At 34.1% G+C, this 72,089-nt stretch overlaps 1 protein-coding gene across 4 annotated transcripts; it reads right to left on the reverse strand.

Annotated features, from left to right (window-relative positions):
* Positions 1 to 4,620: 4,620 nt before the first annotated feature.
* LOC138702803 (uncharacterized) lies at positions 4,621 to 40,553 on the reverse strand. 4 transcript variants are annotated; one of them, XM_069830111.1, is made up of 13 exons: positions 40,264 to 40,553; positions 36,248 to 36,441; positions 34,915 to 35,814; positions 30,531 to 30,814; positions 28,785 to 28,921; positions 25,175 to 26,108; positions 24,318 to 24,571; positions 23,345 to 23,492; positions 21,554 to 21,820; positions 18,893 to 19,195; positions 12,219 to 12,470; positions 9,272 to 9,546; positions 4,621 to 6,760 (listed from the first exon to the last, which is right to left on the reverse strand). In XM_069830111.1, exons 2-13 carry the CDS (start codon positions 36,432 to 36,434, stop codon positions 6,496 to 6,498), a joined length of 4,206 nt encoding a protein of 1,401 aa, XP_069686212.1. In that variant the 5' UTR covers positions 36,435 to 36,441; positions 40,264 to 40,553; the 3' UTR covers positions 4,621 to 6,495. The 4 variants fall into 4 exon arrangements, with proteins under 4 accessions (XP_069686212.1, XP_069686204.1, XP_069686218.1 ...); XM_069830103.1 differs by lacking the exon at positions 40,264 to 40,553 and adding an exon at positions 39,927 to 40,119; XM_069830117.1 differs by lacking the exons at positions 18,893 to 19,195; positions 40,264 to 40,553 and adding an exon at positions 39,927 to 40,119.
* Between the last annotated feature and the right edge of the window lie 31,536 nt (positions 40,554 to 72,089).

The following is a 72,089-nucleotide window of genomic DNA, read 5'->3' on the forward strand; positions in this document are numbered from 1 at the left end:
CGGAGCGAATTTTTCTCCTCAAATATTATCACTATAAGAGATATTATTCAGTTGGACAAATAATATCTTTAGTAAATTCAGAACTCAAGATGAAGATGGCTCCCAAGCAGAAATTAGTCAATTAAATATTTATAAATTTAGTTCAATATTAACACGTGAAAGTAATCACGATATATATTGTATTCCTAATTGTTGGAATAGGAACAGCAGAAGAAAATGTTCTTCCCAATTTAAATAAAACACAAATTCATGTCATTTCGATCAGGAAATGATAATTCTTTAATACTTACATTACTAGAACTGCCCCAGGCATGTCAACGAGTGGCTTGATAGTCACAATCATCCAACAAGGTCATGCTGCCAGTGTTTTTGGATTGTAAGGCTATAACATTGACAGATTACTTACGAAAAGGGTCTAAAATTACAGGAGCATACTACAGAAACTTAGTACAAAAGCAATGGGATGCTACTAAAGAAAAGAAACATGATTTGCTATCAAAAGGTTTGTTGTTGATAGCTGACAATGCACCTGCATGCTGAGCTGCAGAAACTGTCACTTTTGTTCGCAATTGTGGACATGAATCTCTACCCCAGCCACTGTACTTACCTCACCTGGAACATTCGGACTTCTTCCGGTTTCCAAATATTAAGAAACATTTATGGGGAAGAAGATTCCCCAATGATGAGGCAGTAATTAATGAAGTTGAGACCTGGTTTGCCTCCAAATCTGCAGATTTCTACGCAGATGGTATTAAAGAACTGTTCCACAGATGTGAAAAGTGTGTAACCATAGGAGGTGGATATGTAGAGAAGGAAGAGTCAGTAGACTACATTTCAGATCCCTAGCACACCTAGATCATGGTGAGGGTAAGAACATTTTCAACACCCTTCGTACAACCAAAATGCGGCAAATTTTAGAACACAATGATGATTTGGATCTTATAACATATGGCTATTCTGGCCACATACTAAATTAGGGTTGTCAACTGTCCGGCATTTTTTCAGATTGTCAGAAAATCAGTCCTCTATGCAGGAAAAAAATTAAATTGTTTTCAGGATGCTTAATGTCCGGAATTTTGTTCCTTGCAACATTATATTCTGAAATTTCATATTGATATTTCATTATTAGAGATTCGACGTAGTTTGCAATGGCTACCAAAGACATTTTATAATTATACGATATATTTTTCGAGTTTTGATAGAGTTGAAAAAATGTTTTAATATACTGTAATACACAATTATTGTTAAATTTAACTTGTGTTCGGTGACAAGCATAAATATTAAATGTTGTATATCTGTATATATTGTATTGTTATATTACAAAACAACTATTTTAATTACTAACATATTTATTATGGGCTTATAATTTATTGTGTCAATTTCTCCGGGAATTTTGAGACAAACATAAATAACAAAAAGTATGAAGACTCATCAGTTAATACTGCTTCATCCATGACTTTAAACATGTGAGTGCATTCACATGTTCTGAATTAAGTGCCACTCTACGTTTAGTAACAATGTTTCCTGCATCACTAAACACGAAAAAACTTTTTTTCTGTCAAGCACTTCTCCACAATCGTTCAATTTAAATCCAAACGTTTCACTGAGTTTACCTCTCAAATTCTCATATGACATAATGCAGTTTACACTTTTCACAAACCACAGAAAACTGATTTTTTTTTTCTTTATCAAACTAAACATACAACTTTCATATACAAACTCAGTACAGAAATTGCAAAATTACAAGGGTCGAAACAGAAGCCTGGCCCCTAGTGTAATCGAATTATCAGATTTAAAAAAAGAAGAAGGTAGTTACCTCTCACTTGCACATGGTGTAGACATGGCTATTTTATAAGAGATGAGGGGGACGAAGAAACTAGGAAGATAAGCTGACAACAAGGTGGAAGTTTTATTGGAAAACCATAAAACTTAATAAGGATTTCATATTGTGTTTCAACTTTCAATAGAGGTAGACTAGGTCACTGTCCTCATATCTCCATCTCTTTCTGAACTGTTTGTGCACAGATATTTCCTAGAAAATAACAGTACTATTACAGAAATTGGGTGATTAATCGATTAAATACCACAACACTAGTTTGTAACTATTAAAAGGTCTTTGGATAGAACACGGAAGTGAGTTTGTGGTGCTCATTGGTGAAATGGCTTGGTAATAAATCAGCATTTCAATAACTTGAATGATTCTGATGTGCATCTCTTTAAGAAGGAAGCACTGAATGTGTATCAGAGGGTCACTGACTATTTGCAAAAATGGTTTGATTACTATTCTTCACTTCTTAAGAAAATCACTTTTCTAAGCCTTAATGATACTTTCACATTCAATATCTTTACTGAAATTGTGAATATATTGCATGTTAATATAAAATTGGACTTCGAAAATGGTGATGCATTGTACCAAGAGTATTGCCTATTGAAAAAGATTATGCTGATACTGAAAGATCTATCAACTCCTCAAGAATGCTGGGACACTGTTTTGAAGTGTGCCATTAAAGAAAATTGCAGAACACATACATGCTTTTTCAATTAGCAATGCTCATGTGAAGCGAGTTTTTTGGACATCCATCTTGTATAATTAATTGTAACAATGAAAATTATAGCATTTGTTCGATTGTTACAATCTTTTGTTTTCTTCAGTGCCTCAAACTTACAGACGAAAAACTTTGAGAGATTTATTTTCACCTGGCACCAATATTACATTTCTAATCTATTCATTAAAAAAAAATGTAATCCCTTGAAACCTCACTGTGACTTCTGGGACACAATGTATTATGTGGGGAGGGGGAACTATTCAATTTCGATTCTACCAACAGTGAAACACAAAAATTATGATTCCCAATTCTCTGTGATTAATGGTGTAAAATATGAAATTTCAAATTTTTGTGCGCTCTAGTCATTACTAAATTATAACCTATACCTGGTATTTTACTTCTGATTGAGGTTCTGGCTGATATGTACATCTATTATTAGGCGGTACATCTCACTTGATGATATGTGTCAGAGGAAGAACAATTGTTTGTATACATCTGAAGTCTCATTAGTGTTATATGTTGCTAGTCAGCGATGTATGCAATGGAGGAGGAAAGGAACGGCCACCCTACTCCATTATCTTCTGACTTAGTTACCTCATAAGTGATACCTTATTGATGTCACTTATGAGATTCAAACCTGTCTTCGGAAAGATGACTAAACAACAACCTGATATTTAAGAAGGTAGGAAGAGAAAACATGAAATATTTTTCACAAGTTCAATAAAAATGTATATTGAATAGTTGCGTTTATGTAGTCTAACAATAAAATTTATTACAAGATTAGGCAGTGACATGACCTTTTCATTTTTTAATTATTAACACGTGAAAAGTGAATCATGTAAAATTATCAAACTAATGTTATCTTTTACAAACTGATCAGAATCATAATTCATGTTGTTCTTTTGCTTAATTAATTAGGATTTAGATTAATCGAATATATTTTCCTAATTATTTAATTTTCTCAACATTCAAACAATTACACTTCTGGAAGATACTGTTTAATAAGAAACAATTAGAACCACAGGTGTCATTAAAGGTAGGTACAGATGGTATGTGTCTTATCCAATAATTTTCTGTCATGCCAGTGTATTTACATTCCAACGTGAAAAAATAATGTGGATAAATGAATACAGTATAGTAGGCCTATTTATAATAAAACGATGTATTCAATTTTTAATCATGTTCATGCCTAAGACCAATATTTTCCAAAAGCCCCCTTTTCAAATCAATCTGTAGCAGAATAGCTACTGTATGCAAATTTTTACGAATTGTGATAAGCATAATGCCCTGTAATAAGAATATATATGAAATAACTTGAATTCATAAAGCAAATGGAATGTATTTTCATACTCGTTCTTTCAACTGAGTTTGAATGTATTTGGGTATCAATAATGATCTGGTCTGATGTAATATTCGGGTGCTCAACCTATGAATTGATCAACTGAGCCCATGTCTGTGACAAACTGACAATTTGCTTCTACTTTTGAATAACCAGGAGGTAAAGTAAATTATTAGGCTATACAATTCAATTTCGATGCCAGTTTTGTCATCGAATATATCCAGAGAATGACCGTCATCTTCAGATATGCAATTAAAACAATTGTTCAAAAACGAAATTATTGTCTGCATTAAGAATGCTGGAGTTACATTGGTTCCTCGCTGTAAGATGAATTCAAATGTTCAGTTTCAAATGTGGCTATACTTCACACACACACACAGACAAAAAGAAGCCGTTATTTTTTCGTTTCAAAAACTGACAGAAGGAAGGCAATATTCATATTTCATGTTGGTCATTGAGATGTGTGGACTAGAAACTTAAATAAGGGATATCATTGCTGTGCCTCCAAAATCAGTTATGTCCATTTAAACAGATTTTTCAGAAGAAATAAACATCATTTTTTAATTACCTTGATTTTCAAAGCTATTTTCTTTACAATTTCATCATTTTTCATGTGATGACTGAAATTATACCGAAAGTAGCTTTGAAAATCAAGGAAATTAAAAGCAATTATGCTTTTTTTTCTTCCTCCTGAAAAATCTGTTTAAATGCACATAGCAGACTCTGACTCTAACATAGCGACAATATATCATTTATTTTCAAAGACAGTAATTTTAAGTTTGCAGCATTAAGTTTACATGTAGACAAATTAATATTTTCGAGTTACTGATTTTTTAAAATCTTTTTACAAATAAAAAAAACTATGGTAATGCTTCATGCAAGAAACAATATACCCCCATATTAACACATGTGCACCACTCAAAAATAATTAGCAACTAATAGTGCAATGATCAGAACTATTTCACATATAAAACTGAGAACAATTTTTAATAAAAGTAAGAAAAATTTTATGCGTCTAGCTTCATAAAAAAAATATCTATATATAACAAAATTTATGTCCACCAATAAATTCCAATTCTTTCTTTTTTCTTTTTGCAATGACTAGTTCTTAATATAAGTGGTATGAAAATGTAATTTCATACAAAAGAATGAAAAATGTTAACATTATATTTTCCTTATTTCAATTTATTACTGAACATCATTTGAAGTGTTGAAGTTATTGTATTTAGAGTAAATACAGCCAGCATTGGAGTTCTTGATTGTATCCTGAGAAAAGTAAATTTATTTCAACATAATTGGAATAGTGCTTTTCGTATTACAGTATTTTTTTTATACAAAACTACTCATAAGCATGTCCCTCCTATATTACAGAATGCTTTCATCTCACCAGAGGTAGAATATTCCCTTTTTTTTAATAGAAAAATACACACAAGCATGTCCCTGGATCTATATCGTCAATCCACTTTCAAATGTCACAAAATGCTTCAACTTGTCAATGGTCTTGCTAAGCTAGACTGAACTCAATCAATGAAATCCAATACACACTGGTCTGTATTAGCAACCCTAGTTACAATGTTTAATGAAGCGTTAAAACTTGTTCATGTAAACAACATGCTGAACACAGGCCATTCTCGAAAATATCGTGAACTAACATTTAATCATTTTGTGAAGAAGACTATTTTCATACTATATTCTGGCATTAATTTTTGACATATTTTATTTGATTAATTATAACAATTTTTAGATTTGTTTAATGTATAAGATTTTGTTTCAAGCAATATTATGTTGTTCGAGAAGTTCATTTTATTTTTAACATAAAATACATTTATATTATGTACTGCACTTATAAATTTGTAGTTATCTTAAAATTAAATATATGAATATATATTGCTGGAATTCCTTTGTCAATGCAACAAATTATCATTTTATTAAATATACATTATAAATAACAGATATTCTAATCACATTTCTGTTGCTTAAATTTGTGAGTTTGAAAAATAACCTATGATCAGTTCAACACTGTAACTACTTCCCTATTATACAGTCACTTTTTCCTCCAAAAATAATAAATTATTACGGATTATAAGAAAGTGTCTTACTCTCGTCATTATTTGCTTTTCACAATTACGATTTATAGAAAATTGAAGAACTGATGATATGAGACAAATTAATAAAATACAATGATGCACTTCAGCAAGTATTGAATTTCAGAAGTCCCCTCTAAAGTCAAAATAACTGAAAACTAATTTTTCATTTTAACTCAACATTCCATGCCCGAAAATTAAAAAAAAAAAAAATAAATAAATAAATAACAGTTTTTAATATTCAGTTCATGGCTACTTGATTGAAGTTTATGTGACACCTGTGGCTGACAATTTCCATTGCAAATTAAATATATATTTTCCTGTTCATCAGGAAATGAAAAACACATTTTAAACACACTTTCATGAACAATGTAAACTATAAAACAGTTTGGATTCACACTATGAAATCTGTGCAAAAGTTAAAGGAAATTTGATCTAGTGACTAGAAGTTGACAAATTCATGTCTATGAATGATTGTGCCACTTTATATTGAGAAAAATGGTCTTGAAAATGTTCTCTCTTGCCTTCAGGTCACAGTCATTACAAGAGCCATAGTCTCATTGACAGGCATTGAGTCCAGTTCTTGATCTTGCTCTTGGTTATCTATATGTTGGGGGTGGTTCTTTAAATGCTTCTGCATGTCCTGCTTCTGTCTGAATGCCTTTCCACATATTGTGCACACGTGGGGACGTTCGCCTGTGTGGATAGTCTTATGATTCTTGAGAGCATATGAACGGCGAAATGCAGCTCCACAAATGTCACATGGAAATGGACGTTCATCACGATGAATTCTGAAATCAAAGAATTTCCATTTAAGTTATTAGTTTTACTCTATTTCTAACTAACATCATAATAATTTCTTTATATAATTGTCCTCTGTAGTCTAGTGGTTACCATGCTCAACATTAGACCTCAGGTTCGTCAGTTCAAAGCCAGGCAAGGAGCATTAAATCTTGCAGAGTCTTCCCACAGAAGGAAAGTGAAGTCAGTGGTAGATGTATGGTACTGTCTCTGATTGCAAGGATTCTAGACAAAAATTTACCAACTGCTTCTCGTCTATGTAAAATAATTACATTTTTTTAGTCATCATTATTGCCTATCACATTCTATCACTGGAAGTCACGAATACCAATTGAACAATTCCTTCACATAAGTACACTTAAATACCATCGACCTGGGCCGGGATCAAACTCGCAACCTCAAGCATAGAAGCCAGCGGTATACTGACTCCGCTACCCAGGCCGACAACATCTCAACAATGAACACATAATTTTGTTTCTGGATCTGTACCGTATTTACGAGATTGTAGTACGCACTTTCTTCTTTTATTTTTTGACAAAATGCATTGAAAACTGGAGTGTGTATTATATTCTATGGCATATTATATTCGCATGCAAACACTCAGACTCGAACAAATTTAAATTAATGCTCTATTTACATTATGAGATATAGTGGGAAACAACTGACAGAAACAGCCACTACAAGTTCGTGTTTTCTCGTCTTTTACACACTTTTCATTCGTAATTTTCTGTCCATTTTTGACAATCATTGATAAGAATAATAATTTTAACTATGATACGAGAATGACTTAACAATTTTTTTTCTTTTATTGTGAGATTTTATTAATACAACTTTGAACAATTGCGCGTCTTTAATTAAACAAAAGAATTTACCAACAATTGAAGATCTCCCTGGAAAAAGTATGTAACATCAGATTCTTGAAATGTGTCTTGTAGGTGGAAAAAGTAATTTTAAAGCAATTAATTATGACAATAACCTACTGCGTTCAATGGCTGAATAAACTTTTATCTTTGTTTAGTCAGATGTTTGTGATAGTAAATAGAGGCTTAATGAAATATGCCCCTGAAATTATTGTGGTGGCAGGCCGAACATTCTTGTCGTGCCTGGCTGCGTCAGGGAGTTTCGCGCGCGTCCGGCAGAGAGAGGGCGCAGGGAGACGAGACTCAAGCTTTGGTAGGCACTAGGCGCAACGCAGAGAGAGGGGAAAGAACTGCGGTTCCGGCGCGGAGCGGAGAAGATGGGAGTAAGGAAACGTCTGGAGACCAATTGTTGTAGAAACTACGCGACGCAGAAGATTCGAGAATGTGTGATTTAATAAATAAAAGGGGCAAGTGAGTCAGTTAGTCAGAGGCGAGAAAGCGAGTGAGGTGGACCTGAGTTCGAGTTAGTCAGCTGCGAGAGAGCTAGCTAGTCTTCAAGTCTTGGAGCAAGGTGAACCTGAGTTCGAAATGCAGTGAACTTGAGTAGGTCCGCAATGGTAGCGTCCAGGTGAGTGCGAAGTATCTGGAAGTCTTGGGTTCGAAGTGCAGTGAACTGTATCTGGAAGACTTGGTGTTTGACGTACCGTGAACTTGAGTGAGTGAGCTACAAGAACTAGCCAAGGCGAACGAACTGTGAACTGAGAACGGACAGTTTTGTCTTGTACATAGTGCTTTGTGAATATTAGTTGAAATTAGGAGTACATTGTTGTTCTTCTCAATAATACACGTGAATTGTCATTGTCGTTCGGTGGAATGCAATAATGACTGCTGTGTTGAGTGGAATACCCATTGTTGACGGTGTGTGGTTAAAGTTAGAAATAAAAGACTCATTATGTTGAAATATAAAAGTTACATTATTTTCCTTTCTCCTGAAGCACGAATTACAGTTTTATTGGTTACATCCTTATTCCGGGGAGGTCTTCAATTACTGTGAAAGAGTGGCATGACATCAGTCATTGTCAATCAATGTTCTAACAGCAACCCAGACCTACTGACTGGAAGTTCCAGTTCTGATACTGTAATGAAGATGAATGTGATGTATAGCTATAGGTAAGGAAATGGCTTTATAACCTGTCTTCATAATATAATTTTAATCTTAAGTGGTTTTAGTACAGTTGTGTATTACAATCGCCAATATTTTTTTCTGGATTTTAGGTTAAAAAAGCTTGTGTGTGCATTATATCAATTGAAGTAAATACGGTATTTTTACTTTCTTACATTTTCATGACAAACTTATTGCGAGCAAAACTGAATCATAACATATAAATAAAGTTTTGTACCTCCTGGGATTTAAAATACGATCGTACAAGCGTAAAAAGTGTATAAACAAAAAAATAACTGAAATATATGAACATGAAAAGTATAGGAACTTTGCCGGAACTTAACGTAGTATAAGTGTGAAAAACATATAAGTGAGAAATGTATGAATGAAGTTTTACTGTACCAATCAAATGATGTCTGGAAATTAAAAGTCATTGCCTGCATTCCTAAGAGCATCCATATCTAATAAAACTAACGTACCTTGTATGTTCAAACCACATGGCTCGAGTACGGAAAGACTTTGGGCAGTGCTGACAAGAAAATGGCCTTTCTCCTGTGTGTTTGCGAACATGGTCATCCTTGTCACCTCTCTGAAGGAATGTTTTTCCACAGTATTCACAAGAATGGGGTTTGTCACCCCGGTGTAACCTCAAATGTGATGAAAGACCTGAACTATGTACAAATGTCTTATTGCAGATAGGGCACACAAAAGGTTTAGTGCCATTATGCGTTTTCTTGTGGGAATCCAGTGATAACTGAAATAAAATTTTCAAAACATTATTACATAGGCTTATAAGTTGCTCAAAAAATGAGGGTGCGAATTAAGATTTCTGATGAGGGAGGGATAGAATCCTAGACAGAGAATACCATACATAAAATTATTATTATCTTCATTCGATACGGCTCAACGCATGGTCGCACTGAGTTGCTTGTCTTGCATCTTGATTATAATAATAATTATATCCATGAGCAGGCTTAAGATAAGATGCGTAATTCCTAAGTTATTGAGTGTTGTCAGCTTGCCAATGAATTAATACATGATATTATTTTCTTTGCTTATTTTGTACATCATAAAGTACATATATTCATACTAAAACAATTATATTTTGTGATGGGGGGGGGGGGGGATAGAAGTTATTCCTCGCAGGGATGTTAATATGAATTTATGAGAGAGGGATAACTTTCCAACTGGGGGGAAATCCCCCCATCCCTCCCGTTAATTCGCACCCTGCAATTAATATACATAATAAAATTTAAATCAATTATACCATACTATAATACCTAGACTCTATCAGATGAATCAAATAACTGGCATGGACTGTGTAAAAAGGAAAAAAACAAATAATTAATAATGCAGCTACTGATTAAAGGAACCTGCTGCCTTAGAAAAAACTACTTATTTACTCTAATATAATGTTCTATTGCATATAAGATCCATTTCAATTTTCATGAACCAAAAATAAAAAGTGTTATTTTGCTATTCATATTGTAACTTGTGGTCACAGTCCAAACAATTTATCTTGCACCTGAATCCCATCTGTTTTTTTACCAACTGTTTGTCATTAATCTATAGCATAACTAACAAACAGATAAGTTGTTTGCAGCATTATGTTTTATGGTTTTGCACTATGAGCAATAAATGTAGGAGTTCTTTACATCTTTAACACTGGTCTGTTTTAGTATGGTTTTATAACTGTTTTAAGTATTTTCAGTTACTGTATTTACGCAATAAAATTATAATACACTCCTATTTTTGACAAAATGTCATTCTGAAAACTGGGATGCGTATTATATTCGATTATGTATTATATTCGCACACAAACACTCAGACCTAAGTAAATTTAAATTAACGCTCAATTTATGCTATCAAATATGGTAGGAAACTGCTGACAGAAACAGCCATTACAGATTCGTCTTTTCTCTCTTTTGTGCACTTCTAATTCATAATTTCATGTCTATTTTTGACAACAATCTTTATTAATACGAATATTATTTTTAACTACAATAATGACTTAATGACACTATTTTTCTTTTATTCTGATTCCTTTTGCATACGACTTTTAACAATCACGCGTGTTTAAATAGACCAAAATAATTACTGATGAAACAATGGCATGACATTAGTCATTATCAATCAATGTTCTGGCATCAACCCAGACCTGTTGACCAGAAGTTCCAATTCTGATACTGCAAGTGAGAATGAATATGATGTATAGCTAGAGATAAGGGTGCCTTTATAACCTGTCTTGGTAATATAATTTTAATCTTCAGTGGTTTTTAGCAAAGGCAAGTTTTATATTCGTCAGTAATTTTTTTCTGTAATATATTCAAAAGGCATATTATATTCGAATAAATACGGTATTTGTAACAATATGATTTTGTTATAGAGTATAAGACTTCCTTCATATTTGACAATAAAAATCGAAAATGAGTGTCTTATACAGAATTTTGAAACTACTGAATTTTGTCTAATAAAATATTTTCTACCACATATATTGGCTACACTGTTAAACTAAGTAACTCTCATGTATTGGCTATACTGACAAACTCAAACATTGTATAGTTATTATAAAGTATGGCCATGGCATCAGTAAAACTTTAAATCACACGTTCATCTCACTTATTTCATGTCCCACCATCAACAGAAAGAAATAGTGAGTTCTTTGTCAAACCTCTACACTGTAAAGTAGATAAGTCTCGACAAAGAAGAAGAAGATATAATAATGATATCAGAATAAAATCCTCATGAATGTGAGCATGATGATTCCAGGAAATCAAACATAGTAGCAAACTGTTTCACAAGCCATCTGATGTACGACATCATAAAATTATGTGTTAGAAGTGAGCCTATCCTAGCCTATGTTTTATTTAATGACGCTTGCAACTGCAGAGGTTATATATCAGCATTGCCAGTGTGCTGGAGTTTTGTCCCACAGGAGTTCTTTTACATGCCAGTAAATCTATTGACATGTGCCTGTCATATTTAAGCACACTTAAATGCCATCGATCTGGCCCGAGATCGAATCCGCAACCTCAGGCATAGAAGGCCAGCACTATACCAACTGCACCAACCAGGCCAATATCAGAAGTGAAACATAATATAACTGGTGTCCAGTAGTGAAGGGAAACAAAAAATGAATGAAACTAGACTACTGTAAATTCTATTATGCTATTAACCAACAAGTAAACAACCTGTAGAATGACGAAAAAATAAAAAATTAAAGATAGACTGTAATAACAGTCACATCAGATCATGGGATCTAGAAATTCCTTATTTCAGGAACAGTTTTTCTACAGTGCCAGACAGAAGCCTCAATAAGCAGACATTAATAAACTAAAATTATTAAAAATAAGAGTTTTTTAGATTAGACTGTTAAAAAATTTTCCTAGTCTGAAGCTTTTTAAGTGGTAAGTAGTGAAATGCTACCTTGCGAGCAAAACATTTTCCACACTCATCACACTGGAAATTTGGTCCGGGGTTATCTCCTGCGTGCATCATACTGACATGGGCTAAGAGCGAGTGTTGACTGACATAGCGCTTCTCACAATATTTACACTTCCATCTTTTCCGTTCATTGCCAGGTACATCACCATCCAGAGGTGGTGGCTGCGTTTCACAGTGACGTGTTTTTCGATGATAAGCCAAACTCCATGAATTCACGAACTGTTCAGGGCACAACTGAAAAATAAGGAAACTTATTACACTAGAGTTTTATAAGCAAAATGTAAGGAATGAATGAACAACCACAGAAACAAATAACAAAATGAATCAAAGAATGAATGATAATGAAAATACGTAATTTTGTAAGATAGGATAAAGTTCTAAATTTTTTTTTTTTATCCAATGCCACCAGGTTGTCTTTTCGACATTTCTGGTCTTCTCTCCTGTCTGTGGCTTAATTGTAACACACTTCTGAGGTTGGGGCGCCTGGAAGGCGGAGTTACATTACCCCGATGATGTGATAGGATGATTATGATAATGTAGTGCCAGGAGAGGTCTTAAATCTAAACTTAACCTAAATTCTAAATGTACAGTAATGTAATGATTCAATGCACTTTTGATAACACATTTTGTTCAAGTCCCAGTTCTTTCAGCTCTAAATGAATTTAGAAGAAATATGCTATGAAGAATGTGCTCAGCTACTTTTTTTTATCGACTGCTAGTTCTAATAAAAAATTTATTGTTATCATCCTCTATTTTATTTTCTGTCTCTTAAATAGAGACCAGGTTGAGTCTTCATAATAATTTTTAGGCCACAATCATTGAACCATAATCATGCAGTAATTCTGAATTAAATTCTAACAAGTTTTTGATACCTTGAGAGAGGCAAAAAGAGAGGGAGGGAGGGAGGGAGGGGGGAGGGAGGGAGAGAGTAAAAACGGAAGATTAAGTGAGATTCGAACCCTTGTACCAACATGGGAATTTCTTAAGTCAGTCAATTAAAGCGACTTTGCTCATTTGATAGGTTGATGGCAATATGCTTAATTTCATAATTTAAGCTGCAATACCAAAATTAATAAACTAATGAATTAACTGCAATTTAATATAGAAGTTCACAAAATGCAATTAGTAATATTGCTTTAAATTCTTTTTTAACTGGGTCATTTTACGACATTTTATAAAGTGCGATGGTTATCTTGCATCTGAGTGAAATGAAGGTGATAATGTCGGCAAAGTGAGTTCAGGTTCCAGCACAGAAAGTTACCGAACATTTGCTCTTAATAAGTTGAGAGAAAACCCCAGAAGAAACCTCAACCAGGTAACTTGTTCCAACCAAGATTTGAACTCAAGCCTATTCGTTTCACACTGTTACTCTACAGCAGTGGACTCATTGCTTTCATTTGCCAGATGAATTGTAGACATGTCTTCTATAGTATGAGTTTCAGGAAACAGTGAGGAACATATTATTGTGCTGAATAGGACATCTAACGATATCTGTTGGTGTACCATTGAAACTAACAGAACAAGCTAGTCTCCTTAACAGATCTGCAATAATAGATCAAAACTTAGCCAATTATCGTGTTTTGTTTTTCGTGAAATAGATTACAGAACACTCACAATCGTCTTGTTTGAGACTCATTATTGTTCAAAGATGGGTATTGCATTTTGAAGCTGAAGATATCAATATTACATAATTACTGATGAAATGAAATAGCCTATTAGTGTCCCTTAGAAGGGCTAAGGAGTCCTGCAAGAGGGAAAGCTCTGGCTCCATTTTGCTCACGTGTCGAGCTAGTCTACGTGGGCAGAGTTGTGTACTACACATCGACAATTATGACTAAATATTAACACTTTGACACTTAATTATAACTAAGATATTCAACACTTGTGTCATTTAGGATTGTACTCATTGCTGTTAGTCTGTTCTGCACGTTAGTTATCAGTGTTATCACATTAGAATATTTAGGCTTTGTCATTCAGGTGATTTCAGTTCCTACTCATTGGTCTATATTTAATTCGCACTAAATTAACATATTAGGATATGTATCACTTTGTCCTTGGGATGTTGTTGTCTCTACTCAACTAGCTGTCGTCCTAGCTCCTTCCATCCTCTCCTACATTGTGCTACTCTGCTCCAGTGCGTTCCGATCTGCTGCCTGAAGGAGTCAGCCCATCTGACTCTCGGCCTTCCTGGTCTTCTCTTTCCTTGGTAGGGGTCCCAAGTAGTTGTTATTTGCGCCCATCTATTCTCCTGCAGCCTTACCACATGTCCTCCCCATTTCCATTTTTTTCCTTGCCGCTTCATGAACTATGTTCTTGGAGGATGTGATTTCTTGCAGCCTCTTGTTGATAATCCCTGTCCTTCAAAGATATGCCGAGTATTTTCCTCTCCATTCCCCTTTGGCATACTGCTAGGGTGTTTTTCTGTCTAGCTGTGAGAGCCCACGTTTGGCAGCCTTACAAAAGGACTGGAAAGATACAGGTGGTGAGTGCTTGGAGTCTGAGGTGCTATTTTTACTGATGAACCCCACTCTAAATGTCTGTCAACGGCTTCTATTGAAGACAGTGTGAAGAGATTTGATGCCCTTAACAAAGAGAACTACCATGTAACAGTTTGAGAAATTACTACCAAGCTCATAGGTCATAATATCATCCAAACTCCATTGGAGAAGCTGTACTACGGAAAATTAATGCATGATAGTGCCTCATTTGCTTTAAGAGGGACAAAAATTGCAGCACCAAAACACAGCCATCAATTGCTTCAGCCGTACAACAAACAGGGTGATGACTTTTTCTTAACCATAAAGACGGGTGATAAAAATTGGTTTCATCATTCTGATTCCAAAATGAAATGACAAAGTATGAAATGGCATTACCCACAATCACAGACAAAGAAAAAAATCAAGGACCATGCCTTCAGTTTTCAAGGTTATGGGCACAGTGCTCTGGGATGCTGAAGGTGCTGTAACGACTAACTTCCTGGATGACAAGCAAACTGTTATTGCAGCAGGCTGGTATCAGGGAAGTCTGAAAAAGCTTTGTCGAGCACTGTGTGACAAATGACTGGCACAAAAGTCATTCTCCAACATGACAACGCACGACATGTTCCACCATGCAGTGGACTGAAAGAAATGGCTGGGAGATACTTTCTCACTCCTCCTCTCCCATAGCTCGGATTTAGCACTATCAGAGTTCCACATCTTTGGTTTCATCACGGAAGACTTAAGAAGTCAACTTTCAAAACAGATGAAGAGGTGCAGGGAGACCTGTCACAGGTCTGCCAGAACAGATTTCTACTCTACAGGCACATTAAACACGTAATCTAACGTCAACACAACCATTCCTACAGAGAGACTGAACTGGATTCCCGAGCATGTGGGAGATGGTTTGCTGCATGTTGCATGGCATTCATGCCTGTTGCACACTGTCTGGTTGACCTACATTGTGTAAGCAAATGTTCTGTAATTTCCAATTTTACTTTATATCCACACTGTCATCGACCTTTATTCTTCATTGTTTTCGAAGGAAAGAGTTTTACACAGTAGATTTAATATGGTAAGGAAAACTTCCACAGTAGTGAGTTGTGTATTGGTGTGTTGAAATAAATAGTTTTGGAACTACTTAGCGGTAATAAAGTTCAGAATACAGACAACTGAAACAAGTCACATATACAGTAGAGCATCGATTATCCGAAACAATTGGGGACAGGGGTGTTCAGATAATTGATTTTCTGGATAATCGATCATTTACGAAAGCAATTTGTACTGGTGTCATAGGAGCAGTATGAAACAAAGAAACACTGATATTAAATACAAAACTGTACTTACAGTACATATTTTGTATCACACGTCTTACAAATAACACAGAGAACTGACTAGTCTAGTTTGACAAGTTCAAAATGGCCATCAAAGTAGGCCTAAAGTTTAGGAAAAGAAGTCCATTTTTTTTTGCTTGAGAGCTGAGACTTTTTTTTTTTGCCACTAAAACTCTCAAACAGTGCTAGCAAAACTTTTACTTGGCACACGCACAAATTTGAATTTGCCGACTGAAATGTTTTCGGTTAACCAATGTTTTGGCTGATCGGTATTCAGACAATCGATGCCCAACTGTATTTCAATCAATATTTAATTGCGTACTCTATTATGTCCAATACGAAGAGATTGTTGTGACAAATGGACAAAGGTAATTTCGCGCTTATTTTTTAGGTCATACAAGGCAAAGTTGAAATCAATATCTTGTTGTTGTTGTTTTCTAATGCCAGGCATTTGACAATAAAGTCATTTGACCTCTTGCACTCCAATATTTTTCAAATATATTATCATGACCAGCCACTGAATCACAGATTTTGAGGTGTTCCAAATCCATTTCTTGGTTTGAGTTGCACAATGGGCAGTTAGGGGACTGATATATTCCAATTCTATGCAGGTGTTTGGCCAAACAATCATGGCCTGTTGCCAATCTAAATGCAGCTACAGACGATTTTCGTGGTAAATCGGGAATTAACTGTGGATTTTGATGCAGAGAGTTCCATTTTTTCCCTTGGGATTGAGTTATCAAATTTTGTTTGTTGAAGTCTAAGTATGTAGATTTAATAAATCTCTTCACAAAGTAATACATAGATTTAGTAATAGATCTGTAAGTAGCAGTGCTGCCCTTCTTTGCTAAAGCATCCGCATTCTCGTTTCCCAGGATTCCACAATGGGATGGTATCCATTGGAATACAATTCTTTTATTGAGTGATATTAATTGAGAGAGCATTTCAGTTATTTCTGCTGTTTGAGATGAAGGTGTGTGTTTAGAGACGATTGATAGAATAGCTGCTTTGGAGTCTGACAATATAACTGCATTCCTAAATTTATTGATGTGGCATAGAAGATTCCTGAGACATTCACTTATTGCAATGATTTCACCATCAAAACTTGTTGTTCCATATCCAAGAGATCTATAAAGTGAGAAGAGACAGCACATAACACCTGCACCGGCACCTTGTTCTCTGGAGATCAAAGATCCGTCAGTGTATAAATGAAGCCAGTTTTGTGGAGGGTACCTAATATTAATTGTGTCTAAAGACAATTGTTTCAGTATTTCAGTGTTTACTTCTGATTTCAGTATTTCTTCTGTTAAATTTAGATTATATTCTATATTTAATAGAGTTAAAGGGTTTGGTTTAATTTGTAAGTTTTCTTTTAAATTCGGGATATTGATTTTCTGTTTTAATTCTTGAACAATGGATATGAAACTTTTTTGAGTTTTCAATCTACAGAGAGGACTGTATGAATGCCAATTGTTTCCTGGTAATCTGATAAGTTTTTCATATTGAATCAGTGCTTTTTCTTCTATTGTAATTTTGATGCTGTTAATATTAGTGAGGAATCTCATAGAATCTATTGAAGTTGTTTTGATTCCACCAGTAATAAGTCTGAGAGCTTGGTTTTAAACATATTCTATGTCGTTTATGAAAGGTGAAGTAATTAAAATTTCTCCACAGTATGTCAGCACTGGCTGTATAAACATTTTGTATGTAGTGTTCAGAGTATTCCTAGAGCATCCCCATTTCTTTCCTGCTAGTCTTTTTAGAAGGGAGAATCTTTTACGAGCTTTTTCAGAAATGTATTTCAAATGGTTGCTCCATGTTAACTTACTATCGAAAATAACTCCAAGATATTTGGATTCATAAGTCCTAGGAAGGTGTTGGCCATTGTATTGGATATTGAATTCTCTTTCTTTTTTACCGAGTGAAAATATTTGGTAGTTACTTTTGCTTAAATTCAGTGTCATCAAATTTGATGTATTCCATTCATGTAGTTGATTTAGAGCTTTAAGAGCAGAATTTGGAATTTTGTCTCTATGTCTGTAAGATCCGGAAGTCCACGAAACTATATCATCTGCAAATAGTGCTGTTTTCATGTTTGATTCCTCTAATAGGGAGGGTAAGTCATCTATATAAATATTGAATAAAGTTGTGCTGAGAACAGCGCCTTGAGGTAGACCTCGATATGTTTGTCTGTAACTAGAAAGTGAGTTATTGAATTTAGTGGCAATGAATCTTTGACTAAGGAATTCTGATATCCATCTGAACATATTGCTGGAGATAGTTGAAATCAATATAGAATTATATTTATATATAGTAGTAATTATCAACGATTAGGCACCAGACCTATTTCATGCTTTATTTCAAAGAAAATGCATGGTAGATGTCAAGCAAATAGGGTACAAACGCAAGGTGGGAAAGAAGTTGCTACAGAATCATAAACAGATGCTGTCACATTTAATTGATATAAATTAAGAAAAAGTACAATGTTCATTGTTAATGAAAGCAAAACAGGAGATTGTATTGGTAGGGACACAAAAATGAAAAAAAGTATTTCGTTATTTAATATAGCATGCAATTGTAACCTAATATAAACTAACGCGTAAATAGAATAGTTATGCTTCTGGAAAGTGAATTTGTGCTACAGTATAATCCACTTGGTTGATAACATTGTAATTATTAGCTCACATATGAACTTCAGGAAAAATAAAATGTACTGTAATGAAATCTACGAAGTTCTGTATCTTTACAGCTCTTACATAAACATATCCTTATTGGAAGATGTAGAGTAAAAATGTTGCAAAAAGGATGCATTCAAGAAGTTATTATATTTGAAAGAAAATCTTACCTTACATTTGTACATGTGCTTCACTTCTGCATGAATCATCTTACGATGGACAGAGAGATATGTCCAATGTACATATGCTTTATCACATTCGTTACATAGATATAACTTCGGAATGGAGAATTCATCCTTCTTCTCATACACACCATGTGTCACTTTATGAGTTGCTACACGGGCAAAAGTTGCAAAAGCTGCACCACATATGTGACACTTGAATGGAAGGGCTTCATTAGAGTGACTCACTCGATGTGTGTTGAGGTACGAAGGATCAGCATAGCAACGCTCACAGAACTCACATCTATAAATCTGCAACAAATTATGTGCAGTTAAATGTTAAGACTGCAGCAAATTTATGTAGCCTACTCTATATAAAACTTGGCACCATACCAATTTCGAAAATTTATTATACAATTCAATTACAGTGCTCACAAAGATTAGAATCTTCCCTAAAGTAACTAATCTCTAAGAAACTGCAAGATACAATGTAATTTTTTGCATTATTAATGTAATAAATTATCATGTTCAAAATTAAGTTTCCTTTTTTTCGATGTATTTTATTCTCAATACATTTAAATTTCAATGAATGATTACAGAAATTCTTCCATTTCTTTCAAGCATTAGGTCCAATGACCTGTTGCACCTCCATTTCTAGTTTTGTTGCCACCTTTTCCTAGGGGGCCTAAACTCCATTTTCCTTAGGGGATATAATCTAGTATTTGACAGGGCAATCTATTAGTATCCATTTGTGTAATATGCTGCAGCCAATTATTTCTACATCTAACAATATCTTAGAGAATATTGTTGAAATTATGATCCTATAAATCTCACAGTCTTCAGCAAAGTATGCACCCTTAGCATTGATGCATTTATAAATCCTAAAACACATTTAAATTATATTAATTTTAGTCTCACATACCATATTTGAACATTAGTATATTATTAATGAAATTATCATCTCCACAAGTTTCAGCATGTAATCTTATATATCAAACCTGTCTTTCAAAAATAAATGAAGTGTTGAGAATATGTTGTTGTTTTCTAATGCCAGGCGTTTGACAATAAAGTCATTTGACTTCTTGCACTTCAATATTTTTCAAAGATACTGTCATGGTCAGCCATTGAAGTACAGATTTTGAGGTGTTCCGAATCCATTTCTGGATTTCAACTGCACAACAGGCAGTTAGGGGACTGATATAGTCCAATTCTATGCAGGTGCTGAGCCCCTGTTACCAATCTAAATGCAGCTACAGACGATTTTCTTGGTAAATCGGGAATTAACTGTGGATTATGATGCAGAGAGTTCCATTTTTTCCCTTGAGACTGTGTTATCAAATTTTGTTTGTTAAAATCTAAGTATGTAGATTTAATAAACTTTTCACAGAGTAATACGTAGATTTAGTAACAGGTCTGTAAATAGCAGTCCTCCCTTCTTTGCTAAAGCATACGCATTCTCATTTCCCAGGATTCCACAATGGAATGGTATCCATTGGAATACAATTCTTTTATTGAGTGTTATTAATTGAAGAGCATTTTAGTTATTTCTGCTATTTGAGATGAAGGTGTGTGTCTCGAGACTATTGATAGAATAGCTGCTTTGGAGTCTGATAATATAACTGCATTTTTAAATTTACTGATGTGGCATAGAAGATTCCTAAGAATTTCACTTATTGCAATGATTTCTCCATCAAAACTTGTTGTTCCATATCCAAGAGATCTATAAAGTGAGAAGAGACAGCACGTAACACCTGCACCTGCACCTTATTCCCTGGAGATCCAGGAACCGTCGGTGTATAAATGAAGCCAGTTTTGTGGAGGGTACCTAATATTAATTGTCTCTAAAGACAGCAGTTTTATTATTTCAGTGTTTACTTCTAATTTCAGTATTTCTTGTGTTAAATTTAGATTATACTCTATATTTAATAGAGTTAAAGTCCACACCTGTGGCGTAATGGTCAGCGCGTCTGGCCGTGAAACCAGGTGGCCCGGGTTCAATTCCCGGTCGGGGCAAGTTACCTGGTTGAGGTTTTTTCCGGAGTTTTACCTCAACCCAATATGAGCAAATGCTGGCTAACTTTCGGTGCTGGACCCCGGACTCATTTCACCGGCATTATCACCATCATCTCATTCAGATGCTAAATAACCGAAGATGTTGATAAAGCGTCGCAAAATAACCCACTAAAAAAAAAAATAGAGTTAAAGGGTTTGGTTTAATTTGTAAGTTTTCTTTTAAATTCGGGATATTGATTTTCTGTTTTAATCCTTGAGCCATGGGAGTTTTTAATCTACAGAGAGGACTGTATGAATGCCAAATGTTTCCTGGTAAGTGTTGAGAATATTACTTTATGATTAAATCCTGAATTTTAAAAACTTCAGCACATACAAGAACTCTAGCTTACTCACGCAAAATAATGATTGACTGACAATACCTTGTCCTAAGTTTCTTGTTTTCCAGACAATGTTTCCATGATCTTACAGGCTAATATTTCTATCCAGCCTACAGATGTATTTTACAAATAAAAACCACTTGATAGCAAACTTTCTCTCCAACAGACAAAGAAGAAAATAAAAGAGAAAATATGGGACAAAAAGGCTTTCAAATGCTGCAGCATCTAAGTGACACAAAATGGAGATCATCACTGCAAATGATTTATATTAAGAGTTTACCTTGTCTATAGGATAGAGTTGGAACACACATTCACTCTCACTGGGGAGGGAGTGTCCAACTTGAGCATGATTGACTGCCTTAGGTTCATCTGGGAAAGTCTCCCCACAAGCGGTGCATTGGAAGCATTCTTGAGGATTAGTGTTCTTCTGCAGCTCATGTGACATCAGGTGTTTCTTCAGTCTTGAGTTACGATTCAGGTATTTGCCACATATATGACATTGGAATGGCTTCACATCCATGTGAGACACTGCATGCTCCTTCAAAGTCTGAACATAAAGCAATAAATTGATTAATAACAGTAAGTCGTTATGCTTTGTTATTAGATCAGAGGTTCATAAATTCAAACTAGACTCAAGATGGCCAAGTTTTAAGGTTGATAAAAGTTTTTAGCATAGCATCCTTCTGAAATGAAGTGACGCCAGGATTTCCAGTCATTTTATAACATGTAAAATAACTCTTGTCTCCGAATGAAATTTCTCGCCTATGGATCATTCAACTTTGCCAGTTATCACCATCAGAGGTAATGAATTCCATTACTAATGCAAACCCAACACTAAAATGGACGTAATTTCAGTTCAGGAATGAAAAATTTTCATTTTTAATTTCAGTGATTTTTCTGTTTTCATTTTTTCTTGAACTAACCTACATGAACGAATACACTTCCTTTTTCCATGGCCTATCCTACATGGATACACCTACTTATTTTGTATAAGGTTTCAATGCCACTGAAATAAATATCAATATTTAAAGGAACATTCAGCGACGGAAATGAAATGTTTATGTTTTCATACATAAAACCTAATGCATATTTCAAATATTAAAAAATGTGATAAAAAACTTAAATCTTATTACATCCTGATACAAAAATATATTTTTTTTAATAAATCACTAGCATAATATCACCTAAGTAGTGCACCATTAACTGAAGAGCTTGAGTGCCAGCTTTCCATGTTGGTAACTCGAGTTTGAATTCCAGTTGGTCCAACTGGAATTTGTGGTGAACAAAAATGGTGTTTGGTTCTAGATTTTTGCATATCACTCCCGTTTCCCCTACTGGCTTTCCACCATTACCCTACTAATCACTATCATATGGTTTTATATAGTTTGCATCCTATGGTGCACCAGTGGCAATGCTTTCACAGGGTGTCTGAAAGAACTACAAGCTTTAGTGCATCACCCACTAGATGGAGAAGCTTGGATGAATGACACAAGTCAAGTGCCCGCCATTAGCTTATATACAGGTGAATCGTAAGTAATGTCATTAATTTCAGGGGATTATTCTTTGAGATATTTCACACAAAAAAAGTTGCACGAAATTTTGCTCGTTTTTGCTTCCTTTTCGAGATAAAACTTGTTTTATATGAAATATTTCATAGCATGTTTTGGGAAAGCCATTCATTTTATTCCCAATATGCTTAGTCAATTTAAGAGACCAGTGTATTATAATAATAAATGAATGAAATAATTTTAATTTTGCCCTTCAATTATGCAGAAATTTGATCTGAACAAATGTAACTTTTCATACTGCAAAGGAATTTTAAATGCTGCTGCTGTTATTCTACATAAAATTCTTGTATGATGTAAAATTTGAAGGGTCTTAGTTTATCACAACTGGATGCACTGAAAACCAAATAATCAATCAAACTGACCAACCACAAGGATTAAAGTAAATTTTTGATACAGATGAGATAGTGAGGCAGGAGAGAGAAGAGGAAAGGAATCTCTCAAGGAAAAAGTACTTCGATATGAAAGGTTTCATCTGAATCTGACAAAGCGTAAAATTTACAAACCTGTTTATCAAGAAATGTTTTGCTGCAGATGTCACATTTATGATGTCTCAGATTTCGATGAGATCTGAGATGGCCACGAAGAGCTGCCTTGCTATTGAAGTGTCCTCCACATTCGCTGCATATGAATGCCTGCCCTCTATGTGAGAATCTGCAACAACAGAATTAGATTATGTTATTATATGTTGCTACAATAATAAACATTCAGTCAGTAATTCCCAAGGAAATAGTAATTATTTTTTGTCGAATCCGCAACCTTGTGGCTTACAGGACAATTTCTTAATTGTGAAGCTACCACATCCTCCCACAAAAAAATAGGAAGCAAATCTTCATTCAACATTCCAAACTACAGTGACTACGCACAATTAGTGGCATAATATTATGCCAATAATGAAAAAATGAAGGATGACAAAGACAATAGAAAATGAAATATTTGCAAATGTGCCTCAGAGCTGCTTAAGATCATAGTTTCCAAAGAACTTGTTTGATGTTACAACTCTAGTCCCTTTAGATAAAATAGTAATAAGATGATTTCTGATTTAATGCTGGATCAATACATAATAATCCTCAGTGGTACATACGATCTTTGAGTTCAAATCCATCTTAGGACAATGGTATTTTAAGAGTAACATAAATAATTCTTTGCATGATTTCCTTCAAAAGTAAAATTACAGTGGCAGCTATCAGTTCTATGGAGACGTTAAAAAGAAAAAAATGTTACATTTTAATTAACAATGCTCACAATTGCCAAGGTTATATCAGCGTCGCCAGTGTGCCAGAATTTTGTCCCGCCAGTAAATCTACTGACATGAGCCTGTCGCATTTAAACACACTTAAATGCCATCGACCTGTCCCGGATTGAACCCACAACCTCGGGCATAGAAGGCCGGCGCTATACCAACTGCGCCAACCAGGCCGACGTAATGCCTAGAAATTTCAATCTACTGGTAAATTGGAAAAAAAAAATGTTACAAACCTGATGTGGTCATACAGATTGTTCTCTTCTGTAAAAACCATTCCACATGGAACACATTCAAGGGGGCGAGCATTAGGATCATGAAACTGATGATGAAACACAAGACGTGCCTTTGTGCTGAAAGATTGGCCACATGTCTTACACGCAAGTCGATCAGTTACAGCGTTAAATGGAATACACACATGAGACTTCAGTGCCCGCTGTGAAGCACAGTGCCGACCACAAACAATGCAGATGTGAAGGAGTCGAGCAACCTGAGGAATGAGATATGTATGATTATTTTATACTGACTCTCATTACTTTGTCATCATAGAAAGTATGCAGAAAGTAAGTATGGTACTGATGCAAAACACTGATTTCAGATTTTCATAGAGATACAAGTTTCCAGTATTCTTCGTACAGAAAAAAAGTGACTTCTGGTATCTAGTATGCTATATCTCTACGTACAGTCTTTCCTCACGAACTACGATTTAGATTTTGTTAAATATTCAATACCTACATATAAATTGATCTGGAAAACAAGCACATTGCACATAGATGAAGTAATATTATAATTTTTATTTTTAAAATGATAAATTTATTTCAAGTCCTTACACCAAAACTGCATGAAATGAACACTTGAAATAAAAAAGATCACTAAGTAATTTCTAACTAAGTTTAAAATGTTATCATCATTTAGTTTAGTTGTCATCTAAACTAACAATCATGACAGGCACGAAATATGGAGGAAGGTAAGCTGAAAATCTTTATATAGAATTGTAAAGTGTGACAATTTGTAAGTGAAACAAAACTAGAAATGACACAAAAAATTTTGAGCTAAAAACAGAAGCAAATATGAAATAAAAGGACTATCTTACCTTCATATTCTGATGGACGGTCATGAAGTGTCGAGTCATGTCTGTGTCCACTCTGAAACACATTTCACACTGGCCACATGGATATGATTGTGATTCACTGTCAGCATGAAAGCGCAGGGAATGGATCAAACATTGATTCAAGTTACTCATAGTTTCACCACAAACAAAGCAATTCACAGTATTATCTTCTAATTTCTCCAACTTAACTTCAACAATCTGATCTGAAATGCTGACACTTTTATCATCTATCTTGTCACTAATACCTGCTATCTTTTCCCTACTACTTTCATCTTCCTCTTTCACCTCACCGAATATAAACGAACTAACTTCACTATCTGATTCGCTTCCTTGGTCAATTAGATTTTCATATGAAGAATCACAATCTGGCCTTAGATATTCTGCATTTACATATCTAAACAATTCCAGATTAGAAATATCAGAAATATTAGGAAACTTTTTCACAGTTAATTCATTCTGAGTTTTTGAACTAGTTCTATTATCCAGCACCAGGCTTTCAGAACTATTTGAGAGTTGGGAATCCACACTAGATGTATTCACAGTTACCATGTTACCTTCGCAGCAGAGTGGACAACAATATTCAGTTGGCACTGTAACTCTCTCTCCATCACAACTTTCTTCCAATATCATGTCCATCAGCTCATTCTCAGACGAATCTTCAGACATTACAAAGCTACTTTCATCGTCTTCTGATGACAAAGACTCTGTTTTGATAAAACTTGTTTTAAAATTAGAACTTTCAGAAGTTATATTAGATGCATGTCCTTCACTTTCTATAATAGTATTTTCTTCGATGTCTTTATCTTTGTTGCCAGATGTCTTATGAGAATCGGAAGATAATTTTGTCTCATAAGTATTCCTACATTTGCTTTTCTTGCCAGAGACATCAACTTCTCCTTGTACTTGAATATGACATCTACAAACAAACAGAAAAGCAGTTTAAAATCTAACAAGTTAGAATTCTCAAAAATCACAGTTAAGCTCCATTGAGAAATCTCCATCATTATAGAAATGTAACAAATGTGAAGTAACAGCATATTTCAAACAGTCCATATACACGAGTTTAAAACTTTCTTGTTAGATTCAATATAAATTTGCTAATTAAGAATTTTTTCCCTATGCTCGATTGTTAGCACCGAAATAAAACAGAAATAATTCGAAAATAATCCACAAAGATTAATGTTTTATTTGATGTCAAGATATACAGTGTCCCATTTATCTTGCTCTCTCCCCTCAACCCAATATGAGCAAATGCTGGGTAACTTTCGGTGCTGGACCTTGGACTCATTTCAGAGAAATGGAAGATGTAGATAAAGCGTCATAAAATAACCTACATAAATAAAAAATATCTTGCTCTCTCAAAATACACTTTTTCTCAGGTGACAAATTAAAAATTGTTTCAAACAGAAGTTGTTTAAGTACAATGGAGAATTAATACCACGGGCATATCTTTCTTATAACCCTGTTCATTAAAGAGATATGAGTATTTTCTTACTGTAACAATTCTCAATATTAATGGCATTGCCTTCTTGTACGTTTTTTAATTGAAAGAGTAGGAATTAATAAAAACGTTTCCTATGAAAGTTGTTTGTTTTGAAAAGCTTTATCAAATGGTACCCTATTTGACCCGACTCCCATTTGAAATTTTGAAGTGATACGCCACTGACCCTACTTCCTGTTAGAGCTGATTGATGAAATCATCCTCAAGTGAAAGTTCACATGTGGTTTAACTATAAATATTTTTGTCTCGAAAATTTTCATGCACTAGTTCCGAAATAAATGACTTACGGGTGGTCTGAATCATTCTGTATAGGGTGACCAGATTCACATCGATAAAAAAAAAAGGACACAAAGCTTCAAGAAGGAGGACATTGTTCGAAAAAAAAAAGAGGACAGAAAATATGTACTTAGACTTAGACTTTGGCCTATATTACATTTTAAATTATGTCAATATCTATTTTATTACAAAATATTTACAGTACAGATTTAGGCTTATATCACACTTAAAATATGCTAATATTTATTTTATTACAAAATAATTATAATCACATGAATCCGCTACTTCAAGTAACTGTCACTAATCCACCACAAGATCCAGCCCACAGAAGATTAAAAAGAAAACGGCTTAGTGATATGAGGCTCTAGGGTACTTTTGGGATTGCCAGTGGGCAATACCCATAAACAAGTGTCAAGTTATATTATTTATTTTTTTTCTTTTGTTTTCTTTTCTCTGTTTGTTATTCCCAACTATAATGTATTTATTCATGTACAATAAAGTTTACTTCAATTAAAAAAAAATAACTATCGAAAAACTAATAATAATAATAATAATAATAATAATAATAATAATAATAATAATAATAATAATAATAAAACAGTTATATTACCGGTTGTTCTTCATGGTTGTGAAACTTGGACTCTCTCTTTGAGAGAGGAACATAGGTTAAGGGTGTTTGAGAATAAGGTGCTTAGGAAAATATTTGGGGCTAAGAGGGATGAAGTTACAGGAGAATGGAGAAAATAATTTCGAGGGAAAAATTGTTCCGGGGCCGGGTATCGAACCCGGGACCTTTGGTTAAACGTACCAATTGGGAGTTATTCCTGAAAGCATAATTTGCAGAATGGAGAAAGTTACACAACGTAGAACTGCACGCATTGTATTCTTCACCTGACGTAATTAGGAACATTGAATCCAGACGTCTGAGATGGGCAGGGCATGTAGCACATATGGTCGAATCCAGAAATGCATATAGTGTTAGTTGGGAGGCCGGAGGGAAAAAGACCTTTGGGGAGGCCGAGACGTAGATGGGAAGATAATATTAAAATGAATTTGAGGGAGGTGGGATATGATGATAGAGACTGGATTAATCTTGCTCAGGATAGGGACCAATGGCGGCTTATGTGAGGGCGGCAATGAACCTCTGGGTTCCTTAAAAGCCAGTAAGTAAGTGAGTGAGTGAGTAATAATAATAATAATAATAATAATAATAATAATAATAATAATAATGATGATTTTACATTTAGCTACATATGACAATCAAGGGAACTATAATTATTAAAGAGCACAGAAAATATCTTTTTAGATTTACATTCCCACCTCGATCTCTCGATTTACTAGCTACCTGTGAGCAATGACCGTAACAAGGGGGAGTAAAGAGAGTTATTATGATCGTTGGCAAAGAGTATATTCTGTCGATGCTGCTGCCATCTGCAGGCAAATTACTTGAAAAGGCGTCAAATCAGATAATTTCAAAACATCAGGCATACAAATTACGAAAAGAAGGACATTTCTTGATTTTTCAAAAATCCGCCCGGACCCCAGAATAAGGCCTAAAAAGAAGGACATGTCCGGACAAAAGAGGACGTCTGGTCACCCTACTTTTATAAGATAGGTTGCATAGATGTTTCACATCATATTTCCTGCTGTTATTAATATGAAGAATAATTTATTCTATGAGGAAGCAATCCCTTTTATCCTAAAAGTTTGAAAATCACTGACATGACCACAGGACGTTAAGCCAAATTACCCCTATTCAGCACCATCACTCTTTAAACTTGCTCAACTTTAGTATAACTAAATTAGTTATATTACCTAAACTTATGACTTTCAAAGAACTTCTTAAGTATCTGTTCGGCCTTTATACATTCAGTTCCAAAGTCTTGGCACAGGTTCAGCTTCTTGATACACAAGTTACAGACTTGTTTTGGCAAGGGATCAGTTCTGCTCACCTGATAAAAACAAAACGAAATTAGATTAGGGCAGACTATAAGTTATGATAAATCTTCTTTTATGGAATTAATAATGCCAAATATATCCACCGATGCTCTCTCATGAACAATAAGCTAAATTTATACATCAACAAAAATATGATCCTTGCAGAGAAGAAGATTCAACTATGAACTTGCACCACATACGAAAGTAAAATCCTATCATCATTTGAGATGAAAGTACATCATGTTATATACAGTACACTTTGTCGGATTAGGCAACCTATTAAAGTGGCAATGTCAAGGTCAAGAGCACATACACGACTCTACATGTTATCAAGCACCGACTGGTTGCAATGAATCTGCTATGAAGGCAGCAGCAGTGAACAAGAAGGGGTGAGCAAAATGATTTCTACTGGCCTACACTGCAAGGGGAATTAAACTGTTTATAAGTAATAGTAACCGGATCCAATAGAGGACCCAAAGTGCACAATTTGCAACCAGAATTGACAACTTCTCAATAAAGAAGATCTTCTCCTCTGTTAAAAACTAGACAGCAGAAAGCAATTAAATCCTGAAACACCAGAATTATGCTGAGAAGCAAGAGAAAAATGGTGTAAGCCAATTGAATCTCATCAACACTGGGCAACAGCAACAACCAGCTTATAAGTAATAGATAATGTGTTACACTTATACAAAACAAGAAATTAAAGCCTGTTTTGCATAGGCTACCATATTGTAAAGAAGAATACCTCTCTAATAAATGCAATGAAGTATAAGAAAGTACAATAAATACTAAACATTGACACTTCTTAACTTTACAGTTTAGGATAATAACTAGGATCTAATTAACTGTTATATAATTATCTAATAATGCAATTAGTATATAAATAGTGCTTTGTGTTTTAAACTTATAAAGGTAAAGGTATCCCCGTCACATGCCATGAAAGCACTTGGGGGGGGGGGACATGGAGGTAGAGCCCATGCTTTCCATAACCTCGGCACTAGAATGAGATGGTGTGGTCGGCACCATGCTCTGACTGCCTTTTACTTTAGAAGTAGTAGCATGAACTGCTGCCAAGAAGTCAAAAGGAGGATAGCAATGGTAAGGGAAGCTTTTAATAGAAAAAGGAATATTTTCTGCGGACCTTTGGAAAAAGGGCTAAGAAAGAGACTAGTGAAGTGCTTTGTGTGGAGTGTGGCATTGTATGGGGCAGAAACATGGATATTACGACGAAATAAAAAGAAACAAATAGAAACATTTTAAATGTGGATATGGAGAAGAATGGAGCGTGTGAAGTAGACAGAATAAGAAATGAAGCTGTGTTGGAAAGAGTGGGTGAAGAAAGAATGATGCTGAAACTGATCAGAAAGAGAAAAAGGAATTGGTTGGGTCACTGGTTAAGAAGAAACTGCCTACTGAAGGATGCACTGGAAGGAATGGTGAATGGGAGAAGAGTTCAGGGCAGAAAAAATATCAGATGATAGACGACATTAAGATATGTGGATCATATGCGGAGACTAAGAGGAAGGCAGAGAATAGGAAAGACTGGAGAATACTGGGATTGCAGTAAAAATGTGCCCATGGGCAGAACAATGTTACGAACATATACATAATATATAGACTTACATGCGTTGGTAGCCATGTGTTAATCTTACTGCGTAAACCCAATCGAACCCCTCTTTCACTGTAGATATAGATCATAGCTTTCCTGGGCAGGGCACACAATCGACAGAGTTGACCTGGATGGCTGGAGTCAACATCAACATCTATGTTATCCACATTACGTGGTGGGTTTGTTGCAGTTTTGGTCTCTTCCTTCATGCTAGTCATATTAATATGCTCTGAAGAAATTCTTGGTTCAACACTATTTCTAGTAATAAAATCCGCTGAATTTGCTGCTGCCTTTGAGCCTACGAACAAAACAAAGAATCATTTAACACAACAAAAAAAGCGTTTCTTCAACAGCAAATTCAGTTTTGTTTTATATATCAGAAATATAACATTATGTTCTCAATATTGGGGAGCTAGATTGTTAATGGCTTAAATGTCAAAACAGCACATTGGAACTAACCAACCACCCATCCACCACATTATGTTCTCATTATTATTATTCACAATAAAATTCTTGATAGGCCTATATATGTAATACGTGTAATAACTGTTAATAAAATGTGTAACAATATAAATAAAAAATGAAGAAGTTAAAGTTATTTCTTCCTATCATCCCAACTCAGTACAGTATAACATTCAATGTGTATGCTGTAACTTACATACCAGAACATAAAAATATTGATAATTAAAGTTTTGGCTTCTATAACTCTGTTTCGTTCTTCTTGCATTTAACTGTTCAGACTTTCTATTAAACTGCCATGAAGCTAGGTCATAGATTTTACACATTGTGAGCAATTCAGTTACATTATCATGTTGCAAATGGTTTTCTGTTTATAGTTTATTACAGCACAAAAGGCATTCCTTCACAATTGGCATACGGAATAAGCATAGCAATGAGTGTAATGACTTTCACACTGTATCGGACACGAATTCCACTGTCTGTTTATAACAAAGAAAATTTTCACTTCTTATTTGGTAGAAAGTGATATTTTTCGTGTGAATTTCCCACGAAACCTGTCTTTTGTTGAAAATATCATGACTATGACGTAATTTCGTGAATTTATATCAATTTCGCGAAAATTCGGGAATATATTTTACTTAATTTTGAACTTTCATTGAAAGATTTACATTTTCCATGCATAAAGTTAAGTTTTAACACATTTTGCATATATTGTTAATGCCAAAAAATCACACCGCTACTAATTGCCATTAAATTATATAAGATATTGAAGGTAATGAAACATATAGAATGCTACTTCATTAGTGTATCACAAAGCTGTATACATTACAAACATGTTCTACTTTTACTCCTCAATAAGCATAGTTTGCAAAACAGCAATTTTGTCAATCATAATGCAGTGAGTGGGTGTTAAAGTTTCTGCCCAATTCTGTTTCGTGAAGTGCGAGACATAAGTGCTGCCACCTGTTAACTCAATCACAGTCCCACAGCCTGCAAGGTCTACCCTAATGAAAGGACTGAATGTTTCCTACATTTCAATTCCTCCAAAAAAATAAAAACAAGATATTTTCAGTTTTATGCATCAACAGCTACAGGTACGTTAATTTTACTAAGCAATTTTATTCATGCAGACATTTCTAAGTCTCAACTTTTTATTAATAAGTTTGCAAATGGAACCTTAATTACAAAGATAATAAGTTATTATTTTACACAAAAATAAAATCTATTTTTGCTATTGGTTTTGTTACATTAAATCTGCAAAGCAATTGATATATTTATTTTTCAGCCCTAACTTTTATTTCTGAAGAAGTTCTTTTTTCTTTTAATTGAGGCATAATTCTATATGAAGGGTACACGGAAATAACGATCAAGGTCCATTTTAGAAAGTTTCGAGAAAAACGAATTTTAAAGTTTAAGCACTTAATACTTTGTTATGTGTGTATTTATTAGAAATTGACGTAGTGGAATGTCAAGAACGATGATTTCTTATTACTAGCTAGACCACATGATAGTAGGGCCTACTTCTTTTCCACTTTAAGATAGCATTATTAACTCAATTTCGATTTTTGATGGACCTTGATCGTTTTTCCTGTGTACCCTTCATATATGATAATTTATCCGAAACAATGGTGGTTTTGGGACAAACTTCTACATCACTTCATATGACCCACTAATTTCTTTACAGTACTAAGAGATAAGTTGGTAGATATTCTTCTGTCCTTTTATGGGCCCGTCAACAAGAGGATGGGAAAAACATGGTCAACTACCTCTCTGTCTGAATTTTTACTTAGAAATACCAGGTTTTTTAAACTCTCTCTCTCTCTCTTACCCATACTGTTATAGTCGTAGTGACAAAGGAAATTACAGTGGCATGTATTCTAAGAGAAAGTGCAATTGCAACTTGAGTACATACTGTTTTAAGTTAAACAATTTGCATTATGTAAACAATAAGTAACATGTTTTTTGTTGGAGAAGTGTGTTATTTTTCTAAATGTTGTTCTCGCAATTGCACTTGTCTTCATAATGAATGGTGTTGGTGAACATGGACAAGCCATAAAGTCAGTAATTGAAAGAACTGCTGCAGCTACTGGTGTATCTGCTCATATAATACATACAAAGTTTAATGAACAAAAGAGAGCTGAAACTAGTGACAGCGTTTTGCAGACCCCAGGAAAGAAATGTCCAAACAGAACACCTCAAAAAACTTCAGTAGACTCTGCATTGCAGCTATAAGACGAATATAAGTGATGTTCTAAAAAAAAGGCTTATTCGAGAAAAGTACATGGAATTTGAGGCGAGTTTTAAGAAAAATAAATTATAGATTGTTTGAAATCACAAGTGGAAAAAAGTTCTATTGAAAACACCGAATATCATTTCAAAGATGTTTTAATTTTTAAGAACAATGAAACAGTTAAGAGCTATGATCGTCCCATTGTATACTTGGATGAAACCTGGTGAATGTCCATCATTCCAAAAGCAAAGTACAGAAAAACGAAAAAGGCAACAATGACTTCCCACTTGAAACCTCAATATGAAAAGTTCAGTGCTTCATAGCTTTACATGCTAGGCGTTCAACTGGTTTCTTCCCAATGGCCTACTAACTTTCAAATCAAAGTCCAAAAATAATTACTATGAAATAGATAACTGTCTTCAAATACTATATTGTTAATCAACTGTTACCTAATATTCCCCACAACAGCATCATAATTATGGATAACACTCATCATTCCATAGGAATAAACTTACCTACTTCATCCACACTTGAAAAAGGATATGCTAGTGATAGGTTCACAAGAATAATAAAGAATTTGATCCGCAATCCACTAAAGCAATTTTGAATGAACCTGTACTGTTAAAAAAGATTCATCACTGTGAAAACTACAGTATAATCCCACCCGCTCAGTCCCAAATATCTTCCTATTTTATATAACAAACTAATAATTTTCTCAGACATTTTCACACAAAATCATCATGTAGCCCAGTGGTATCACCATTATGTTGCACTAAGTGGGAAAGCACTCCTTTCTTCAGTCCAAGGTAAAAATATTTTTGTACCTATCTGCCAAAACATGTAGCCGATATCCAAGGCCTACCAAAAGCTTTAACAAATTAAACCTAACTTGTCACTGATCCTTGACTTTACAAAAAGTAGCTAATTTATTTTTACAGATATCTGCCCCTCACCCTCTCACTCTGTGCATTTTTTTTTGCGTGCGTGCGTGTGCGTACACAGACGCGTGTATGTGTGTGTGTATATATATATATATATATATATATATATATATATATATATTATATAAAGTTACTGGTATATTATCTCTCAGTTTCATTTCATCATGAAATAACGTAACACAAAGACATCAGTCCCATGTGTGGTGCATAGTAAGACTGACAATTCAATGAACATTCTAACTTCATATCTAACAATAGCATCCACACCTGTAGAGTAACGGCTAGAGCGTCTGGCCGCGAAACCAGGTGGCCCGGGTTCGATTCCTGGTTGGGCAAGTTACCTGGTTGAGGTTTTTTCGCTAAATAAGCTAAGATGTTGATAAAGCATAGTAAAATAACCTACTAAAATAGAACTAAAAATCTAACGATACCAACTCAAGCTACTCAATCATTAAGGATGAATAATGAAGGGATCACAATTTTATTTGGATCTAGGAGATGGCCAAATGATATCAATTAAAAAGGAAACTTATATATGGAACTAAATTTTAGAACACATACCTAGTTGGCCTCACACTGCCAAACACAAATGCACCCTCCAGCAAAACAACTGAAGAAACCGAAAGAAGCAAGGAACTCACTCATTCTGAGGATGACTAACACAAAGTCGATCTAGGTAATCTACCACTTAATTTTCATTTTAATACTAGAAAGTTTGTTAATATAATTAAATTCTTAAATTAACATGAAATTAAATTGTGTACTTACCATCCACATTTGTATGCACTGATGTAGTCTCCACATTATGTGCATTAGCCTCAGGTGAAGACTTGAATTTGGAATTCTCACAATTATTCACAATACATGATTCATCGCCCAAACCACTGGAATATAAATCTATAAAATCATTTATATGTTGCAATTTAAGTATCTTTCTGAAATTGTTTAGATCTAACTCAGATTTATGTACTGTTATATTTGTAGTCGTTTCTTTCTTACAACTTTTCTTTTCAAACCTTGTATTTTCAGAATTTATAGTAAGAGAATTCTCTTGTGAATGTTCTAAAGTTTCAATTACAGAATCTGAAATCTCTGAATAGGACATAATATCTACAGAAGGCTTATTTTGGACAGCCTCAATAGCATTCTCCACTCGCAGAAGTTGAGATTTGTTACCATTTGGAGACATTTCTGAACAGTCAGCCTTCTCATAACTTGACGTTCTATAATTATAAGATGAAGTGTTTTCTGAACTTAAACACTTTACATCTGCAGAATACTTTCCTTCACCATTTTGATATTCATTGTTTCTGACTTCCAACAGAGATTTTCTATTGGAATCATGCTGACTAACACTTTCTGTGTCCTGTGTGCATTTACCATTTCTGACAGCCGTAACATCTGATTCTTCATCTTGTTTGAGATTTAAACATGAAACATTTTCCGAATTCTCTATATTCGTGTCAGATGCAGTTTTCAAGAGTTTTGGACTGTTAAATGTTCTATTAGAGTTGATCATACGTTTTCTCTGTCTTGATTTTGTTACTGTTGGTGAAAATCTACTTGGATTTACTTTTCCAGAAACTGAAGACGGCAAAGATTTTACTACTTCTTCACTTTCTTGTTCGTAGATTTCTTCTACTTCCTTTGTATTTAAGTCATGCATTACTGAAAATAAGAACATAACATTATGATGTAAACAATTTAACACAGAGCTGTGGTTATGATGGTGGCGGAGATGGTGGTCTTCATCTATTTAATGAGGTGATTCCTCTCCAAATTACTGTTACTATTGTTTTTCTTATTATTGATGTTGTTATTATTATTATTATTATTATTTTTGTATGATTCATATTTAACATTACTGGATAAAACTTAAACTTATGTTGTCAAATTTTAAAGATCTTACTTCTAAGAACAAGAGAAAGTTCTAACACTAGAGATATAAAGGGCTCCCACAAAAACCCAAAACAAAGTGTATGCTATAAATTTCACAGAATATGTCCTGGATCTAACCCCAATATCCTCGGTTAAGACCCAATTGACAAAACTGACTGACTCTCAATGATCACATAAAATTTGTACATAATATTATACATACCTCCTTGAAAGTACTTCATAACATTGTTTTCTGCTTTTATTTCTCGGCCTTTCAATTTAAAATTCTCAAGATTAAGAAGACATCCTGTTTTCTGAAATGTGCGAGCCTGCAGGTCCACAAATGTATCATTTGGAGAAACGTCCACAACAAGTGACTTACCCAAAGAACTCTTCAATATTACTTTCATTGTAGAACTGTGGATAAAAAAAAAGTCAAATAAAAAGGGCGTCAATGTACCTTCATAATGAATGTTCATAATTATCAGAGTATAATACAAATAAAGAAGTGGCCAAAAATTTAAATAAAAAGGTTCAATATGAGAGTATTGGTGATATGTACATTATCAACAAGAAACTGGCAATCAGAACTCTAAACTTAATGCAAAGTTAACATTATTGTGTGTTTTTGCTTAAATTCGGGACTTGGATGAAGATTTTTCCGTGAACAGATAGTGATGGATTTAGGCCTAAGTCTTCATGATCAATCAGTAGTTTATCTCTATCGTTTGAATGCGAAAAGACAGAAAAAAAAATGTTCGCCAGATAATAAGGGGAAAAAAGACAAAAAGGAAACCACAAGTATGGATGGAAACGAAGAGAAAGATCTTAAGAAACTCCATATAATATAAAATACAGATCACAAACAGCTACAAAGTCTCTTATAACAGTGATTTGATCACTAGAAAACAGAAAAATGATGGGAAGGGGATGACCTACCGAAATTGATAAACACTAACATAATAGGCTACAGTATACAATTTACTGTTTCAGTTTCTTCATGAAATAATAACAAAAATTCAATAATTGCTAATAAAAATTACGAAAACTTTTCATTGCCAAGAAATTGGAATAAAATATTGACACAATCATTTTCTCAGTCATGCTAGAATGAAACCTAGGTCAGACACTAAACAAATCCAATCATTTCGCGCACCCCTATGTTTGAGTAACTAAGAAGGATAAATACCTTTGATTGAGGTTTTGGCTGATATGTAGGCCTACATCCATTATCAGGCAGTACCCTACATCTCACTTCACAATATGTAAGAGGACACAATACAGAACTGCACGCATTGTATTCTTCACCTGACATAATTAGGAACATTAAATCGAGACGTTCGAGATGGGCAGGGCATGTAGCACGTATGGGCGAATCCAGAAATGCATATAGAGTGTTAGTTGGGAGACCGGAGGGAAAAAGACCTTTAGGGAGGCCGAGACGTAGATGGGAGGATAATATTAAAATGGATTTGAGGGAGGTGGGGTATGATGATAGAGACTGGATTAATCTTGCACAGGATAGGGACCGCTGGCGGGCTTATGTGAGGGCGGCAATGAACCTTCGGGTTCCTTAAAAGCCATTTGTAAGTAAGTAAGTAAGAAAACAATAAAATTGTTTGTACAGGCTACATCTGAAGTCTGATTAGTGTAATTTGTAACTAGTTGGCGATGTAAGCAATGGAGGGGGAAAGGACCTGACCACCCTAACCCAATATATCCTGGCTTAGTTACCTCATGAGTGGTATTGTGTTGGTATCACTTCAGAGGTTCAGATCTGGGGATTCTTTTATTATAGGATATTGCTTAATTTTCGTCAAGTTTGACAAACGATGACGTCACAACATGGCGGTAGTTACGTCACAACGCAGTGACGTCACAACATGGCCGACGTAAACCAACACGACGAGTAAATAAAACTATCTAAAAAGAATAATCACACAAATTGACGATATCCCATTCTGGAACAGAGCCCATCCACTCTTATCCAAAATAGGATATCAGCAAAACAATTTCACAACATCCCATTCTGGAATACAACCCATCCGCTCTTATTCAAAATAGGATATTACCAACACGATCCCATTATCTAAAAAGCAATAATCACACAAATTGACGATATCCCATTCTGGAACAGAGCCCATCCGCTCTTATCCAAAATAGGATATCAGCAAAATAATTTCACAACATCCCATTCTGGAATACAACCCATCCGCTATTATTCAAAATAGGATATCAACACGATCCCATTATCTAAAAAGCAATAATCACACAAATTGACGATATTCCATTCTGGAACAGAGCCCATCCGCTCTTATCCAAAATAGGATATCAGCAAAACAATTTCACAACATCCCATTCTGGAATACAACCCATCCGTTCTTATTCAAAATAGGATATCAACATGATCCCATAAGTTGGGTGAAATTTCGGCAATTCGACACTATACACGGCAGAGAAAACGCACTTATGTCATTGAATTCACAGTATTAGACCTCATGTCACTGAGATATCACCTCAACTAACCCACTAACCTTCTCACATACGTCGACCTCATGTCACTGAGATATAACCTCAACTAACTCTCTAACCTTCTCACATACGTCGACCTCATGTCATTGAGATATCATCTCAACTAACCCTCTAACCTTCTCACATACGTCGACCTCACGTCACTGAGATATCACAACTAACCCACAAACCTTCTCACATACGTCGACTTCCTGTCACTGAGATATCACCTCAACTAACCCACTAACCTTCTCACATACGTCGACCTCATGTCACTGAGACATCACCTCAACTAACCCACTAACCTTCTCACATACGTCGACCTTTTTCAGCCCTCCGTTTCACTCCTCTTGTGCCAGCAACGCACTCCATAGCCAAACAAATCACCAGTAGCACAACTGCTCACGAATTGAACAAATAATAGAATGATTTACACACCATCCAAACACTTGCTTTACCGGTACGCCATTCAAACCTCATCAGTACCAACCACTAATAAAATTTACACTTATACCAACCTAACCACCGGAATCCACAGCGACCTCTATATTTACCCGCAAACACAAAATGTAACCCTACTAACCGATGACGTCAATCTTATATCACCCCATTCCCCAATCTAGCCAACATAAATTCTCATAAACATACTACCGATATCCTGTAGTCATATAGACCCTCGTCCTTCAAGGTTTGCCGTAATTGAGATAACAAAATCACAGAGTAACAGTGACACAACTGAGGGGGATAAGTTATGTCTCCCTTTCATTCCTTCTGGTAGGGTTAATTTACGAAATACCATTGAATTTAAAAGGGGAATGGCTATAACAGCCCTAGCACTGCGACCTAAAAGATCTATTGCGCATCCCCGTCATGATATCCCATCAGTCCAATAGTTTGATGTTCTTAATGAACTGAATGAAACTATGGACTAGGATGGTTGATAGCTCATCAAGCTTTGGAAAATCTTGCCCAAAGATGAGAGCTCTTTGATGAGCGAGTGAATTGCATTCGCACAGTAGATGAGTTCCAGACTCGTCTCCCTGTGAACAACGAGTGCAGGTTGGGTTGATATTGTGTCCCATCCCGTACAAGTTCATCTTGAGGGGCACTGTGTCCTGTCAGATATCCAATTGCCCAACGGAGCTGTTTCCTGCTCAATTTTAACAGGTCACTTAACCTGTTTATATTAGGCCTAAGATCTCTTATGCGGGCCTTTGAGTGTTTACAGCCCTCAATTGAACGAAATACCATGAAAGACTTACAATATGAATCTTCACCCAATTTAATTTTTTTTTTTTTCACTTGTGTCAATATTTCTTCGGAGGCGCAATATGTTACAATAACAAAACGGTAACTGCAGAGTAGAAATACGTATTACAAGTTATACTAACCTATATAACACACAGTACAACGACACTACAAGAACACTAGTTGTATAAGTACGTAACTAAAGAGACATCACAAATTGTCGGTATTTGTATATTTAATAAAAGTAACACTAAATATACACAACAGAAATAAAAGCAAGCATTAATTCCCACATTCAATACATGTAATAACGGGAGCCATCTTACAATATTAACCTCTGACTCTGAGGCAGAGTTGCCAACGCGTCAAGCGAAAAGTCACCAAGTAGTAGTACAAAAATCACTAAAATAAACAATTTATTAATTTTACTCATATGGAATCATTCGTGTTAAAATACAAATGAAAGATAGATCTACGTACCATTATTCATAAATTACAATCCTATCTTAAGGCTTAAAACATATCCTCTTCACTTATTCTGTCCTCTTCAAAGACACCTCCTCTCGAGAAATTGATGCTGTGGGCGTATAAGACTGAAGGCTCAGATAACATAATTATATAAAAAAAAATTGCTCTCTTTGACGGCAACGTTTATCAATTTCACTACGCTACCACAGTCTAATACATACAGTCGCGCAACTCATACGTATAAAATATGCCAACATTTGACAGCTGGCGCGACCAAAGACGTTTTATAGTTTAACCTAGACTCACTACGAGCGCTGTTCCTCGACCAAAAATTGAACACTTTCGCGCAACTCCATCTTGGGGCAGAGAGTCATGTGACTACAATATGTTTACATCACAATTCCGCTTAATTTGAAATAACATAGAAGGTTATTCAGTATTATTGAATGTGTTAGGAGTAAGTGCGTATTAATTTTATCAATAGTGTGTGTGTGTGTGTGTATATATATAGTGTTTATATAGTTTAAATGAATCGCACAGTGTAGGTCCACAATTTTGCTACATATGAGGCCTATACATTTAGTGTTTATATAGTATTTTAATCATGTTATAAGTGAAACCATCGTGTGCTCTTGTGCTGCATACAACTGCATACTAAATCAATTTTATTTATGAATCAATAGGTGAGTGCAAAATAAATCTGATTAAGTATTTTCATATTATCTAGATATGGCCTAGTTACAATATTTTGACATTCTTGCACATATTCGATTTAATAATAACAGTTGATGCATTTCCTTGTTTATTAAAATATTTATTATTAGGCCTAAGCAAAATGCACACAGTGTGCAAGATTAAGTTAATGTCCTAACTCGATTAATGAAATATTTCAGGAACTCCATCGGTACAGATTTGATGAATTGCGTAAATATGAATAGGCCTATTCACGAAGACAAGAATTTTTAATTCACAGCTTTGGCATAACAGCTTAATATTTGTTGTTCACAAAGATGACGATTACTGACTGACAGTTCCAGTTTCTCCAATTATTTGCTGTTGTAGACTACTACAGGAATGCAGGTGATTACGTTTCACTGTTTATATTTGTTTTTATCCTTGTTACTCTTTTAGCTTATATTTGGTTGTTTTTTTATAATGTAGTAATAAATCTTAGTGTCTTTTGCGGTTGCGTTCTATCAGCATTACTTTTCGTCCGCTATTTTCACGACCACAAGATGCACACAATGTGCAAGATTAAGTTAATGTTCTCACTTGGTTATTGAAATATATTTCAGGAATCCCATTCTACGGATATGATGAATTATGTAAATAGAAATACGCCCAAGTCATAAAGACGACGAAGATTATTGACTGACAGTTGTAGGATTAATATCTTTGATTATTTGATGTTATACCACAAGAATGCAGGTAATTACGTTTTACTATTTATATTTGTCTTTATTCTTGTTACTCTTAGGCTCATGTTTGGTAGTTTTTATGTTGTATAGTAATAAATCTTAGTTTGTTTTACGATTGCGTTCTATCAGCATTGCTTTCCGTCCGCTATCGTCACGGCCCCAAGATGGCGGCGAGCGATCGCTTCAATTTGGGTCCAGTCGTATCTTCTGCGCAGCCGGCAGTGTGGGGACTTGGGCGCGACAGTAGCCCTCTAGCGGCAGGCAAGTTAAAAGTGTGCACACGACATATGATAACATATTAGAAAACGGGTTTTGCGTAATTTATATTATATTGTTATGCTATACAATAAGTGTATATGGTTGTTATTAATTCTACTTTAGAATCCTGGAAGAATTTCACACGCAGTTAATGTAGAAGTTTCAGAAGCTGGGAATAAACGTAATTCTTTCTGCTCCTTACAACTGAATCATGGCCCTAATCACGTATATCATGGTTTGAAATAATATAATTGTTCGTTGCGTGGTCGGTTAATTCAATTCATTCCTAAATATATTTATGAATCATTGGAACTTTGTATTTCCTGTGAGAAGAGTAAACATTAGTAGCTTCAAAATTGTAGAGAAAATCTCGTAGGGTACATCGCGTGGTGAACTTCTCTCCCTATTTCCTGAGAAATTAACGATTTTGCATACCGCAAATTGGGGTAAACTCGGGCGCAGAGGTAAACTTGAAAATAAAGAAAAGGGGAGGATTTAAACATTAATATGAAGTTCATTATTTTTCCATTTCCTAAGAACCGGTATTTCCTTTATTATTTTGAGTCACAAATAGTGCTGATGTTATGGTTTAAATTTTTATGGCAAGTTTACCGCATTTTACATTACATTTCCAGTTTTCACACATAATGCCTCATTTTAACATATCCTACCTATATAATACGTAATTTACATGCACTTACTGTTAATATGACGTAGGTGAGAACAAATAAATGAACACACAATTTTGTTGGAAAAATTGTAACTTCAATTAACTCAGAAAATGTAGGCCTAATTTTATTTTCAGAGCAGAAGTGGTGTAAGTCAAAAATGGGTAATGAGGGGTTAAAGTAAACATTCTGTAAAATACAGCGCAAAGCGGCAGTTAATATTGAATGTATTTAAACTATTAATAGTCAGTGAACAGCACGAAGGATATATTAATTGCTACTTTGCGCTGTATTTTACAGAATTTTTACTTTAAACCTCATTACCTGATTATGACTTACACCACTTCTGCACTGAATGGCTCAAATAATCACTGGGAATGTAAAATCAACATCAATAACAGTCGTGCAGATTATTACAGAAAAGATTGCTTTTTATATTAAATTTAAAAAGGCTCTTTTATTTCTTGAGAACTTAATACGTCTGCCACATGAATCTACACCAACACATCAGAAATTTATCGACACATTCTGGATTTATTCAAGAAGTGAATATTTTGCAAAAGGATTACTATACTCCAAGAATTCTTGCAAAATTAACACCATGATACCTACTTGAATGCTATATAACATTCAACTTTTGAAAAATATAAAGAAAAAAAAACACGAATACAAAAATTATGGAATTAAGTTACTTGCATTAAAAACTGTAGATATATTATCCAAAATCGTAATGGTTACACATTTACACATATGATCTCTGCAAAAAAATAATATACTGTAACAGGTATTTACTTTGTTTTTATTTAAACTATCCTTCCTGACATACAAATAGGTAACTGATAAGTAATAAAATAGTGTTTTATAGAACACAATACGTAGGCTACCTACAACGTGGATTATTGGTTATGACTGAGTTATGGTTTTCTCTTGGCCTTGAGGGAATCTGAAGATCGACAAATTCGGACATTTAAACTTGTTGTTACTGCGATTTTCGTCATTACACACATTGCCTTTATTCCGACGCATAATCAAAACGTTATTATAACATCTCGCATCCCTTTAAAGCACGTGCTGGCTGTATCAACCATAGACAAATAACAGAGAGTACCAACCCAATGACCAGTGCCTTGCCTGCCGCTTGGGCGCTAGTGTCGCGGATGTTGGCTACTGCGAAAGAAGTCACGTTATAACTCACATTTGTCTACACCTGTGGAGTAACGGTCAACATGAGCAAATGTTGGGTAACTTTCGGTGTTGGACCCCGGACTCATTTCACTGGCATTATCACCTTCGTTTCATTCAGACGCTAAATAACCTAGACGTTTATCAATTAAATTAGATTAGATTAGATCTTTATTAGCCGAATAGAATTACAAGAATTCATGGCGTCGTCAGTACACAAGAAAAATGACATAACATACAATATAATACAAAAATAGACTTAATTCTAAATAAATTTAACAGTTTAATATTAAGTGACATGCAAAAAAAAAAAAAAAAAAAAAAAGAGAGAGAGAAAAAAAATATATATAGGACAAACTTGATCTTCAGTCTCCACTGTTCTATCTAGTATCTTCTCTTTTTGCTTTTTCCTGTCTTTTCTTCAACTCTGAGTTACCTGAAACATAAATGGTCAAGGGCAGTATCAAGAAAAGTTAAATTCTAAAATTTTAAATTTAGGTATTCATTTGTACAAGATGGCATATGTGTTAATAAAATGTTCTTTACCTCTTTTTTTTTAATTTTCTTATGTTAAGTTCTTTGATTTTCTGTGGAAGTTTATTATATAAATTGCTGCCTCTATGTGATATGCTGTTAAGACTTCTGATAAGCCTGTGGTAATTCAGATGTATGTTTTGGGATGTTCTGGTGTTATACTCGTGATAGGTTGAATTTGTTTTAAAGGAATCTATGTTTTGATGAATAAAGCACACTGTTTCTAAAATATATATGCAGGGTACAGGTAAGATTTTTAGTTCTCTGAACATTTTTATACTTTCAGTCCGAATAGGAACTTTTTTAATGATTTTGAGTATTCTTTTCTGCAATTTGAGGACTTGTGTCACTTTTGGTGAAGATCCCCAGGTAATAATGCCATATGATAGTATTGAATGAACATATTAAAAATAGACTGATATTAAAAGTTCCATGGATGATATCTTCGCAAGGACTCGAAAAGCATAACATAAGCGACACAGCTTCTCAGTTAGATGTTGTATATGCTTTTCCCATGTTAGACTGGAATCTATCCATATACCTAAAAAATTTAGAGCATTCTACTTCCTTAATTATGGTATTACTGAGAACTATGTCAATCTGGTCAGTTGGATATTGATTGAAAGATACATGGACAAGTATTTTGATACCTATATTTAAAAAAGGTAATAAACAAATACCTGATAATTATTAAGGAATCAACCTCCTAAATACAGTTCTAAAAATAACGACTAAAATTATACACAGTAAGCTATCAGAACTTATCACACTAAGTGATGAGCAACAGGGATTTCGTGTAGGCCGATCAGGCACTGATGCCATTTTTATAGTCCGACAGATTACCGAAAAGGCCTTGGAGTTCAACAAACCAGCATTTTTATGTTTTATCGATTTAGAAAAAGCATTTGACTCTTTGCAGTTAAATACCATTTTAAAAATCTTAACTAAAAACAATGTACCAGATGGGCTGATTGCTCTTATTTTAAATATATATTCAGACAATACAGTAAGGATAAAAGTAAACGATCACCTAACAACTGCAATAGGTGTTAACAAAGGTGTTCGTCAGGGAGACTCACTGAGTCTTTTATTTTTTATTATGGTAATGGAAGAAATAATTAAAGAAACAAAGACTCAGAAAGGATATAAAATGGGAAGTAAAGAAATAAAAATGGTATGTTATGCCGATGATGTAATATTGGTAACAGAATGTGAAGATGATCTGCAAAGAATGTTACATCAGTTCAATACCAGCTGCCAAAATTATGGGTTTAAAATATCTACATTAAAGACAAAATCTATGGTCATAAGTAAGAACCCAATACGATCTAAATTAGAATTGGAAAAACAAATAATTGAACAAGTGATGTGCTTTCAATATCTTGGCTTCCAGTTAGCAAGCGCAGGCCTTTTACAAACCGAAATTTTAAACCAAATCACTAAAGCAAATAGAGTATCGGGATATTTGAACGACACCATATGGAGAAATAAATATCTCCACATTGAACCTAAGGTTCGAATCTACAAAACCGTGGTGCGCCCTATTCTCACTTATGCAGTTGAAATAAGACCTGAAACAGCAAAAACGAAACAGATGTTGGATACAACAGAAATGAAAACCTTAAGGAAAATTGTAGGAATCACAAGAAGGGACCATATACGGAATGATCAGATTAGAGAACAATGCAAAATACAACCAATCAGAGAATGGACGCAAATAAGGAGACAACAATGGAATGAACATGTATCTTGAATGGAAGAGGATAGAATTGCGAGAATCGCCAGGGATAACTACCCATCCGGAAGAAGATCCCCAGGAAGACCATTAAGCAGATGGAGAGATACTCTGGATTAACAGGCTGGAAGCCTAGAGAGAAGAGAAGAAGAAGAAGTATTGAAGACAGTCTTCATCTGACCCTAGATAGTGTTCGATAATTTGTTTGTTTGTTTTTTTTTTAATTCGTCAACTTTTGGGTACAGTATCGAAATCTTGGGTGATCTCCCGACTGTTCCTAAATTACTTTTACTTATTGCTGAGATGTAGTTCATTTATGATGCTGCACTCCCGTCATAACCAGGATGAACAGCGTGAAAACAAATTTGACAGATAACTATGAGAAGAGGAACAAAGGTGTACGATGTCTTGTGTAGTACTGAGGGTTATAAGTTCCTAGTTTTGATACATACACATTTTGGTGGGAATGTGCCTGTTGATAAAATGTTTCAGCGAATCTCCTAATGATAACTGGGATACTTTCCACGTTTAGATCTTGATGTATCTCTTCGTTTCTTGTGTACCACCCGCTGTTATGAATTACACGTAATACTTTATTTTGTACAACTCGAATGGGATCTAATGTTGTCTTAGGTGCGTATCCCCATACTGTAGAACCATACAAAAGCACTGACCTAATCAGCAATTTATAAATTGTCACTTTTTTAGATGTTGACAATGCACGTGTTTTAAAAGGGGATACATTTGTACCATTCTTGCTATTGTTTTTGCTCGTGTATTTGCAATGTTGGTATGCCATAACAGACGACTATCCAAATGGATTCCAAGATACTTAACAGAATCCTAAAATTCAAGAGCAGTACCATACAGTGTGAGTTTAGTTTGTGGTACATTTCGAGTTCTACTGAAGGCTATGACTTGACTCTTCATTGTATTTACAGTTAAGCGCCAATGTTGGAACCATTCTTCTATAAGGTGGACATGCCGTTGAAGTCGACCAATGGCTAGATCGGCATTACGATGTGTAGTGTATGCTAGAGTATCATCTGCATATAAGGCTAACCTGGTGACGTCAGTTTCTGGAAGATATGAAGTATATGCAAAATATAAGTAAGGGCCCAGCACTGAGCCTTGCGGAACTCCTCCTTGAATTTTCTTTTGTCTTGATAAACAGCCGTCTTCCTTAACACAGAAATGTCTGTTCCGAAGAAAATCAGCAATTATATGAATCAGTGCATCAGCAACCTCTGATTGGATTAATTTATAGATTATACCAGTATGCCACACAGAGTCAAATGCACTTTTGACATCGAGAAATATTGCTACCGTAGTAGCTCTGTTGTTGAAACCGATAGTTGTTTATTCAACAAGACGCAGCAGTTGGTGTGTTGTAGAGAGACCTTGTTGATATGCAACCTGATAGGGTGGAATAAGGTTTGGTGCACTTTGTAGAAGTCTGGTCATAAGAATCCGTTGAAATACTTTGCCAAGGGCATTAATCAAACTTATTGGTCTGCGATTTGCTGGAACCTTTGGATTTTTCTTTTGTTTGGGAATGGCAGTAATATATGCAAGTTTCCAAGCATCTGGAAAATATCGATGAGCTATACACTGATTGAAAAGCTTGGTAATATACATAAGTGCCTTTCTAGGTAAGTTTTTAAGTTCCATGTTGTTAATTTTATCAGGACCTGGTGCCTTTTTAGGTTTAAGGCGTTTAATAATGGTTTTGAATTCTTACGGGCTCGTTAAACAAATGTACTGGGATGCGGGACATAGTAGGAATGTGCTGACAGTTTCCTCGACATGGCGATAATGTTCAACTAAGCTGTCACATTCATTAGCAGGTTTAAATTGGTTCTCGAAACAATCGGCTATCAGTTCAGCTTTTTCACAAGACTTATAAACTGGGCCATCTTTGCCATGTAAAGGTTGATTTTTAGAGTAGGAATCATGTTTGGTTAACCGTTTGGTGATTGTCCAAATTTTATTTGACTGTCCTGCATCAGCAACATCTTTTTCAAATTTCGAAACTTTGATTTCTAGTGCCATTCTGTGCACTTTATTTTTCATAATGTTATATACGTTTTTGTCAATTTGTGATCTAGTTTTTTGCCAACGCTTACGAGCTCTCTGTTTAGCCATTCTTAGTAGACGTAAATTCGAGTTTTGATGGAGATAACTTTGTATTGGTTCTTTCTCTAGTGAAGTATATTTTGCTGCTTTCAAAGTATTTTCAAAGATTTTAATTCCTGCATCAATGTCGTCTTTTGTTGTAATCAATGGATTAGCAGAAATTGATTGTGAAATATATCCCCGATAGGACGACCAATCCATGCTGCTTAAGAAAGCTTGAGGAAATAGCCTCTCAGTAGTTGCTCTTTCAATGATTAAAACAACAAGGTTATGATCAGAGGACAATTCTTGTAAAGTGTCTATAAACAGGGGTACAGTATTACATCTGAAAAGAAATCCATCAAGTACATCTGGTTTATGAATTGCATTTTGAGGGTAGAAAGTAGGTTTGTTAGGAGCTAAGATTTGATAGCCGTACTTGTCAGCATGTTTTGAGAGTATGCGACCTCTGGTTGTTGTTACGCGTGAATTCCACTCAATGTTCTTAGCGTTAAAGTCACCGCCAATTATAAAATTATTTGATATACAGGATATTGCATCAAGTTCTGAAACGAAGAAAGGCTTATTTGGAGAGCAATACATCGATCCAATTAAAATGGTTTCGTTATTGTACTGAATTTCAATTAAAGTTATAGATATGTGTGTAAGCTGGGGTGATTGTATTCTGTAGTGTCTAATACAATTTTTAATTAAGATAGCTGTTCCACCAAAAGGGCCATTACTTCCATCAGAGCGATACACTGTATAATTTTTAACGCTAAGTCTCTTATTAGGTGTTAATTGAGTTTCTGTGATTAAAAACACATCTATATCATGCTGATGTAAAAAGTCGTCACGTACATTTTTATCCCTAGTCACTCCATTGGCATTCCAGGTCACTATTTGTAGTGGTTTGTGTAAGTTTTGTCTGGGTTTATTTTGTTCCATTTCCAAACAGACTAGAAACACCATCAATGAACACTGATATTTTATTAAAAATATCATTTTGTTGCTTCACTTGCAAGAAGGTTTGATGTAAACATCTTAAAGAATAACTGATATTAAATGTTTTTAAAAAGTTCCACCATTCTCTCAATTCATGAAAAAATTGACTAAAAGATGAACTGTCAGCAAATTGATCTGGTGCCTGTCGAGTATTATTATTATCGATATTTACCTTTCGGAATCCTTTAATAACCTGTTGAGTGACAGGAAGTGGAGGAAAAGACTGGGCGGAAAGATCTGGCTGCTTCTTATGGGTAGGATTCCTGGTTTTCACTCCATTTACGTAAGCTTGGTATTTTGGACACTGTCTAAAATTAGCAGGACGATCCCCTTGGCAATTTGCACACTTCGCAGGAATAGAAGTAGGTTTTTGACAAGAATATGATTCATGGTTTTCACCACATTTAACACATCGTGGTTGGATGTGGCATGAATGAGTCTTGTGGCCAAACCCTTGACACTTGTAACATTGAATCGCCCCTTGCCGGGAGATGTAATCTTCAATTTCCACTCTAAGATGGCAAAGACTGCGTAACTGACGAATATCGGGTTTGTCTTGTAATTGATTTACTGTCAGGACCCAAATTGGCATAGGCAACCATGTCATTAAGCCTGTGTTTTCATCTTGGACTTTTTTTCTTAATTGTCGAACTGACTCAATAGGATAATTTAAACTCCGAAGTTCAGTTAGGATTTCTTCAGACGAGGATTCATTTGGAAGTCCTTTTAGAACAACTTTCAATACTTTTGAAATGTTATAAAGAAAGGTATAGAAATTATATTTTTGCAAAATCAAATAATCTTGTAATTTCTCAAAATCATTTTTTGTTGAAACATATAGTTTCAGACCGACAGGACTAAACTTCCTTTCTGCTAATATTTGAAGTGAGTTCTTCAAAGTTTGTTGCAACTTAAAATAATCAACTTTACTTGTTACCACAATAGGGGGGTGGTGGCTTATGTTTCCGACTTCCATTTTGGGAATTTGCAGATTTTTCTTCTGTGGTGGAAAAATCCATTTGTAATGTAGGTTGTTGACTTATAGAATTATCTATTTCAATTTCTGGATCTTCTAATAGTGGTTGGAAAACATTGTTAGTTTTCACCGGAACTGTAGTTCCCATTTTCTTATACAAACGAGCAGCTGAAGTTCGGGGAAGAACTCCCTTCATTTTACTATGTACTGATTTGAATTTAAATTCATGTATGTCGGCTTCTCTAGCTGATGACATTTTTCCGACTTTACGCCGTGTTCCAGAAGAGTTATGAACTTAATCAATATGCGAAGAAATGGCATTCTTTTCCAGTTGTGTATTTATAGCAGCATCATAGATGTCTGAATGAACCTGAGCAGTAGTTATAATTTCACTGAAATCACTCGAATTTTCATTAGAAGTCATATTGAATAAACAACACAATGGGTCCGTCTACAGACGGCCCAAAAACGAAAAGAATGTAACTCAAATAAATATAATAATTGTAATTAACACACAAAAATTAAGAACTTGCTTTCTGCACAAATTTTAAATAATCTGAACAGTAGTGAAAGTTAAACACAATGTGAGCACTGTACGCAACAAGACGCAGCTACTAACTGACTAGCACTGCTCTCCACCGCGTACCACAGCCAACTGATAATTTGTTGGTGTAAGTGTGGCTTCTTCAGTTATTACTTCTACAAATAGATGGCAAAGATAATAGTAAGTGTTGCCAACTGTAGGCTACATAATCACAAATATCAAATTTCATTTGTCCATTTTGAATCTTGCGTACACCACTTTTAACACTTGAATATAATTAATTGATGAACTAGTGGACACGAGTAAGACCACTAGTTCATCAATTAATTAATTTCATTTGATTCAAGTTAATTTGAAGTTAAGAAATTGGAACTCTAGGCCAATGTTTTAATCTTAAACCTACTTTCATAATCTCTGAGTTTCATTTTGTTTTCAGTCTTCAGTCACTGATGTGAAGTGTTAAAACATTAGTGTAGGTACAGAATGAATTTATTGTTTACTTAAAGGAGTACACAACACAAAAAATGAACAATTAATATTTGAGAAGAAAAATTCGCTCCGGCGCCAGAGATCGAACCCAAGTCCTTGATTCTACGTACCAAGCACTCTGACCGGTGCCGGAGTGAATTTTTCTCCTCAAATATTAATTGTCAATATTACAGATATTATTCTGTAAGACAAATTAATAAATCTATAATATTCTCATAGCTGCAGTGCATATGTCTGTACAGATTACTGTCCACTTAACTGCAGAATCCCGGCCAAACAAGTCACTCAACTGAGTGCGCTCCTAATATAATGGCAGTTGACATTGGACATATACGTCAACATATATGCCTAACTTGGAGTCAGGCCACAAAGGGAAACATTGAAGGAGGGTTCGATCCGGTGCTGTGGATTGAATTTGGCATAGCTCAGTGGTCAGAACGCTTGGTACGTAGAACCAAGGACCCCGGTTCGATCCCTAGTGCCAAAGCGAATTTTTCTCCTCAAATATTAATTGTCAATATTATATATTATTCTGTAGGACAAATTAATAAATCTATAGTACAAGAAATGAAGTTGCTTTGAACATTTACAACACTGGTTTTATTTCTCTTCTACATCGCTTCATTGTCAATTTTTAGCACCCTTACATTATTAATTTCACAGCAGCAGACACACTATTCGTCCTGTGGCATTTCATTACATTTAGAACAAATACACCACACTTTAGTGTGAGATCTTCCTATTGTCACCACTACATCAGAATCGCTATGATCACTCTCGTCCTCACAATCACAAACCGAGTCGTTCTGGGGTTCTAACTGGTAAGGTAGAATATCACCCGAAGCCATTAATTGTTTGATTGTTTTTATCTCTAAAAACATGCAGGCAAGGCGCTAAATACGGCTTACTGCTCGGCACAACTGTGAGCTACGTAATGTCACAGTTCACAGCTGTTGAACTGGGTAGCAGCAATGCTGTCAGAAATAGAAACATGGAAATTTCACAGAATGTCTTATAATACATTTCTCTATTCGAATCAGTAATAAATTCAAGTTTGATTTTTGTGTTGTGTTCTCCTTAACAGCTTTAACACACCTTGTCTTACACGTGCAAGTACAGTACAGTAAAATAAGCTAGTAGTTACTCACCTGAAGAGTCAGCAATCAATCTGCAGCAAATTCTGTGAGCGCTGTGTTGAACAAAGCAAGTGTGGCTTTGATTTATATGAACAATTCAGTTCCACAGTAATTCTTTCTTCATCTTCTTTTCGTCGTTTTTCCATTCCTCCTCTCCTTAATTTAGGACTATCATAATAGATTTAACGCATTGTATAATTCACCTAACATAATTAGGACCATAAAATCCAGACGTTTGAGATGGGCAGGACATGTAGCACGTAAGGGCGAATCCAGAAATGCATATAGAGTGTTAGTTGGGAGGCCGGAGGGCAAAATACCTTTGGGGAGGCCGAGACGTAGATGGGAAGATAATATTAAAATGGATTTGAGGGAGGTAGGATATGATGGTAGGGACTGGATTAATCTTGCTCAGGATAGGGACCAATGGCGGGCTTATGTGAGTGCGGCAATGAACCTCCAGGGTCCTTAAAAGACAGTAAGCAAGTAAGTAAGTATAATTGATTTAACACTTGTATGGCTTATTAAATTAGTACCATCCACTAGTATTAACCGGTAGCCAAAACTCAAATATAAATTTTAATGCTTTTGATGTTATTCTAGGTTTCCTCAGCTTGGCTTTCGACAGTACGCAGACACTTTACATTTCTGATGATTCAGAATTAGGGCATACTTTCTGGTACTATCAAAAGGACCATGCTCCCAAAAACTGAAGACTGCTTAATCTCCCAGGTCATTTGGCTATTCAAACAATTGGACACTAGCTAGCAAGACACGAAAGACTTAGTACAGTAGAGAACCCTTCAATTTACAAGAACGTGATTTTAAGAATGGAAAATACAATAGCAATTAATTCTTAAACGATTAATAAATTAACTCTGATTACATGATTGGAAGCCCGAAATTTTTTTTTTTTTTGAATATGTAAAGTATATATGCTGACTTGTTATCCTGAGGAGCCAAGGAGCAATTCTGAAGGTTTTCTTTATCTTGTTGAGTTACCCTAATCATACTTCAATGTAATTTTTTTCTGAAGAAAATGAAATATTGTTATTCCCTTGCTTTAATGGAGTCTGCTAATAGTGTGTGTTTCTGCTTCTTTTATTCTTGTTACATTTTGTGAAGTTTAAACACTAAATTGAAAACTATTACTGAGATATTATCTGAATGTAAAAATGAGTAAAATTTAAACAGAGTGGAAGAATTTCGGTGATAGTTCTTTGAGAGACGAATCCTGAGCATAGTGTGACTGGAAAAAGTTCTCTACTATATCATTCCTTTGGGCTTACATTTCTCAGAAATGATAATTTTTTAGACATTCATTTCATGATGACGACTTTTCGATTCTCATTTTAGCATCAAAAACTCATTGAATTCTGCATTCATAAATTAGCATGCTTAAAAAGTAAATTTTTCACCGGTATTATCGCCTTCATCTCATTCAGACGCTAAATAACCTGAGATGTTGACAAAGCATCATAAAATAACCTACTAAAAATAAAAAGTAAATTTCCATGCCTGAAGTACTTTTAAGCACGCTATTTAGAAATACTGAAAACGTAAATTCCAATTATTCATTTATTATAAATATTCACAACACAATTATTTAAAATTGAAATTCATTTGGAAATTTCATACATAAATTATTCACTTCCGAATAACTCACTTTTCTAATTATATTAATCACTTTCGTTGTAATAATTGTATATTCCAAATACATAACGAGCAGAACTCCACTTAACTTCATAACAACCAGCAAAACAATCACATAGCCTACTACATATCCGAAGGCCATGAAATCTATCTCTTTCTATACAAATGCAATGCTCTTTTGTCTTCAACATCAGAAGTTCGCCATTGCGAGAGAATGAATCAACAATTTCATTGTCTTTAAAATATAAATACATTCAGCATTCTCAAGGGACTGTCTAAAACTGGTGCACAACCTGCGGGCCTCATGCAGCCCACTACTATGTTTGCTGTGGCCCGAGAATGAAGTTTCAAACTTAAAATTTACAAAAATATTTGAACAGACTTGTATTATTAATTACCGGTACTATAAATTACAGTAATCACTAATTAGTAAGACATTTATGTAAATTATTTATTATTGGAGGATCCCTGCAATCCTCCAAAAGAACATTTTCTAAAATATTGGCTGCAGTATTCATAAGGTTGAGCATCCATTCGGGCCAGTGGACAATCTTCACTTCTCATGTTTAAAATACTATCATTTCGCAACTTGTTGCATAAATAGCTATTATAATTATTATTTTTTTATCACTTTATCTTTTAAACACATTTACAAATACACATTTCGTAAACATTACACTCTTCAGTTGCAACAAATAATTTTGCATAATGTTTTTGTTAAAATTATGGTTCAAGAATAAGTATTTTAATACTTTAATTAATAATAGATCAGTTTAAGTAATGGATATTTTGCAACGCTGTTACAAGAAACGTGCTTCACTCTAAGCCTGAGCACTGCGGGAGCAAGGTGCAATGGCAGTCTCCTCATAACTGCCATCAGCGCTGCAGGGAAGAGTGTTTCTGTCCATTGGCAAGTGCTACTGAATTCACTGCTATGTAGAAATTTTTTCTAGAAACAAAATCTATTTCTTACTAAGTAAAAAGAAAGGACGCATAATGGCGAAGGAAGATTCTATTCCTTTCATCTTAAGGATTTAGTGTGTGAAGTCACTGCTATTGAACTCCTTCTACCTTGTATGAATTTTCGTACCACCATTAAAAGAAGAGATGCAGCTCTTCGCTTATTTCATTCTCTGTGAAATGAAACAACCCAGAACTCACCACGTGGAGGTGGCTGCATGTTGAGTTCCGCCCTGCCCATCCCAACCTCCCTACCATGTGGGCAAGTGTTTTTCATTGTTCTTTCTTTGTCATTTATTAATGTTCATACTCTTCGACTTGAATCAATATTTACGTTTTTATTTCATATCTTTTTTGTCTCAATTTATAGAGAAATAATATAAATTTATAAGATGCTCCAGTACAATATAATCAATCACTGTATGTCAATGCAACGAAAAATATGAATAAATGCTTGATGTCATTCTTTTTGTCTGCCATTTTCTTTTTTGTTCTTTTTGTAGGATCGTGCATATAAATGTATGTACGATAGCTAATAAGTAAAAAAAAACTTTCAGTACGATGGATAATATTCTTTGACACGAATTTAGTAACTTTTATTTCTTGTTTCTCTATTTTCTGGTTTCTCCAGTTTTTGGGGTGCACAAGGAGCCATTTGTGCCCAAGTGTTACAGCAGTAATCTACACCTTTAATTTAGAAGAAGGACATTATATTTCGTTCAGTCATTGCGCAAACCATTTCCAATTTCATATCTTCTGCTAGCTTTTTAGCCAATTTCTTCCTTGGTATGTGTCTTGACCATATGAATTCTGAAGATTTTCCAAAAATATATTCTTCCTTTAATATGCTGACAGTTATTACATTTATATAATAAATCACCTTACAGATTTTTTCGTTTGCACTAGAGATATGCATTTTTACTAATCATTTCTGTTACATTTCAAACATATTTTCGTTTCCTTTAAAGTAAGCTTTACGTTATTTAATGTTCTCTGACATTGTCTTAGTACATTCTATTATTCCTTTTCACACCACCGTTGCTCTTATTACTGATCCAAGTCTTCGTACTCTACTAGATGGTCCTCATCCATAATAATGTCAGGAGTTATTTTCCAGTGGCGTATACTGGTTAAAGGGTTTGGGCTACCACTGACCCTATTATTACACAAAATATATTTTAAAATCCCTATAATAAAATTCCTTACATATTTATGTGAATTCCAGACGTCTTGATTGGGACGAAAATACGTTGATGACTTCGTCATTGAAATTACAGTTGGGCCACTTGCAAAGTTTCTGTAGAAATGACTTTTCAATGGACATCAGTGCCAAGCCGGATAAACGTTCTTGTGTATGAGTTGATCTACAGTAGGATTTTATTCTCTTCAACGCAGAAAATGTTCTTTCTACCGATGCTGACGTAGCTGGTATTGTCACAATTAATGTTGCCAATTTAAGGACTTCAGGAATAACTTGGTTCAGCTGGTTTTCATATATGGCAGATAATATTTCATGGATAGGTTTGTTCGAAAAATCAAAGACTTCTGCTGAATATATTACACTTAATTCATTTTTCAAACGTATTTGATCAAAGTGACTGTTATAGGACTGAAATAATTTGTTTAGTGCCTCATTCGGGAAGTTTTCTCTATAAGCAGAACATTTTTGAGAATCTAGAAGATGTGTGAACTGAAGCTTTCCATAATCAGAAAATCTGTCAGTAATTTCCATGTGCATACGATCTAGTATTCTGCCTGTATTTCAATTCATCATCTCCTTTTCTTCGCTTTAATGGTGGTTCCATTGTATTGGCGAAGAATTTTCATTTTCCATATTACTCCATATGGACGGAAACCCACTACGTCTGAACTCGGATATAGTATTTTTTTAACTTCGATACCTCTTGCAAGTATTGCAAGTAGTATGCTATGTCTAGACTTTTTGTCTGAAGAATATTGTAGAGCACATCTGTATGTGCGAACACTCTAGCATAGACTTCAAGAAGAAATATATTCTGAAACTGTGTGAAAAAATTCTAATATCCTTGAGCCTGCACAATTACAGCATCATCCCAGTTTTCTTCAGAGTCATTACAAATGATATTTTCAAAGAAAGCAGTCCGTTTTTCTCTGTATTCCTTTACTGTATTTACAAGCCGAGATGTAAAATTCAATCTAATTGGTGCTACTTTTGGGAGTTTCTTGTTCATAAATTCCTTGAGTTTTCTGATCTTTTAGGAGATGATGAGAAAAATGCAGCTAAACCCGACAGTGTTTTGAAAAAATGCGGCATTCTGGAATGGATGAAGTAGTTTGTTGCAAAACTAAATTGAGAACATGGCTGTAACAATGGACAAATAGTGCTTGAGGATATTTTTCTTGAACTTTTGTTTTCAAGCCATTAATATTTCCCGCCATAACTGAAGCACCATCGTATGTCTGTGCAATTAACTTATTGCCGACATTGTATTCTGCTGTAACACCTTCCACATGCTGAAACAAAGCAGCAGCAGTTTTGTCCGAACTGACATTTGTGAATCCTATAAACCGTTCATAACCCCACTTATAGCAAATATTAAGTCATTCTGAATTGCGGGAGAAGTACCACGAAATACTGTTGAACTCTCAAGATGATTGGCCAGTAAATGGTCAAATTCACTTAAGGAACTTAAATATTCAATATAATTTCCTATATTGTCTGATTTCACACTCTCGTTATGACCCCGAAAAGCCAATTCTTGTTTTCCTAGAAAGCAGACTGCGTTAATAAGACGCAGTAAAATCTCCCAATTTTTTTTTCACAAGGGCATTGTGTTGCTTGATGTGTACAGCTTTTTGCTTATCTAGCTGTAAAGCAATTCTTGTCTTTCCAAAGTTTGCAAAGTTCATGCTACTACAAATATGAGCTTTTGATTTGTCGTACTCTAGGACTGCCGTTCGAAGGGAGTTCATATTAGAAAACCCCTCTTTTGACCACACATTAGTTTCGCGGCTAAATAACAAACATGGCCAGCAAGATAGTTTAGACAGTTTAGAACTACCACACAACCAATTCCACTTACCATATGATGTTGAAGTGAAATGGCGTGTGTACTCACGCTGTTTTTCTTTTACGTCCATGGACAAATTTAACTCAGGAGTTGGTCTTTCCATTTTCACAATTTCAACTTTCTCGTTGTTATGTACGACGGTTAAAAGGCACTTTTAATAAACCTTTTATTACACAGTCATTTTCAACACAAACCTTTCCAGAAACTCGTTCTGCCATATTTTTCACAATATCACTTAATTGGGAAATTAAAAACTTAGTAATTCACAATTAATGTAACTCTTAGACATTCGAACAAATCACAGATTTAAAATAATGCACTGCAAGAACACAATCACATTCAGAGCTAGCGTACTAAGCGTATTGTTGCTTCGCGCCTGCGAAGAAACCGATCACGAGAGCGGCAACTCACGGCCTACACTGCACGATAGATACAGTAGGGAGCGGGGGGGGGGGGGAAGGGCAGTTGTGCGAAGGACAGCGTGAGCGAAACGGTCACAGGCTACCTCACGTAGCAAGCGGTTTCTCCAGCGATGCCGCCTTGACAACTTGTTTCTTTTCGAGAGTAGAGAGCACATATAAATCTAACAATTACTTTAATTTTAATTACTATGGTAAAACTAATAATACAAAATTATTACATTATGTTATATTATAAACTTTTTTTTTTTTTTGTAATTTCCTTGGGCTACCGCCGGTAGCCCCGGTAGTCCGCAAAATACGCCCCTGTTATTTTCAGAATCTGTTATATTCAGACAATGAAGATGTCTTTCCACGCAGTTCTCATTATTTGCCAATATGAATAAGACGACTGCTTCTCTTCTTTTTTTTATGGCTACCTTCCATTCAGAGGTCACTTGCCCTCTATGTTAAGTCACATTTTCGTTGCACATTATTGCAGTTATTGCGGTTTTGTTACACGTTTAATTAATTATTGTGACCTTTCTGTTACAGCAGAAGAATCGTAATTTTCTATTGCAAGCATAAAAATTCGAACAATTCTTCACTGCTGGATGATCTTTCTTCAATAACGCGAATGATGCAAATTAAAAAAAAATATATATTCTTAAGTCTATTTTTGTATCTAAAATTTCTACACTGTTGTACCCAGCATAAAAGGTTATTGAATATTGCAGATAATAGTAAAATTTATTGTTATTTTAGAAATTACGATTTTATCCATCATCGTGGTGTTGCAATATCAAAGTTTAAAGTTTCCATTGCGATGTTGGTCAATAAATTATCAACCGTTTAATATTTCAATGTTGTATATATTGTGAAGTGTATGTCTCTGTTGGGTACAATTTCAATTCTGTTTCCTATTCTAATTTCCGTTATTACGTCAATATATATTTTGTCAGTGAAATAAATGCTCTCGAATACAAGATTATTATTACATTTGTATTATATGTAATGAGATTTCTTCAAGTCATTCCTCAGAATTAAGAGAATGAATGTTTTATGTTATAAAATTGCAGTGACAGATGTTCTACTATTCGTGAAATAATTTAAAGAGCGGAATTGTAGACCATTATCTGAAGTTAACTGTGCATTTAACTTCAATTGTGTAATTTGAGCAACCTAATCTAAACACAAAAATGTGAGGATTCGATCATTAATATAACTAAAGTAAATAGTGGAACTGAGGAAAAGATCGAGGAATAATTAGTTAAGTATTAAGGGGAAGACGGACAGAATCAACCAGTAAAACGAAAAGTAGTAAAGAGAGGTAAAGAAAGTTAGAAGTGGTAAGTAAAGAATATTGAGTGTTTTATGTATGAAAGAGTGGAAGAATCTGGGAAGTGCAGTAGAGAAAAAATGAAAGTGAGTACAAGTAGAGAGAGTGAACCGTAAAATCTATACCAATTAAAGAGAAAAAGTGATAAGTGAATTGAAGAAGTGGTAGTAAGGAAATACTACAAATATACTATTCGAATATTGGAACACTGAATGAATGCAAGAGTAAAGAGTAAAATTTTGAGAAAAGGTCAGTGAAAAATAGGGCAAATAATTTAATATTGTAATGTAGATAATTAGTGAATATTAGTCAGATATAATTGAAGATAAACAGAAAATTAGAGATAATACAAATGAAAGGTAGCAACGATAGCAGAAGAGGATTAGTTAGACTGTAGCCGAGTGTGTTTCTAAACAAGAGTAATGTAGACAACTATTGCATAGTTATTAGTAGGGACCAGATTTGTAGGTTTTTTTTACCTATTCTTTTCCTTGCTTCTGAACTCCTAATTTCTTCAATACTTTTCCGAATTATGATCGTAGGAGTCATATATGTGAAATTTGTTGAACCTAAAAGAACCTAAAGTGGACCTTAGTAACTAAAAAAAAACTAAATCATTGTTGGTAAGCTTTATCCTATATTTACTGCACTATATATTGACTTTTTTTTTGTTTTGAGAGAAATATCAATACATTTCTCTAAGGATTTTCCTTAGCAGTGATAACATCTATGGCTCCCTTGCTTTCCTCAAGACACATTTCAGTGACCTCACAAAATATATTGAGTACTTGGAACCTTTGTCGCTACAACTAAAAGATCAATTGGTGTCATTAACATGCTTCTTCAGAAACAAGTAGCCTTAATTCCATTTTTTAAACAATCGGTTCTCTCCGTTAATGACCGCAAATTTAAAAATGTTAAATGACATAATAATAAACAGCTACAAATAAAGGAAAACTGCAATTTAACATGCTCTTGCATAATTTAAAATGCTGACTCACGCCACAAAGAATGGGAGTAGATTTCTGCTCAGTAGCACAGTATAAAGCCAAGCCAAGCCAACCATAAGAGAGTATCTAAGTAAGTAACTAACTAACAAGTAAGCAAACAAACAAATAATGCAATGTAAAATTACTCAAACAGAATTGCTTACCTATGAACAAATGGTAAGGGAAACAGGTAGGAACACGCAGAGGGCGATCTATCTGAAAATGGCTCTTAAGACATAAAATTTGTAACTACTTACGCGTCTTACGCTTCTTACGCCTAAAAAGACGACGAAGTCCACGAAATACATATCTTAAACAGGGCCAGCAGCAACCCTTCGTTCTTCTTTCCTTATCTTCTTCTTCTGCTGGTAGTTCTGCTGATAGTTCTTCTGCTGGTAGTTGTTCTTCTGCTGGTAGTTGTTCTTCTGCTGGTAGTTCTACTGGGAATTCTTCTGCTGGTAGATCTTCTTCTGCTGATAGTTCTTCTGCTGGTAGTTCTTCTTCTGCTGATAGTTCTTCTTCTGCTGATAGTTCTTCTTCTGTTGGTAGTTCTTCTGCTGGTAGATATTCCAATGAAGGTGCCGGCATGGGATCTAACTTGGCAGCTGGCATGGGGGCTGGCATAGCAGATCGCAAGGCAGCTAGCATGGGGGCTGGCATGTCAGCTAGAACGGCTGCTGGCATGTCAGCTGACATGGCAGCTAGCATGGAGGGTGGCATGTTAGTTAGCATGGCAGCTAACATGGTAGGTGGCATGGCAGCTAACATGGCAGGTGGCATGTCAGCTAGCATGTCAGCTGGCATGGGATCTCGCATGTCTTCTGGCATGCGACCTCGCCTGGCAGCTATCATGACATCTAAGGCAGCCATCCTGGCAGTTACCTTGGCATTTAGCATGGGGATTGGCATCGCACCCGGCAGGGGATCTAGCAAGGGGGCTCTGGCTCGATATGTGGCACTTGCAAGGCAGCTGCGATGTCATCTGTAAGAATCAAAATTGACTTGTTTAAGCATGTGCCACTGCATTAGGTGGCTTTCAGTGAATGGCATATTAATAGGATGAGGATTCGAATGAAAGTGCATATTTTTACTGTCCATTTGCAAGTAATAGAAAATTATTTTATATATGTTTTGAATGGATGTAATTACGAATATTCAAAATTAATTGTACATATTTTTGCTCATTTCAGGTTTTCCTGTATATACTGGATTATTCAGCATGCAATGTAGCATATTTCAGTATTTTGTGGCATAAAACCCCAAATTAGCATATTTTGTAAAAATAATATTTAGAACTTATTGTTTGTCAGCACATAATTTTCCCTTAACTGTACTCGATGGTGGGAAATTCCTTGCATATGCAGTATGGGTGTGGAAAAACCAAAACCACCACACTATGCTTTTGTTCCATTGTGCTATTGCACAACAAGAAGCACTCCCAAACACCTCTACCTACCTGACTTCATCATCATCATCTATACAAGTGTTAGGCCATGTGGACTAATACAATTTTATAATAAACAGGAATTTTCTTCCCAACTCTTTTTCGGATGTCCCACAGATCTTTTCCCGTGGGATTGATAGTGAAGCATAGCTTCTGGAATTCTGTGGGATCTCATACATTGCAAGTGGCTCATCCAGTTCTGATATTTCTATATGAAATAGAATACTGATTCCAGACCGAGTTCTTCCATTACTTCGTCTTTGCATTTATGATCCCATTTTGTATATCATGCTCTTCTTCGCATAAATCTCATGCTTTCATCCAGCCACCTTAAAGTCCATGCCTCACTACCATAACAGAATACAAGGTTTGTTAAACGCGTATTCTAGTGCGTTTCTGTACCAGGGAAGGTTTCATTATCCTGTTTATTATTTCCATAGTTTTGGAGTATTTTACAACTTTGCTTATTATATCCAAATCATTATCAAATATTTATAATTTGTAGCCAAGATATGTAAAATCATTAACTTATTCTAAAATTATGCTATCTAAACATATTTTACTAGGGACAGGTTATTTTCACCAGAAGGCCATAACTTTTTTTTTCCTGTATTTAACTTACAATATTTCGAAAACCCACAACTACGGTATATAACATACCATATATCAAAACACCCTCACTCATATAACATCAGCAAACTTATCTTATTGACAGGTTAATAAACACACCAATAAACAATCAATCTCACAAAAAATAATATAATTACATATCGATGACCCAGAACCAGACTGTTCCAAGCCCATTTTACTTCTCCTTTCAGGAGAGCTATTTAAACTCCTGACATTCAAAGCTTCATGAAAAAAATTGAAAAAGCTTCATAGCAACCTTATGGAGAGGAATATTTACAGTTTTGTTCGATTCATATATGCAGACAAGAACTGGAACACAATGAAACACAGATTTATTTCTTATAACAAGTTGGGCTTAAAATAGTCTGGTTCTCAGCCATCGATATTACAATTAGAAATAGAAAACGGCTTCAACAAAAAAATAATACAAAACTTTATACACAAACGCTTTAGAACACAAAAAAATAATACAAAACTTTATACACAAACGCTTTAGAACACAAAAAAATAAAACACACACTACTCTGCAACCCATAGAATCTAAAAAGAAAAAAAAAACACACATGGGCATCCATGACATATATAGGAAAAATAAACAATCAATTACACTAGCCTGCGAATTTCAACTTTGTGTTTGTTGCCTGAAGTAAATAATGTGATGTTACTGTGTATAATGTCGATGTGCTGAATTCGAATTTTCAATCCGTTTACTTCTATCACGTCACGTTTGTTTGCAAAATCACTTTAAATGTATTGTATAATTACGTGAATTTCATCACAGAGTTTTTCATTTCACTTTTTTATTTCAAATAAAAAAGCAATATTTAAAAGACACAACTTGCTGCAATTATGTGTATGGTTGTTCATATATGTCACTAGAGTGTTTTTGCTTTGTTTTGTCTTGTTTACTTCACTATTGCATGTGTAAATTAGCACAATGCATCACACAAAAAATTACACCACTCCTTCTTAGTTTTGTCTTCAAGTATTTCACGCTTTAACATCCAACAATAATGAGAATGCATACTGGTGCTCCATCGTCCCTGGCATCTCCTTTCGAACTCCTGCAGATCCTTGTGAAATCGTTCACCTTGCTCTTCACTCAAAAACCCTAGATTTTCGGGGAAATAATCTAGGTGAGAAAACAGAAAATGAATTTTGATAGTCATGTTACAACCAAGTTCCTTGTATGGTTCAAGCATGTTAGCCATATTGTTTCGGTAATTAGGTCCCTTGTTGTTACCAAGAAATTTTAAAACAAATTCACAGAAAGATATCCATGCTGCTTTCCCCTTTTCATCCACAGTGTATTTAAATGCTGCATCAGACATCTGTTTTCTTTTGTCAGGATCATTAAATATATCTTCTTTTAATTTGCTTCAGATAGTAGTGGAACTTTCTCACATATGTACTTGAAACAGTCTCCTTCCTTATTTAAAGCCACGTTCTGCAGCACCCGACTGTGGTAGATAGTCACTGTCACTCGTCACAATTTCCCTCACCTTCACATCAGACTCAGATGAAAACTATTCAAGATTTTCTAGTCGCACAGTGAATGGTACATCAGGCCCATGGGGTACAGGTAAAATGGATGACTGAATAACTGGATACACGATTTGCTTTTTATTTTTAGAATCGTACCCCTTCACATCACACGAACAGAAGTAGCAGTCATTAATATGGTTCAACTGCTCTCTCCAAACCATAGGTACCCCAAAAGATAGCAACAGTCTTCTGCCTTTGATCCAATGATGAAGTTCTTCAATCCATACTCTACATACTTTATGTGGTGCCCAAGCTTTACTTTGATTTCCAAGTTTGATTCCAAAATGAGCAAGATATGACTTTTTCACAAAATCTGTAAAATTACGCCTCGCTTAGGCAATGTGTACATTTTATATAAGGTCTATAACAAAAATGGTCTGGATTATTTATACATTCTCGATGCGACATGATAAATACTTTCTTACTGAACTAAAAACTCTCAACTTTCTACTACACAAAAAAAGCTTCAAAAACTGAATTCGTTTCGTTTCCAGATGAAACACAGACTATTGAAATATGAAAGGAACTAGACTAGTTGAGTTGAGTCTCTCACCAATATATGGCTGACATTTCTATCTCCCACAAATAAAAAAAAAAGCAAGGCTGCACGTTATTTCACCATAACTTCCTTATACGCTTGCACCCTCTATCTGCTACGAAACATCTGTTATCCTTGATTTTCAATATAAACATCATAAAATATGTTGAATACATTTGGTTTTCGTATCTTAACATACTAAAACTACAGTTGTTAAAGTATTATAGTTCAAATAATAACGCTATAAATTGTCGTAATATTTTATAAAAATTGAAATAAAAAATGGTACATGATAGGAACTTTCTGGCTTCGAATTTGAATTCAGCATGCTAAAAGTACCCTAAGAAAATTCAAACTTTGGAGGCAGAAATTTCATCACAGACTAGTGTTATCAGCCTTTTAATAATAATAATAAAAAAAAAACAAATGTTACACATAAGACGAATAATACATTAAACAGCTTTATAACAAGTAAATTGGGAGAAAGAAATGAACACTTGCAAAGCGGCATATAAAAGCTTAATGTAGGACAAACAAAATGGAATTCAAGGAACATACTCAGATTTTATCAATATTCGGAACAAATCAAAATTTGCTGCTTACTTGATCGACTCAGGCCATGAATTGAAGAACATAAATAATACGTTACAGATCCTAAAAATAGTTACTTACTTACTTATGGCTTTTAAGGAACCCGGAGGTTCACTGCCATCCTCACATACTCCTGGCATCAGTCCCTATCCCACGCAAGATTAATCCAGTGTCTACCATCATATCCCACCACCCTCAAATCCACTTTAATATTATTCTCCCACCTACATCTCAGTCTCACCACAGGACCTTTTCCCTCCGGCCGGCGTCCCAACTACCACTCTGTATGAGTTTCTGGATTCGCCCATACATGCTACATGACCTGCCCATTACAAAAGTCTGGATTTTATGTTAATTATGTCAGATGAATATAATTCGAAAAATTGTTAACAACCCCCAAATAATTAATACAGCTGAAGAATACTTTACTGTTAGAAATCATATTCAGAATATTCAATTTCTCAAAGAATAGATTCCAAACACTCAAAATCCACTTCATCGTTTATTATTTAAAACTACTCATCGATCAATAACTCTCGCTAAATGACCGGACACCCCCTCCACCTCTCCTCCAACCCAAAATCCTTTAAGTTCCACATAGTCAGTAGAGCAGTTTTAAGTAATGAATTTATTAACAAAATTCCATCTAAAGTAATTTTAAAAACTTCGTACACTATACAATGGACGGGTATACGGAAAGAACAAAGTTTTGAGAAAATGACTTTTTATGTTTAAAACGCTGCCATTTATTTAAATTAATACTTGAAAAGTTATTTCAAAATATAAATGTTGCACTGGTATCTGCTCTGAACTTATGAATAAAAAATATGACTTTAAACCAGTTCTTGTCGCTTAATATTTCAACATTGCACGTTAATGTAATTTCTTTACAATGATTAAAAAATCAAAGTCCTGAGAAATAAGGAAAGAATAATCAAGGTCCTATAATACAATTAAACTGTAACGATTCACAATGTTATTAACACAATATTTCTTGCTGCACTTTCACAATTGTTGAATTAATCATCATAATCACAAGAGTTGAATTAATCATAATCACAATAGTTATTTAATCACCATAATCGCAATAATTGAATTAATCATCATAATCGCAATAGATGAATTTATATCTTAATCGCAATAGTTGAATTAATATCATAATCGTAACAGTTGAATTAATCATTATAATCACAATAGTTCAATTAATCATCATAATTAAAATAATTGAATTAATCATCATAATCACAACAGTTGAATTAATCATCATAATCACAACAGTTGAATTAATCATCATAATTACAATGGGTTAATTAAACATCCCAATCACAACAGTTGAATTAGTCATCATAATTACAATATTTGAATTACTCATCATAATCGCAATAGTTAAATTAATCATCATAATCGAAAGAGTTGATTTAATCATCACAATCGCAATAGTTGAATTAATCATCATAATCGCAATAGTTCAATTAATCATCACAATCACAATAGTTGAATTAATCATCATATTCACAATAGCTGAATTAATCATAATTACAATAGTTGAAATAATCACCATAATCGCAATAGTTGAATTAATATCATAATAATAGTTGAATTAATAATCATAATCACAATAGTTGAATTAATCATCACAGTCGCAATAGTTGAACTAATGATCATAATCACTGTAGTAGAATTAATCATCACAGTCGCAATACTTGAATTAATCATCATATCGCAATAGTTGAATTAATATCATAATTACAATAGTTGAATTACTCATCATAATCACAATAGCTGAATTAATCATCACAGTCGCAATAGTTAAATTAATCATCATAATCGCAATACTTGAATTAATCATCATAATCACAATAGTTGAATTCATATCATAATGACAATAATTTAATTAATCATCCAAAACGCAATAGTTGAATTAATCATCATAATCGCATTAGTTGAATTAGTCATCATAATCACAATAGTTGAATTAATCGTTAAGGTCGCAATAGTTGAATTAATCATCGTTATGGCAATAGTTGAATTAATCATCATAATCGAAATAGTTGAATTAATATCATAATTACAACAGTTGAATTAATCATCATAATCGCAACAGTTGAATTAATCATCATAATCGCAACAGTTGAATTAATCAAAATAATTAGAATAGTTGAAATAATCATCATAATCGCAATAGTTGAATGAATCATCATAATCGCAATAGTTGAATTAATGTCATAATCACAATAGTTGAATAATCATCACAGTCGCAATAGTTGAATTAATAATTATAATCGCAATAGTTGAATTAATCATCATAATCACAATAGTTGAATTAATCATCATAGTCGCAATAGTTGAATAATTATCTTAATCACAATACTTGATTTAATCAACACAGTCGCAATAGTTGAATTAATCATCGTAATTGCAATAGTTGAATCAATCATCATAGTCCCAATAGTTGAATTAATATCATAATTACAATAGTTGAATTAATCATCATTATCACACTAGTTGAATTAATGTCATATTCATAATAGTCGAATTAATAATCACAGTCGCAATAGTTGAATTAATAATTATAATCGCAATAGTTCAATTAATCATGATAATCACAATAGTTGAATTAATCGTCGTAATCGCAATAGTTGAATTAATCGTCAAAATCGCATTAGTTGAATTAATATAATAACAGTAGTTGAATTAATCATCATAATCACAATAGTTGAATTAATCATCATAATCGCAAATAGTTCAATTAGCCATCAATATCGCAATAGTTGAATTATTATTCATAATCGCAATAGTTGAATTAATATAATAATAACAGTAGTTGAATTAATCATCATAATCACAATTGTTGAATTAATCATCATAATCACAAAAGTTCAATCATTCATCATAATCGCAATAGTTAAATTAATCATCATAATCAAAATATTTGATTTAATCATCACAGTCGCAATAGTTGAATTAATCATCATAATCGCGGTAGTTGAATTAATCATCATAATCACAATAGTTGAATTAATCATCATATTCGCAATAGTTGGATTAATCATCATAATCGCAATAGTTCAATTAATATCATAATCGCAATAGTTGAATTAATCATCATAATCACAATAGTTGAAATAATCATCACAATCACAATAATTGAATCATCATAATCACAATAGTTGAATTAATCATCGTAATCACAACAGTTGAATTAATCACCATAATTACAAGAGTTTAATTAATCATCCCAATCACAACGGTTGAATTAGTCATCATAATTACAGTAGTTGAATTAATCATCATAACCTAAATATTTGATTTATTCATCACAACCGCAATAGTTGAATTAATCATCATAATCGCGGTAGTTCAATTAATCATCATAATCCCAATAGTTGAAATAATCATCATATACGCAATAGTTGAATTAATCATAATTACAATAGTCGAATTAATCATCATGTTCGCAACAGTTGAAATAATGATCATAATCGCATTAGCTGAATTAATATCATAATAACAATAGTTGAATTAATCATCATAATCGCAATAGTTTAATTAATATCATAATAACAATAGTTGAATTAATCATCATAATCACAATAGTTGAATTAATCATCACAGTCGCAACAGTTGAACTAATCATCATAATCACAATAGTTGAATTAATATCATAATCACAATAGTTGAATTAATCATCACAGTCGCAATAGTTGAGTTAATCATCATAATCGCAATAGTTGAATTCATATCATAATCACAATAGTTGAATTAATCATCACAGTCGCAATAGTTGAGTTAATCATCATAATCGCAATAGTTGAATAAATATAATAATCACAATAGTTGAATTAATCAACACAGTCGTAATTTATTTGAATAAATATCATAATCATAATAGTTGATTTAATCATCACAGTCGCAATAGTTGAATAAATATCATAATCACAATAGTTGAATTAATCGTCACTGTCGCAATAGTTGAATAAATATCATGATCACAATATTTGAATTAATCATCACAGTCGCAATAGTTGAATAATTATCTTAATGACAATAGTTGATTTAATCAACACAGTCGCAATAGTTGAATTAATCATCATAATTGCAATAGTTGAATCAATCATCATAGTCGCATTAGTTGAATTAATATCATAATTACAATAGTTGAATTAATCATCATTATCACAATAGTTGAATTAATCATCATAATTACAATAGTTTAATTAATCATCATAATCACAACAGTTGAATTAATCATTATAATTGTAATAGTTGAATTAATCATCATAATCAAAACAGTTGAATTAATCATCACAATCACAATAGTGAAATTAATCATCATAATCGCAATATATGAGTTATCCATCATAATCACAATAGTTGAATTAATCATCATAATCGAAATAGTTGATTTAATCATAATAATTACAACTGTTGAATTAATCATCATAATCGCAATAGTTGAAATAATCATCATAATCGTAAATGTTGAAATAATATCACAATTACAATAGTTGAATTAATCATCATATTCACAATAGTAGAATTAATATCACAGTCGCTGTAGTTAAATTAATCCTCATAATCGCAATAGTTGAATTAATCATCATAATCGCAATAGTTGAACTAATCATCATAATCACATTAGGTGAATTAATCATCATAATCACAGTAGTTGAATTAATCATCACAGTCGCAATAGTTGAATTAATCATCATAATCGCAATAGTTGAATTAATCATCATAATCGCAACAGTTGAATTAATATCAAAATCACAATAGTTGATCGCAATTGCAATAGTTGAATTAATCATCATAATAGCAATAGTTGAATTAATGATCATAATCACAATAGTTGAATTAATCATTACAGTCGCAATAGTTGAATTAATCATCGTAATTGCAATGGTTGAATTAATCATCATAATCGCAATAGTTGAATTAATATCATAATTACAAGAGTTGAATTAATCATCATAATCGGAATAGTTGAATTAATCATCACAGTCGCAATAGTTGAATTAATAATTATAATCGCAATAGTTGAATTAATCATCATAATCACAATAGTTGAATTAATCGTCATAATCGCAATAGTTGAATTAATCATCATAATCGCAACAGTTGAATTAATATCAAAATCACAATAGTTGATCGCAATTGCAATAGTTGAATTAATCATGATAATAGCAATAGTTGAATTAATCATCATAATCACAATAGTTGAATTAATCATTACAGTCGCAATAGTTGAATTAATCATCGTAATTGCAGTAGTTGAATTAATCATCATAATCGCAATAGTTGAATTAATATCATAATTACAAGAGTTGAATTAATCATCATAATCGGAATAGTTGAATTAATCATCTTAATCGCAATAGTTGAATTAATAATCATAATCGCAATAGTTGAATTAATCATCATAATCACAATAGTTGAATTAATCGTCATAATCGCAATAGTTGAATTAATCATCATAATCGCTATAGTCGAATTAATATCATAATAACAGTTGTTGAATTAATCATCATAATCACAATAGTTAAATTAATCACCATTATCGCAATAGTTGAATTTATCAACATAATCGCTAGAGTTGAATTAATATGATAATTACAATAGTTGAATTAATCATCATAATCACAACAGTTTAATTAATCATCATAATTACAATAGTTTAATTAATCATTATAATCACCACAGTTGTCTTAATCATCATAATTACAATAGTTGAATTACTCATCATAATCACAACAGTTGAATTAATCATCATAATCGCAATAGTTGAATAAATCACCGTAATCAGTCCCAACAAACAAGGAAAGAGTAATCAAAATGTCCAGCATAACGATTAAACTATAATTATTAACATAATATTTCTTGCTCCTCTTTCACCATAGTTGACTTAATCATAATTGCAACAGTTGAATTAATCACCATAATCACAATAGTTGAATTAATCATCATAATCACAATAGTTCAATTAATCATCATAGTCGCAATAGGTGAATTAATCATCATAATCACAATAGTTGAATTAATCATCATAATCGAAGTTCTGAGAAACGAGGAAAGAGTATAATCAAAGTCTGACATAAGAATAATAATTAAACAATAATGATGCACAATGTTATTAACATAATTTCGTGCTGCTCTTTCATAATCATTGAATTAATTATCGTAATCGCAATAGTTCAATAAATCACCGTAATCTCTCCTAAGAAACAAGTTAAGAGTAATCAAAATGTCCGACATAATGATAAAACTGTAATTATTAACACAATATTTCTTGCTCCTCTTTCACAATATTTGAATTAATCATCATCTTCGATGTCTGCTTGTATCTTGATGTTCTTGTAGAATGCTTTAGCTAACGGACAACAGAATTGACTTAACAGCTGAAGATCATTGAACTTTGTCACCAATACTGGAAGATGAGTATGATAGTTTATTTCAGATGATGGAATGTTCTGCTTTCTGTAAACAGAAATGTGTGACACCCAGGCTACGTTTTATGCACATTCTCTCATAGTAATGGTGCGAGTATTCTTCTGTCCAATAAAAATCTCAGTTATTGGACGTGTTCCAAATGGCGATTTCTTCTTATAATGAGATTCCATATACGATCCCCACTTGTAGAACAT

The sequence above is a fragment of the Periplaneta americana genome, chromosome 1 (assembly GCF_040183065.1).
Source record: "Periplaneta americana isolate PAMFEO1 chromosome 1, P.americana_PAMFEO1_priV1, whole genome shotgun sequence".
NCBI lineage: Eukaryota > Metazoa > Arthropoda > Insecta > Blattodea > Blattidae > Periplaneta > Periplaneta americana.

Bases quoted from the DNA above. Each gene is read 5' to 3' on its own strand.
- LOC138702803 (XM_069830111.1), bottom strand. From the start codon at position 36,434: ATGAAAGTAATATTGAAGAGTTCTTTGGGTAAGTCACTTGTTGTGGAC. The intron at 30,815-34,914 runs GTAAGTACACAA...TTTTGTTCGTAG, and splicing joins AGTGCATACAAATGTGGATG to GCTCAAAGGCAGCAGCAAAT. The intron at 9,547-12,218 runs GTAGCATTTCAC...ATTTTATTTCAG, and splicing joins GAAAATGTTTTGCTCGCAAG to TTATCACTGGATTCCCACAA.